General features: G+C 31.7%; 3 protein-coding genes and 1 long non-coding RNA gene across 7 annotated transcripts; all 4 read left to right on the plus strand.

Annotated features, from left to right (window-relative positions):
- Positions 1 to 1,150: 1,150 nt before the first annotated feature.
- LOC139525418 (uncharacterized) lies at positions 1,151 to 5,179 on the plus strand. The gene is made up of 2 exons (XR_011664893.1): positions 1,151 to 2,873; positions 3,438 to 5,179. It is a non-coding gene; the product is annotated as an uncharacterized lncRNA (long non-coding RNA).
- Positions 5,180 to 7,958: 2,779 nt separating this feature from the next.
- LOC139525424 (interleukin-6 receptor subunit beta-like) lies at positions 7,959 to 60,548 on the plus strand. Of its 4 annotated transcripts, none has more exons than XM_071320776.1 (17): positions 7,959 to 8,015; positions 31,937 to 32,023; positions 33,081 to 33,386; positions 39,727 to 39,850; positions 40,820 to 40,989; positions 41,981 to 42,117; positions 42,784 to 42,967; positions 45,937 to 46,031; positions 47,033 to 47,246; positions 48,219 to 48,361; positions 50,273 to 50,429; positions 51,579 to 51,731; positions 53,360 to 53,521; positions 54,727 to 54,814; positions 55,146 to 55,227; positions 57,073 to 57,409; positions 58,483 to 60,548. In XM_071320776.1, exons 2-17 carry the CDS (start codon positions 31,945 to 31,947, stop codon positions 59,556 to 59,558), a joined length of 3,507 nt encoding a protein of 1,168 aa, XP_071176877.1. In that variant the 5' UTR covers positions 7,959 to 8,015; positions 31,937 to 31,944; the 3' UTR covers positions 59,559 to 60,548. The 4 variants fall into 4 exon arrangements, with proteins under 4 accessions (XP_071176877.1, XP_071176860.1, XP_071176870.1 ...); XM_071320759.1 differs by lacking the exon at positions 7,959 to 8,015 and adding an exon at positions 13,220 to 13,367; XM_071320769.1 differs by lacking the exon at positions 7,959 to 8,015 and adding an exon at positions 13,250 to 13,385 and having other exon boundaries at positions 58,483 to 60,377.
- LOC139516184 (uncharacterized) lies at positions 20,988 to 21,833 on the plus strand. The gene has a single exon (XM_071306506.1). The coding sequence runs from the start codon at positions 20,988 to 20,990 to the stop codon at positions 21,831 to 21,833; it is 846 nt and encodes a 281-aa protein (XP_071162607.1).
- LOC139516903 (uncharacterized) lies at positions 22,386 to 24,713 on the plus strand. Its single transcript, XM_071307764.1, has one exon. It carries the CDS (start codon positions 22,386 to 22,388, stop codon positions 24,711 to 24,713), a length of 2,328 nt encoding a protein of 775 aa, XP_071163865.1.
- Positions 60,549 to 70,986: the final 10,438 nt, after the last annotated feature.

Genomic DNA, 70,986 nt, shown 5'->3' on the forward strand with positions numbered 1-70,986 from the left:
ATTCATTCCTCTGTCTGTCCTTTCGGTCCTTATGGTTAATTAGATTTTTCAAGTGTACAATTCTTGCCAAATTTCTATTAAACTGATATCGTATGGACACGTTCGAAAATCAGTGCATATCAACTATTCTTTAAAAGAGTATTGCCATTTGGAAATATTAATTTTTTTTATGTTTTCAAGACAAATACTACTAGTAGTCCAAATAATTATGACAGTAAAGAAGGGTATATTAAATTTTTGCTTTGACGGCCTTCCTGTGACGCGTGAAAGAAAAAAAATATAATAGCCTTTCAAGACGTTTGGACTAGTAAAATACCATACCTCCTCCAACCTTTTGAAGTGCAATGATCGTTCCATAAATATTTTCCATCTGAATTTATTATTTTATTTTAGACAAAAACTATATCATACATGTATGTAGGACATACGTCCTGAACATGCATGACATATTTGCCACTGGACGTTAAGCAAACAACATTCAATCAATTTATTGGACATAGTCTTGGTATAAAGCTGGAATCTAAGGTAGCGCCTTCTAATATAAAAATGATAATTGACATGCATTATATTAGTAACATCAAAAGGGTCAGTCATCTTGAGATTGCTAACTATACGATATCTAAATTTGTTGAAGATCTCACAGAAACAGTAATGTGTTTTATTTCTTATGATTTTATTAGACTGTTATCCTTTTAGAATCAAATGCACTAATATAATGGTGTAGAAGTTAGCATGCAGAAATTGGAGCATCGGAAAATCCACATTACGTTTCTTATTACGGAAAATTACACGCATTACGTCCCGCAAAAAGGGACGTTTTGCGGGAATTCAAACGCTTAACGTCGCGCCAAGAGTTAACTCCCTTGAAACTGTATCGGATGCCCTTAAGTTCTTAGACCACATTCATTCTGTGTCAGAAACCTATGTTGTGTCAACTATTTAATCACAATCCAAAATTCAGAGCTGTATCAAGCTTAAATGTTGTGTCTATACTTGCCCCAACTGTTCAGGGTTCGATCTCTGCGGTTGTATAAAAGATGCGCCCTGCGAAGCATCTGGTTAACATTGTAAATAATCACATCATGTAAATGAGCTGATCATCACTTTTTTTTTATAGAAGATCAATAATAATAGTGCTATTACATATTGTACCTCTTCTTGGCCTCCATGGTTTACTATTAAATAAACTAGTCTTTTTTTCAGAAATGATATATGTGTGCTGTAATACTCTTGCTTTCAGGTTTTATTTAGATAGGCATTACAAAGATATAATTTTTTCTTTTACAGTTAGTAATTTTAAGCTTTATATACATAGCCTTATAGTATTGCAGTGATTTTAAATAATGTTTAATGTATTTTACCATTACTGGATCTGTTGTTTGTAGTAAATGTCTTAATGTGTTCTTTGACCCATCCTTTTCAAAGATTGTTACTTTAATAATCCCAAAAAATATCCTATTTAATGTTTCCCAATGTCTGTTTGGGCACAATAGATATTGTAATTTATGAAATTTGAGGATTTTTTATTAGTTAGTTTAAAAATAAATTATGCTTGTTAGTTCTTTGACTTTCTTAATTTTGTCTACCAGCTGTAATTCTGCCACTTCAAACAGTAATTGAAAAATTGGTTTATATATTTATCTGTGCTGTTTTGTTAATACATGTATATACATTTTTTACAACTAATCAAATTCACTTTAGATTTTAGAATTGCAAATATTCAATCGGCTGAAAAAAAAAAAAAAAAAAAAAAAAAATATAAATATTCTAAATATCTATGGTTTTGCAATATGTCCAAAACTGAATTACAAAACAGAATGAACAATAAGTTAAATTGAAAGTCTATATATATTTTTTTCATTTATAAATAGATGCAAGATGTTTTATGGATATGGAGCATGACAATGCACTAGGGGAAGTATTGTATTAATACTGCATAGATAATGTCATTATTTGTTTCAATGTCATCTATGTTTACTAGTATTTAATCAGATTTAAGAATGATCGGTTTTACTTACATTTGATTTTTTTTTAGTTCAGATCCAATTTAAAAATAGAGAAAGATGCAAGTAACTTGTTCTGACAACTGTAAATATTCATTTTCAAAAGCTTTAAGTCTTTTAATAAAAAAAAAATGTCAAGAAAATTTATTGGTAATTGTAGCTAATTTAAGTAAATTATTTCAAATATATGTGTAAGGCCTATATATAAAATTTAAATTGTATTAAAATGCTTGCTGACCCTGCAAGACCCTCGTGGTTAGTCAAGGTTGTTAAAAACCACTTGCATATTCAATTGCTTTATAGTAAAGTGCAAGGAACACATCTAGATTAGCCAATGAATATATTTCATTTTACTGATTTTCTACCATAATTTACCATCTACATGATTTAGAATAAAAGTGCACTTAAATGATGCTTACTTAATACTTGCATGTCTTCCATGTCATTCAATTAAAACAAAAAAAAGTGCCTTCAAACCAAATCAAATGAAAATGATACAAAATAATGTATTTATTTATTATCCTTCCTTTTGCCTATCCAGCTCAGAAGATCAGTACTTTTGGTATCATTACGTTGAGACTTGAGCTAGTATTATCTGATGTGTTGCAATGTCTGAAAAGCTATAGATTTATATATCAGGATGTTGTTAAAATTGATCAACTGTGTTTACTTTTTTTTAACGACCTGTTTAGAAATAAATTAGATTCAAAGATAGATTTCTTTGAAAAGAAAAATTACAAAGATATACAGAAAAGTGTAGTTATGATAATGTGATATCTGAAGTTTCTATTATCCAAAGATTTAAGGAACAATACTAAATCAACAAAACTATAATATCAATATGAAGAAGCTTTCTGTTATTCAATTATAGTCGCCGTCAGCTGAAATTCGTAGCAGATATCGGTAAAAATAATCTAAACTATCAATCGCGTTCACTCGAGATATAGTTTTTCACATTCCATTCATAAATCGCAAAAAGAAAAACCACTACTGACCTACCTTTTAAGCGATCGCACTGTAATAATCCTGACTTTCACTTTTTCATAGACGATTTTGAATGGTGGAATCAGCCATTGTTTTTACCGGAAGTGTTTCTGTGGAGTTCAATTTCATAAAATTTGCATAAAGCGCGGGTAACCTTATCACATCAATCAAAGGAACATTTCAGGAAACTGCGTACAGTGACGAATGTCATATGTAAACAAATGATCCTCATAGAAACGAAGATGGCGGAATTACAATGGAAAATATTCTGGAAAATGTGAAGTTCAGGATTATTACAGTGTGATCACTTAAAAGGTAGGTCAGTAGTGGTTTTTCTTTTTGCGATTTATGAATGGAATGTGAAAAACTATATCTCGAGTGAACGCGATTGATAGTTTAGATTATTTTTACTGATAACCGCTACCAATTTCAGCTGACGGCGACTATAAGAAATAAATCATGGCAGCTGAGATATGTTTTCATTTAACCATGGGTTGGGCAATTATATTAGATTATTTTACCATAAGCATATAAAATACGGTTTTCATGTCGAAAATTCCGAATTCCTGGTGGTATTATTAAGTTGAATGTAAGGCGGAACAGCCATTTTTATGTATTTATGTGCTTGCACTAAAAGTAGATATACTGCGATTATAGTAGTTGACTATAATAGGTCGTCATATTAGAATCCTTAATTTAGGCCCATTTTAAAAAGAATATACAAGAGAGTAGTACCTATTTTTCACATATTAATTTCCAAGCATAGCTGATGCTTAGATTGTTTTGTAGATTGAGCTAATTGTTTTAGTAAGTTTTTCATATAATTGCTGTATTGTTGATGATTTTATAATACATTTTTTAATGTTACCACACCCATCAAATTCTGCCATAAGTACTATCTGTTTTACTGCATTCACTATAAAACAACACAAGTAATGTTAAATTTTTATTGCCAATAAGTGTTCCTTTTGCTTTTTTTGGTGTCTTTTTGTTATGTCAATGGGAAGAAAAAGTCCTGTGGTTTTACAGTAAAGACTGCATGAAATGCAATCAAAACCCCATGTAACTGACTAGATATCTAAATTCTTAAGGCTTATCAATACCTTTTTAATACATAAAATTTGGTGCCTTAAACATAACATTCTATACATCCTATCCATTAACATTTCCAGAAATTTATCTGTGTAATATATGCTCAGTCATTCAAGTCATAAAATGATGTTACACCTGTCAAGAAACTTACATAACTTTAACAAGGTTGAGGAAATTAATATCTGTTCTAAAAATATAAATGATATCATTGTTAAAGTCATCTTTAAAAATTGGAGTTATCTCCCATTGTCTAGGATTGTAGTTGGATTAACTGCAACCAACGCTTTACTGACAAAGCAATATTTAATTTTACTATTCACTGATAAATTACAACAATCTTTACTCTTCAGTGCTTTCAAGCACTTTGATTAAGATGTAAGTTCTCATACTCATTTAGTACATTCCCCCAAATGTATATACAGTCAAACCTGCTTAAGAAACCCCTGTATTAAGCTAAAACCTGTGTTAAAAGACCACCAATTTTAGATCGCTCTGTAGTACATTTCATATAAATTGAACCTGTATTTAAAGACCACCTGTCTTAAGAGACCACTTTTTTGCAAATTAAAAAATGATAATGGAATATTCAATGCAAGAATATAGCTGCAACATTAAATATATCTATTGATTTTCAATTGGTTTTTTTTAACAGGACATTGCTATGCTATAGTCTGATTGCCAATGTAAAACAAGACGTTCATTTATAAAACATAACTTTAAATGTATTTTATAATGTGATTAAGTTTTAAAATGAACTACCAAATATAACCTGTCATAGTTGTATGAAATTCCAAATCCCCTCTTTTCCTACTTGACTTTAAGGGTATATGCTATGCATTCATCATTTTGTTCATGAAAAAACAAAGATTAGCTGATCTTTGATAAATGTAAATGTTGTTTTTTTTCATTAAATTTATCAACTTCAGTGAATATGCATGATGTTTTTATGTGTTTCTCTATTTTTTTTAATGTTTTATTACATTGTTTTTAGTTGAACTTTGCCTGATCTAAAGATCATTGATAATTGTATGTACTTGTTTTATATATATGTCATTCAATGATTTAATTCCATGGTATAATTCAATAAAATTTTACTTTTTGGAATGTGTTGACTTTTTTATACCACCATATAAATTACTAGTCATATGTGGCTATGAATATTTCAAATCAATTAATACTGTTGCATGAAAGCTTGATATCTTTTATGAGTTTTTAAATCAGTTTTCTATTCAAATTCGAAGATACAGGTATTTCAAAAAGATTCTGTGTTAAAAAATAAAGTTTTTGAGGGATGTATATGATTATAGTCTCAGAATAGAGAAAACAGTTTAGGATGTAAAAAAAATTGTACAATAGGAATTGTGTCTAAAGGGAGATAATTGAAGTACAGGTATGTTACACAAGTTCAATGGATAAATTAGTTCTTAGTATGCATTATATAGACTGCAATATTTAACAAAAATATATTTAAGACTATTTTCTATCAGTATCCACAGGTTTTTCCCATGTGCTATCAATGACACAGGATGAAGTAGTTTGAGTAAGGGGTTTATGCTTTCCTTCTTTTATTAAGGCTTATATTTCTAGTGATGATAATTAAAAACAACACAATGATAATTTTACAAAGTTTCTATGTTAAAGGAGTAGGTCCGGTAAAGGCCGATTTTGGCCTTCAATTTCAGGTTCATCTGACGAAAGATTTTGGACACTTTTTAAACACTTCAGTGTCTATTTCAGTTGATTCAATTAGTTTATGTGAAAGATTTTAACCGATTTAGTAATTAAAAACGCTCCAATTCAAGCTCAAATATGAAAAATCTATCAAATATGCCAAAAAATGTCACTTTTCAGATGGTTTTTGTCAAAAATCGAAGTGGCCGCACCCGTGTTCATCCCCAACCTTTATATATGTTATGTATTATTATCAAATACAACTTACATTTCCATATCAAGAATGAACACAAATGCGGCCACTTTCATTTAAGACGAAAACCGTCTAAAATTTAACTAAAATGCTAAAATTGTGAAAATTTTAGTAATTTAGATTGACTTAATGATGCTACTACCCGATATATGTGCATTGTATTGTCAAAACAGACCATATTTATGTAGCAGAAGTATCCTACTTTCCAATAAAAACCTAAAAGTTTACATTTTAATAATTTTGTAAAACTGCTTTATTTTGGGGCCAAAAAGGAGTTTTACTGAACCTACTCCTTTAATTATACTGTTCCAAAACCAGTTGCAGAAGACGGAAATGCATCTGACTACGTATACTGTTTCCGGTAGTGTTGTCTGTAACGTCAACCAAGCTCATTTTGTGCTTTTAATGCCAAACAAAGTACATGTATTGCATAATAAACTATGTCAGATATGATCCATCTGCATGATAATAAGATGTTCTTCTCTTTCCAATGATGGATAAATAAAAAAATAATTTTTAGCATTTTGAAAAATAAAGAAAACAAACAATTAGTCAGTAAAAATAAAATACTCCCTTTATATGTATATGCAAACAAAGGACTAATTCTGAAGGTAATGTGTACATATAGCATTATAAAAGTCGTTGAAAGTCATACACCGTTGAAACCTCGGCCCGTTTGCATAACACATCATCTTAAGTGTTCCTTAAATTTAATTTCACCTAGAATTCCTTTAGTTTAATAAAATATAAAATCACAAAAATACCGAGGATAAATCAAAACGGGAAGTCCCTTATCAAATGACAAAACCGAAAGCTTAAGCATTTCTAAGAAATGAATAACATGTCATATTCCTGACTTGGTACAGGTATTTTCTTATGTTTCATTTGAACTGCGGTATTACTTCTGTTGCCTTTATTAATCACTATAAAACATAACTTCGGAAATCTGTAACAAAGAAACACAAAAAGGCATATAGACAAAGCAAATTAGCCAAAATGAAGTAAAGTTTTTAAGTCATATGCATAACATTTCTTATCGTATGATATATGTCAGCTCATCCGTGCCAAATATTATTTTGATTGATTTAAACAATTAACAAAATACATGAATACAGAACTAACTTTTATGTCCCAAACAAATACCAAATTAGGGCATCAGAAAAAAATGTTAAAATGGGCAAACATAATAAGAAGATTTCTCCCTACTGTTACTACGAGCGATAAAAAAGACATGGTAAGAAATCGATGCATTTTTGTTTGCTGAACCTCTAGTGGCAAATATTTCTTGCATGTTCGGGACGAAAACAACTTAAATATAAATACAAGAGTGCTATCCTGAAATAGAGGCTATCTAGGATGAAGGTAGATTTTTTTAAATCCCCTCGGAAAATTTGTGTGCCCTATACTAAGTCTGGAATTGACTTCCGTTCATATCGTACAGTTTTAAAATATTTATTTATTCTAAGATCTGATTTGAGTAGGCGAAAGTTTCACATTAGTAGACATATATTAAGCCAACACTTTTATTCGTGTTTATTTGAAATAGTCAACCCATGCAATACCGACACTCTAATCTTGCTTGAAATATTTCCATCCGGTTTCAATAACACAAGAATTATATAAAATTAAAGAAAGGTTTAAATGCAGGCTACTTAAAACCTTTGTTTTTGTCATTGAATTTCTAGACAAAAGTTATGTTTGAGTTTTGTTTTACCTTTTTATAAGACACCGTTGTTTATTCTTACGCTATGATAATATGATATATCAATTACAACAAGCTACAATATTTGCTTTATTTAGTTTTCAAAGGTGTATTTGTTCTCATCAGATACCAATTATATAAGTGTCATCACTAATAATACATTGAAAATGTTTACTAAAGAGGATAGACTGGTATTATACTAAAAGTATAACGCTTCCTTATAATACATTGAAAGACACAACATCGTCACTGTTGCTCAGTTAGTGAAGAGAGAGGATCGTTACTGTTTTGATTTAGATTGTGCAATAGGGTAAGCAAAGATAATCTGTATAGTAATTATATTTGTTTAACATAAAGATCCCCCTTCATAATAATGTTCAAATAACATCTATTGGCTTTGTATTATTTTTTAGATTGTACATTTTGTCATAAAGAAATATATAGGATAAGCCATCAGTAATCAACAGCATCAGATATATAAAATATGTGTAAATAAATGCAACATCTCGGTCTACTATGATTCCTTTTATTAAGGAATTTGATGTTCAGTAGTTGTCGTTTGTAGATGTGGTTCATAAGTGTGTGTCGTTTCTTGTTTTTTTTTATATAGAATTAGACCATTGTTTTTCCCGTATGAATCGGTTTCACTAGTAATTTTTGGGGGTACTTTATAGCTTGCTGTTCGGTGTTAACCAAGGCTCCGTGTTGAAGACCGTGCCTTGACTTATAATGGTTTACTTTTATAAATTGTGTCTTGGATGGAGAGTTGTCTCATTGGCACTCATACCATATCTTCCTATATCTCTATATTAGACTTTCTTTAAGCTTATATTATTCAGATTTTTCATAACAGTATAACAGCATTTATTTCCTTTTAAACTGTGCAATTAAAATTCCATCTAAAATGCAGTACAAATTGTCAAGAGGTTATCAAGTTTTGCATTTTCTGAACACATTATATATATAGTTTACATTGTGCAGAATGATTTTGAAGACGACGACACATTTTTCTAGGTTTCCAGTTGAAATGATTGTTTCTGTTATAAAATTTAATACTATCAATATATAATTTGCATCATGATGAATTTAGCTTTCATGATGATTTGACTATTCTTATTTTTATACGATCGCATAATTTGCGGAGGTATAATGTTTTTGCGTTGCTAGAGTCGTTGTCGTCTAAAGACATTTTATTTGTAGGCAATAACTTGAGAATATTTGTATGGATGTCTGTGAAATTATATGACAAGGGTCCACTTTACAAAAGGGAGGTTGGGATTGATTTTGATGAATTTTAATGAAGGGGTAAAGAAGGCCTCCCAAACATTTTTTTCTTCTTGATTCAGGACAATGACTTGTGTAAAAGTGTATGGATCTCTATAAAATTGTACCACAATGTTCCATACCTTAAAAGAGTGGTTGGAATTTATTTTTGGGGGTCATGCCTGAAATGGTTTATGAATTGAAGGCCAAAAAGGGGCCCAAAAATATATTTTCGTAACTTGAATAAAAGTCTATGGATCTTTAGGAAAATGTGCTAAAAAAGGAAAGTTGGGATGGATTTTTTTGGTTTATTAAATGTTCCGAAATGTTTACAGAATCGGTTCTAAATAAATAACAAATTTCTATGATATTGTCATTAGGACCGGGAGAACACATTCAATTTATTCAATCATTTCCATGATCGTACACATTTTGAATGAGATTTCTCAGGCTGATTATTTATTACTTGTAAAGGTTGAATGGTTAAATACTTCATAGGATGATTCTGTTTCTTTGAAGGTATTGATAAATGATACTTTTAAAATGATGGGTCTTCTAAAACGATAAATGTGTTCTTTTGTGCATTTGCTGTTCGTTGTGAGCCAAGGCTCCGTGTTAAAGACCGGACTTTGACGTATAATAGTTTACTTTTACAAATTGTGACTTGGATTGAGAGTTGTCTCATTGACACTCATACCACATCTTCTTATATCTTTTTGGATAATTACCCTCCGTTTTCACCTACGTACTTAATACTGCCTTCTGGTTTGTTTCATGTAAGGAAATATATAATACTGTTATTTTTTTAATTATATCACTATCAAAATTTAAGGAATTGCCCAAATTTAATACGAACCATGTCGTAATCTATCCTTTTCTGTATATGTTTTTCAAATTTTGTAAACCTTTTTTCATTTATGAATGGAATCCAAATAATTAGTTATCAGTTAAGTATGATTCCTACATTCCGCCGTCGTCGGCGGCGGCTGCGGTGGCTTCCACAAATATTCACTCTGTTTTTGCGCCTGTTCCAAGTCAGGAGCCTCTAGCCTTTGTAAGTTTTGTATTATTTTTAATATTAGTTTCTTGTGCACAATTTGGAGTTTAGTATGGCGTTCATTATTACTGAAGTAGTATGTATATATGTTTAGGGGCCAGCTGAAGGACGCTTCCGGGTGCGGAAATTTCTCGCTGCATTGAAGACCTCTTGGTGATCTTCTGCTGTTGTCTGTTCTATGGTCGGGTTGTTGTCTCTTTTATGTCTTTGACACATTCCCCATTTCCATTCTCAATTTTACTCTGTGTTGAAGGTTTTTGAAATTTTAATAACTTTCGTAAACTATCCTGGATTTGTACAAAACTTGAACAGAAGCTAGTTATGATCATAATATAGTGTTCAGAAGTAAAATTTGTAAACAAAAAAATCCTATTTATCCTTACTTTTTTTATAAATGATCTTAGTTTTTCTGCAAGATAAAATTACATTCATTCTATGATTTAAGATTTATAAATTATAATAACTTTCTCAAACTATCTTGGATTTGTACAAACTTCGACAAAAGCTTAAATGTTTATGATTATAAAATAGTATCCTGTCGTTAATTTTGTTGATGAAACCTGTTTGTACATACTTCCAAGGATCTGTATAGTAAGATACTATACAAATCCTTGATACTTCACTTACAAATGGACTTTTTCTGCCAGTTAACATTACATTCACTCAGTGGTTAAATGTAATGTTTTTAAAAATTTAGATAACTATCTTAAATTATCCTGGATTTGTACCAAACTTGGACAGTAGCTTTTTTATGATCATAAAATAGTATCCAGATGTGATTTTTTTTTCATATATCACTTGGTCTTAGTTTTTTTTTTATCCAGTTAACATTACATACAGTCTGCAATTAAAGTTTTAAAACATTTGTTAGATTCATAAACCATCCTGGTTTTTTTTTTAAACAAATTTGGAAGCAGCTTTTTAAAAATCAAAATATAGTATCTAGAGGAAGATTATTGTTGATCCTGCGAATTGTGCACTTCAGTTTTCTGTTGTTTTGTTTTTTCCTCTTACAGTTGATGCGTTTTCCCTGGATTCGTTTTTTCTCAATCGATTTATGTCTTTTGAACAGTATATTACTGTTGCCTTCATTTACAGGTAAAAAGTAACTTTTTTTTTTAAACCTATGTATCATTTATCTAGTGAATTCAAAAAGCCTTATGATTTAAGTTTTATAGGATGTGGATTAATTTTCAATACATGTTATTTAAAATGTAATACTCTCCGATTTGTTTGTCCTTATTGCTCTTCAACTTCGTACTTTATTTGGCCTCTAAACATTTTTTTATTCGAGCGTCACTGATGAGTCTTTTATAGACGAAAGGCTCGTCTTGCGTAAATATACAAGACTCAACCTTTGTTTTATTTTTTCTATCTCGATTTGATAAATCGGATATCTGTTATATATCTTTTACTGTATTGTGGCTGATATCGTGTCAGACAAAAAGAAAGTAATTTAAAAGGTTAAATATTAAAAAAAAAGTAGAGGTTATTTTGATCAAGTATGGTTTAGACAGGTCGGGGATATTGTTCAGAGATCTGTTCGAGTATGGTTCAGACTGGGGACAAAATGGTCGAGAACAGGTCAAGTATTTGTCAAGTGTAGGTCAAGAATGGTTTAATAGATATAGGAAGATGTGGTGTGAGTGCCAATGAGACAACTCTCCATACAAATAACAATTTAAAAAGTAAACCATTATGGGTTAAAGTACGGCCTTCAACACGGAGCCTTGGCTCACACCGAACAACAAGCTATAAAGGGCCCCAAAATTACTAGTGTTAAGACTGTTTCAGACTGGTCGAGTTATAGTTCAGACTTTTTTGGTCAACTATGATTCAGACTTGTCGGGTATTGTTCAGACTTTTGTTCGAGTAAAACTGAAAAAAACTGGTCGAGAACTGGTCAAATATTGGGTTAGGACTGTTTCAGACTGGTCGAGTAATAGTTCAGACGTTTCAATGCAAACATTAAAGTTAAGTTCAAACAGAACAGTCGAGTAGGTTAAGATTGGGGTCGAGTAATATCGAGTGAAATCAGATTAATTCAGACTGGTCGGATAAAAAAACCAAAAGTCGAGTACAGATATAGGCCATTTCACACGTTACTTAACTGGCTTGTATAGTGATTTATAGTTTACTGATCAACTGGCAAAAAATAACTTTTGTATAACTTTTGCAACGCACATAATCCACACCAAAAAGGCTTCATAATTGTTTGCGGTATGTAAATTGTTATATAATAACTAATCGAAGAATTCAAATATAGAAAAAAAATCAACGACCAAACAACACACCTATTCACGAATGCGCGTATTTTTTTTTTTTAAATTACATTATCAATGCGTTCTTTAATAAGTGAAAATTGTGAAAACTGTATCTTTTTTTTTGCGCATATCCCATTTGCTTTGAAACTACGTTCTTGAAAACGTCTTGAAAATATCTATTACTAATTAATCGAGTTTATTTCACATGGGAAATCACGTTAATTCATTGCAACCAACGTTATACTCTTGATTAAAACTGGTTTGTACGATTTTATTAAATTGTTTATATTTACTTTACCAAATTTAACAACCTCAGTGTTTACTGCTAGATATTTGATTTTAAATTGCAAAACCGGTGTACATATAAAACATAGAAAACCCCACAATAGTGCCAATAACTGAAACAAAACAAAACAGTGTATTTACATAGCTACAATGAGATGTGTTAGTCGATAAAGTACAATATTAGGTCAATGTCAGAAAAATATCAACTTTTTTGTATGAGGCTGAGAAACTTGGGAAGGGCGAAGTTCTACCGAGCTCTTCCCTAGTTTTGGGCTGAGTATACAAATTTGATATTTTTCTAACATTGACCCAATATTGTTTTTATACTGTAATTTTAAAAATAAAAACAAATCATAGCTATTTAAATTGTAACACAAATTTTAAACTTATTTTCATCCCTTAATTAACCCCTGACTATGGAAAAAGTGTTCCGAGATAAAATTGACATTGCACAAAATAATAGCTGTGTTACTATATTTAGGAAATAAACACAACAGTATAAATGGCTTTAACACCATGATCATTAAGACGAAAAGATAAACAGCAGTAAACAAAACGCTTCATAGAACAAATATTTGTTTTTAAATTTCCCGCGTTCGTTTTTCGGTTTTTTAGTAAATTGAATTCCGAGAAGTTAATTATAGTATACACCTTTACCAGGAAGGTAAACATGTTGATGTCATGATGAAATATAACACAGTGTAGATGTGAACTCATGTACTTTTATAATTTAATGATGTTATTTTTACAACTATCCTGCTTGTGGATGGTAGAAATCAAAGTAATGCATTAGGTAATTAAGAAACAAAAAGTAGGTAAGTCTAATAAGTTTTATAATATATCAGTACATGTTTAGGAAATAAGCCAACTTTGTTTTTATTCATTAAGAGTGATATTTAATAAAATCTGCAATAAATAATAACGAATGTTGACTGATTTATATAATGACAATAAACTGTTAATTATTACTTTCGGTTGATCTTTCAATCATTAGCTTCGATATTTCAATCATGAAAGTAGCTACTTTCTAAATTAAACTATAGTGAATAACAAGATATAATGAGGCAGACGAATCCGGCTTATATTATCACTTTGGCTTTTTATTATAAGAAAGGTAGATCGGCCTTATTTTATTTTCATTTACTCACTGCTATCATTTGGATTAAATTGGAAATATTACATCTTAATCTGAGATATTAATAATACTGAAAAAGGCTATTTTTTGGTAAAAACACACACACTGTTTACCTTGCATAACGTGTGTAAACTATAGGTTTCAACTTTTTGTTTCTTCAAAATAGTAACTTTTTCAAAGATTGTAAACGCGTGATCTGTACAATTTCTCAAATTTCAAAAGAATGCACGTTTTTACAATGTTTTTTTTCACAGTATTAAGAACTCTTTGGTTGAAAAGAAAAACCAGTGCGCAGTTTGAAGATCATTTGAATCGATCATGTTTGCAAAAAGAAAATGCAAATTTACCTGTTTTCAGATATATAGAATATTAGAAATTTAAACAATGTTAAATAATTGACTTATCAAATATGAGGGTCTGGAAGGGGTCATCAATTTTAAATTTTCAAACCTTTTTCTTTATCACTCACTTATGTTGACCATTATTCTAAGGCTAGGTATAACATATTCAGACTCTCGTGTTTAAGAACTTTGCTTTTAGTATATTTATTAAACAAAGAATAAATGATCGAAAATCGATTTGAACTTTTATTAAAGAATGAATGAGGTCATAATGATTAAAGAAAATTAATTATAATTGTAATTAACAAACAAGAGAATTTTTTATATCGGATTTAGAGTTGCCATTCGTGTCTTCGTTAACTGTATTGGCATATTATGAATTAATGGAATCGCAAAAAAACATAAAATACATGACCAGACCTAACAAATCAAATGTTATTGGCAAAAATGGGTAGGGAGAAAATGACAGATGTTCTAATGTTATAAGCTAGTGTCCCTTTAATATGATTGACTTTATACAGAAATTTCGCTCTACAGGGATACCTATCAAATTCATTTTAGAAAATACTGTAAAAAAATCCATCTGATTATTTAGTGGTTTTGTCAAAAAAATATGCATATAAGTGAACCATGGTAAAGCAAACATTGAATTCCCATAAGACGTTTTTTTCCCCTTTAGATTTAAATCGTATCTTTTTTAATTTGATCTCATTCATAAATGATTCATAATCTGTAACGTACATTGTTATATTATGTCATGACACGATCATACAGTGCACCATAGTTATCAAAATAACAACAGCCTAGGGCGAACTTGATTGTGGGCGAATGAACCCGGTTTCTATTGGTATCATACGTTATCATTATAATCGACACACATATATCAGATCTGTTCTACCTTGGTAAATGGTCGCTTCGACATGAGCCTTTCACTCTGGGTTGATTCACGAAAAACATAACATTTAGTTAGGCTTGTGAAATATATATTTTTTATAAATTGTTTTTACATTGGAAGCGTTCATTATGATTTTTATTTCTAGTATAAAACAGATGACTTCGCTCTTAGTTATGTTTTTAAATAAATAACTCTCATTTTTAAATTACGGCCATCATGAGCACATTAAAGGGTACTAGCTACGAAATATGAAAAAAATGATTTTATTTTGTTAAATTCATTTTTATAAATAAAAGTGAAATTTGTCTTTAGCAGCCAATTCGATACAATTTTGTCAAAATAAGCAAAGAAATATCGTTGATGAGTTATTCTTCACTTGCAAATTAATAATTCGACTTAATTAAATACTTATTCATGTGACCTTCATTTTTAGCTAGAGAGTGGTTACACGTGCATAAGCGTTCAGCTATTAAAGGGATAAGAATGTAAAATAGTTATCAAAGGTACCAGGATTACAATCTAATACGCCAGACGCGCGTTTCGACTACATAAGACTCATCGGTGACGCTCAGATCAAAATAGTCTTTTAAGCCAAAAAAGTACAAAGTTGAAGAGCATTGAAGACCCAAAATTCCAAAAAGTTGTGCAAAAAGTACGGCTAAGGTATACTATGCCTGTGATAAGAAAATCCTTAGTATTTTGAAAAATTCATACTTTTGTAAAAGGGTTACTTATAAATGACCACATGATTGATATTCATGTGAACACTGAAGTGCTGACTACTGGCCTGGTGAAACCCGATGGAAAGAAACGTTCACCGGCAGTGGCATCGACCCAGTGTTGTATATAGTTATCAAAGGTACCAGGATTATAATTCAATACGCCAGACGCGCGTTTCGTCTACATAATATTATCATGCTCATATCAAAATAGTTATTAAGCCAAACAAGTACATAGTTAAAGAGCATTGAGGACCCAAAATTCCAAAACGTCATTTTTTTAAACCTATAACATGAAATCAAACAGACCTTTAAAAATCCAATTCCATGAGGTCGCAATCTATGTATAATTTTGTTTATGTTTATATCGGGTTATGTGACCGTTGGTAGTATTCAAAGGTCATCTCAGTTAATCAAATGGCGTCTGTACTAAAATACACACGAAATTCTGATATATAAATCGAGTAATGCTTTCTTAACTGTTTATTTCAGACTTATTATAATTTGAATATACGTTTTAGTATGTTATAAATCAAATATGAACATTAGAGTCAAATCGGTGAACATGAATTTGACAGCTAGCGACCCTTTAATATGATGGTATGATAAAAATATATAAAGAAGTAGGATATAGAGGTCAATTTTATATTTAGATATAATATTCTAGGTGGGTATTTAATTCAATCAATTTCAATTGTAATCGAACAAAAAGGTGTCAAGATTGATAATGACAATAATTAACGATCTTTAGGTTTATGTTTTAGGAACTGACGTTGTTTATCATGTTAAGGGTACAAAAATTTCAGCAAAAATGAAACATTTGTTTTTTCATTACAAAATTTATTTATTACACTATTAGTTATTATTTCATGATATGGTACAAAAATCAACCAAAAAAATTGATTCGGTTTGGCCCCAGATGACTTTTTAAATGTTTATATCATTGAAAAAGCTCCAAATTATCTCCCTTTGGTGCAAAAATGCCATTTTTTTTTTGCATTAAAATTGAAATATCTTTTTTAAACTCATCGGTGACCTATATTGTTTATTTTTGTTTTCAAATAAGCTCTACATAAACAAAATAATTGTAAAATTTAACCGATTTCTGTAATTTATTTCTTTTTTTTTATTTCGATATTACCTCTATTTCTCCTTTTAGTTCAACAGAAAAATAGGACATTAACAAAAATATTTATACCCGCGAGCCCCTTTAATAACATGTTAAAGTGTTCTTTTATTTGTCTTTATAAAATATTTATCTCATGCTTGATAATATCCTTTTGACATGGCTCAATTTGTATTTGTTTTTATTTATTTTTTCAAATTTATGCGAATGTCTTACAAATGACAGGTTTATATAGCTATAAAACCAAGTTGAATCTACTTTCTTTTACATAAGGAAATGCCTGTACCAAGTCAGGAACATGATTTTTTTGTTAAGTGTATGAGCTTTTGATTTTTCCATTTGATTACTTTCTTTTTTGCGTTATCCTTGAAATTCAGGTTTTCTTTTTCTTTTCTCTTTTTACGAATGTTCATGTTACGTACTAGATGATTACCAAACCTGATAAAATGCATTGATTTCGGGTTTGAAAAGTACTTTATTTGAGGCTTTTCAATGGTTATTTTTTTAAATGTAATCGCACTAAAATATAAATCCCAGGCCGATGAAACTATGTTTAATTACTCTATCAAAATCTGGACCGCACTAAAAAAACGGACTTCTCTCGAAAAAGCACAAGTTAAGATTTATTTCATTTTAAAATGTATAATTTTCACTGCAGTAACAAGAAATTTTATAAAGAAAATGTACATTTAATGATATATGGATTTAAGATTAACACTTCCTTTGACATTTGCATTGGTATTGTATTTCTATAAATAAATTTATTTTTAAATTTTGGTATAAAAGCAATTTAAGCTGAATTGAACTTTTAGAACACAAAATAATGTAAGGATTATGACTTCTTTTTTTATCACCAATATATGGTGGCCGGTTAAGGCCATTTCGCGTTTTCGCGTTTTCGCCCATCATATTATATAGGGCGAAAACGCGAAAACGCGAAATCGCGAAGTCGAAAACGCGAAAACGCGAAGTCGAAAACGCGAAAACGCGAAAACGCGAAGTCGAAAACGCGAAAACGCGAAATATTTTTTCTTTCCAATTTCGCGTTTTCGACTTCGCGTTTTCGCGTTTTCGACTTCGCGTTTTCGCGTTTTCGCGTTTTCGACTTCGCGATGTCGCGTTTTCGCCTTTTCGCGTTTTCGGGTTTTCGCGTTTTCGCGTTTTCGCGTTTTCGCGTTTTCGCGTTTTCGCGTTTTCGCGATTTCGCCTTTTCGCCTTTTCGCGATTTCGCCTTTTCGCGTTTTCGCGATTTTGCGTTTTCGCGATTTCGCGATTTCGCCTTTTCGCGTTTTCGCCTTTTCGCCTTAAATTATAGGTATATTGATCCAATATCCACCCGTTTATAGTATGGATCACATTTCCGACCTTACATTGATTACGTGCTACGTGTACAATGTTTCGAGTTCTTTCGGAATTATATTCCAGGTAACTCTCTTCAGAGGTCGTCCGTTTTATTTTTATTTTATATAGCTATATACCAACATATAAATAAAATTCTAAACATCTTTCCACACAAAAACAAAATATTATTTCATAAACGTATGAAGGATGATGGATATATTTTATTTCAAGGTACTACGGAAGAAGTTAAACTTCTTTTCGAAATAGCAAACACAAACCACAACCTACTGCAATTTACTTATGAAATTGACAGACAAAGTTTGAAATTTCTAGACTTAGAAACGTATAAAGGACAGAGATTTCAAAAAGAAAATATCTTAGATATTAGATGTTTCACAAAACCAACTGAAAAATTCCAATATCTACACCAAAATTCTAACCACGCTAAAAGTTGTTTTAAATCCTTTATTAAAGGTGAAGGAATACGAATTCTTAGACATACCTCTGATCCTGACAATTTTAATGAAAGAATAAACTTATTTACAGAAAAATTAATACAAAGAGGTTACAAAATCGCTTTTGTAAATAAAATATTAAGAAATATTTCCCATACAGAAAGATTAAACAAATTAACAAACAAAGAAACAAGAATAAACAAAAACACAGATAACTATAATATATCTTTCATAACACAATACCACGCTAATGCGGAAAATTTACAAACCATTATAAGAAAACATTGGCATTTAATTCAAGACAACCCACAGTTCAAAAATCTCTTTGATAAAAAACCCACAATAGCATTCAAAAGAAACAGGAACATTGGGGAAATCGTTAAGAAACACTTGAAATAAATCAATGTCTCCCAATAGAAATTAATTAGACAGTTATACTAAAACCAAAGGAAGGTGCGTTGACAATGAAAAATGCATATTGAAACGTATCTTAAACAATAACCAAAACCAGTTATCCATACGTTGATAAAACGAACAATAATAAATAAAAGGTACAATAATAAATAAAATGTACAAAATAATAAACAAACAAACATTTAAAAATAAAAATAAAAATAAAAATAAAAAATAAAAAATAAAAATAATAATAATAATAAAAATAAAAAATAAAAATAAAACGGACGACCTCTGAAGAGAGTTACCTGGAATATAATTCCGAAAGAACTCGAAACATTGTACACGTAGCACGTAATCAATGTAAGGTCGGAAATGTGATCCATACTATAAACGGGTGGATATTGGATCAATATACCTATAATTTAAGGCGAAAAGGCGAAAACGCGAAATCGCGAAAACGCGAAAAGGCGAAATCGCGAAATCGCGAAAACGCGAAAAGGCGAAATCGCGAAAAGGCGAAAACGCGAAATCGCGAAAACGCGAAAACGCGAAATCGCGAAATCGCGAAAACGCGAAAACGCGAAAAGGCGAAAACGCGAAAACGCGAAAACGCGAAGTCGAAAACGCGAAAACGCGAAGTCGAAAACGCGAAATCGGAAAGAAAAAATATTTCGCGTTTTCGCGTTTTCGACTTCGCGTTTTCGCGTTTTCGCGTTTTCGACTTCGCGTTTTCGCGTTTTCGACTTCGCGATTTCGCGTTTTCGCGTTTTCGCCCTATATAATATGATGGGCGAAAACGCGAAAACGCGAAAACGCGAAATGGCCTTAACCGGCCACCATACCAATACTTACTTACCTGGTATAATTTTGTAAATTAAGTTGAAGCATCTACATGTTTCACATTTTATAAAATAAGTCTGCTTGTTTACATTGTTTATCATATTTGCTCCACAAACTTATCTGAACTCGAAAAAAATACATGATCCAAGCCGGACACTATGCCTACAATGATATTTTCCAATTTTCCTACTTCAAAACGAAATCTGTATATATATGGAAGAAATTCGTAAAGGTTTGAAGTTGTTTTTGGTAACAAAATTCCTGACTTAGTACTTTATCAGTTATAGATAGATAACGTTCATTGAAATCCAAAACGTCACAACAGACACAGCGGACTAGAAGTGATATAAACAAAAGCAACATTAGTATAGCGCTGTCCATAGTCATTATCGGATTAAGCAAAACAAATCCAGGTATCAAACTTAAGGCGAAGGAAACACATTAACTTTAAAGGAAAACAACGGAACAACAGAAACACTAAAAACAATAAAAGCAAATGCCAAAATATATAGAAACGGACTGTTAATAACTATTGCCATATTCCTGACTTGGTAAGATGGTAACAAGGGATCATCACTTTCTAAAAAAGGAAAATTAACAATAGGAAACTAATAATTGTACTTTTTGTCATAATTATATGTAGAGTTCCCCAGGTAAAACTGAAATATCTAAATTTAGGAAAGGACATCTATTACCGTTTATATTTGATTTGTTTGAAGTAAATTCCGTTGGGTAAATGACGGCAGTATATTTAGAAAATTCTTGATTTTTTATCAAAGAAATATTATCAAAATAATGATGAGTGTAATACATTATGAATGCTGGTTTTGTAATTGTACCTATCGTACAGAGACGTCATTATATTGACATTTGAATTATATGTTGAAAAAACAAAAAAACAAACCAGGATTTACAAGATCCACATTTAAAAATTCATAAGCTGATTGTCGTGAATATAGGCCAAGAGACTTTAGATCGTTTTCTTATGTAATTGTTTCCCGTACTTTCGCGCACACTATTGTTAATGTAACGTAACGTTATTGTTACGTATATCTTTTATCTTACGATCATAAAGCATCTAAACTAGTAAGACGTTATTTTTCTTCCACAACAAAAGTGAATAACCCTCAAGATATTGGTGCCGTGACGAAAACCTCAACTAGAGATGAGTTCGAAACTCAAAACCGTACGAGCCGCACATAGACGAGCAGTAATAAAACTACTGAAAAAATCAGACCCGACAGAAGAACCGCAACAAGATGTTGTCAACCTCAGATCCATGATGGAGCTTATCAAAACCAAGAAGAAGACATTGTCTGACCTCAATGAGAAGATTTTAGAATCTATTGAAGAAGAAGAAGACCTCGACGAAGAAATTGAAGAAGTTGACAGATACGAGTTAGAGATTCAAATTGGAATAACGAAAATTGAAAAGTTCATAAAAGAAGTAAGTGTTTGTCAGTCTAAAAATCAATCAGCTCTTAACCCTAATGCATCAGATTTTATATGCAATAACCCCAGCGTGCAAGAGCATTCTAACCAGATAATTTTCAACTCAGAGCAAACAAGCCTAAGCCAGTCAAGCATGCCCACCTCGACAGTGTCAAGTCATTATAACAAATTGCCTAAACTCAACTTGCCAACTTTCGGCGGAAATCTATTGGAATGGTCAGCCTTTTGGGATTCCTATAATAATTCCGTACATGAAAATCCTTTATTGAGTGACGTGCAACGATTTAATTATTTAAAATCGCAACTTTATGGAGAAGCTAGCCAGTGTATTTCGGGAATGCAAATGACTAATACAAACTATAATCAAGCAATACAAATTCTACACGAGAGATTTGGCCAACAACACAAAATAGTAAACGCATACATGCAAAATTTGCTAAATTTGCCTGCACCAACGCCCGGAATTAAGGGACTGAAATCGTTCAGTGACACAATAGAAAGTAATATACGTGAATTAGAAGGAATGGGTCGATATCAGGAATCGTACGGAAGCCTATAAATACCATTAATACTCAACAAGCTTCCATGTTTTGTCAGACAAAACATTACTCGAGACCACGGTAATGATGATTGGGATATTTCAAGTTTACGCAAAGCAATAAAGAAAGAAATTTGTATCCAAGAGGCCGCTAACGCCAATCTTATTGAAACCGATATTATCCCCACCGCATCGTTCGTGACAGAAACTACAAATAAAAGATGGAAGTCAACAGGGTATAAAGATAGTAACAACAATAGTTCCGTTAAGACTAAAAGACCGTGTTTGTTTTGTCAAAACCCGCATCACCCAAATGAATGTACAAAGATTACCGATATAAACGCCCGCACCCAAATCGTAAAGGAAAAACGAGTTTGCTTTAACTGTTTCGGTAATCACAAGGTTTCGGAATGCAAGTCAAAATACAGTTGCCGAAATTGCAGTAAGAAACATCACAGTAGCATCTGCCGTAATAATTTACTAAATGAAAACTCCACTTCAAATGAAAATAAAGCCACAACAAAACCTGTCAACGAAGAGCTACAAAGTACCACAGAAACAAAGAGTGCCGCTATGCATTCTGCAGTTACAGCACATACCGAAATTCTATTGAAAACCGCCGTAGTGCCCGTATGGTACCATGATGAAAGTGTTATGACTAACATTCTACTCGATGAAGGCGCCCAGAATTCATTTATTTCTCAAGAACTAGTAGAGAAACTCCATATCAAACCAACTGGTATAGTAAGCATGCAAATTTCTGCATTTGGCGGGAAAGAAGGTGATGTACGCAACCTGGAGAAAGCAACATTATCCATTGAGACCGAAGGAAAAGAAAGAATTCCAATGGAAGTAATTATTGTTCCAAAAATTGCCGCACCGATACATATGAAGAAACGAGTAAACATTAACAGCTTGCCCTATTTACGAGGATTACAACTTGCCCACCCAGTTACGCAGGATGAAAAGTTTTCCATTTCACTTCTCGTTGGAGCAGACTACTACTGGTCTTTAGTACAAGATGAAATTATTCGAGGTGACGGACCAACAGCTGTTAAATCTAAAATAGGCTATTTGCTATCAGGACCACTGAACACAGATATCAACACTCAACAATGGAACTCTACGATGATGAATGTCTTAGTTGAGCACAAACCCGAGGAGTGCGATTTACAGAAATTTTGGGAAATTGAGTCGAGCGGATTAGAGGCGGATTCTGATGAAAACACAAAAAATGTACAAAACCTAATACTTGAGTACCAAAACTCTAGCATAACATTTAAGGAAAATAAATATGTCGCAAAACTACCATGGAAACCAGATCTTCCCGAGTTACCCACTAATGAATATATAGCAAGAAGGAGGACCCAGAAGATTATAGATAGGTTGGTTAAAGATCCGGATATGTTAAATCTATACGACAAGATTATCAAAGAACAGGAGATGAAAGACTTCATAGAAAAGGTACCCATTACAGAAATAGATCGCGAGCATGGAAGAATCCACTACATACCACACCATCCCGTTAAGAAAGATTCAAACACGACCCCTATTAGGATTGTATATGACTGCAGTTGCCATGGAAATCCAGATTTACCCAGCCTTAATGACTGCCTATCTTCAGCACCACCCATTTTAAATAAGTTGACAAGCATTCTTACAAGATTTAGATTAGGAAAATATGGCATCACAACGGACATAAAAAAAGCATTTTTACAAGTAAGACTTGACAATGAAGACCGAGACGCCACACGTTTGTTTTGGTTGTCCGATTTAAATGACCCAACAAGTGAGTTGATTGTGTACAGATTCAAAGTTGTTCTTTTTGGAGCAACGTGTTCGCCGTTTATTTTAAACGCAACATTACTGAAACATTTATCCATGAATCCGAGCAAAGTAGCTTCAATTCTACAAGAAGATCTATATGTTGACAATATACTATCTAGCATGGACTCAGAAGAAGCCGCAATTAAATACTTCAATGAATCCAGAGAATTGCTAAAACAAGGAGGCTTCAATTTACGGTCATGGATGTCCAACAGCGACAAACTCAGAGATTTAGCCCTATCAGAAAAAGTATTGGATTCAGACAAGGAGACAAAAATATTGGGAATGCGCTGGGATGCAGAATCAGATCCAATCAGCTTTGCCGAAACAAAACAATTAAAGATGGACACACAGTTGACAAAACGTGAACTTTTGAGACAGTCTTCCGCTATATATGACCCGTTAGGACTACTCGGACCGATAACAATTAGAGCAAAAACACTTATTCAAGACCTTTGGAAAAAAGGATATGCATGGGACAAGACACTACCAAAAGAAATTGAAAACGAATGGACCGATGTGAAGAATGACATCTTACAGATAACTACGAAACTTCAAATACAGAGATACTATTTTGCAAACGAGGACGAAGAAACTAGCGAGTCTACTCTACACATTTTTGTTGATGCAAGTCAGAAAGCATACGGAGCTTCTGTTTACTTGAGTAAAGGCACAGGGTCGACACTTGTTATCGCGAAGAACCGTGTTGCACCGTTAAAATTAATAACTTTACCAAAATTAGAATTAATGGCTGCAGTGATTGGAGCACGACTCTCAAAAGATGTAATCAAAAACTTAGGAATCAAAAGAGCAGTATTTTGGATCGAGAGCCAAATAGTTCTACATTGGCTCACCTCATCGAAATCATTAAACAAGTTTGTAAAAAATCGTGTTAGTGAAATTAAAGAACTAACTGAAACTCATGAATGGAAATATGTACCCACAGAAATGAACCCAGCTGACTTACAAACACGTGGATTGACTGCATCGCAATTTGAAGATTCGAGATTATGGATGAATGGACCCCAGTGGTTAACGGACGAGTGTAAATCTGGACAGGACATGTGGAAATAAGCACTCAGCTATCTAATATCACCGGACCAAAGACACACAGAAGTGACGATAAAATACCAAGTGATCCGCAGCGAATATCACAAATCATAGACATGAACAGGTATTCTGATCTAAATAGACTTTTAACTGTAACTGGATACGTCTTGAAATTCGTTAAGAACTGCCAGAAAAAACGTCCATATCGACTACGGAGTTCACAAGGTGACAGGAACCTAAGAACAAGTCTAACAAAAGAGGAAATTTCATTAGCTATGAATTTATGGATCAAAGATACACAGCAAGACAGGTTCGTGAAAGAGTTAGAACATATTTCGTTAAACCCGAAAGTTAAATCACTATCGCTTGTACAACAGTTACGTTTATATTTGGATGAAAATGGAATCATACGATGTAAAGGCAGAATACAAAATTCATCTATAGAAGAAAACGCGAAGTTTCCTATTTTACTACCAAAGAACCACAAACTTACAGATTTTGTCATTATGGACGCACATCTAAGAAATCTACATACAGGAGTCGGTCAGACAATAACACATATAAGGCAATCGTACTGGATACCAGCAATTCGACAAAGTGTGAACAGTGTCTTACGTAAATGCATACAGTGCCAAAAAATAATTGGTAAACCGTATAACAGCCCGGAACCACCACCACTACCAAAGGATCGAGTAAAAGACACCATACCATTTTGCACAACTGGGATAGATTTTGCCGGACCTCTACACATCAAAGATACATCAACACAACCGCGAAAGGTATATATATGTTTATTCACATGTGCATGTATACGAGCTATACATTTGGAACGTGTACCTGATTTGTCATTGAACACTTTTATCCTAGCATTTAGACGTTTTATCAGTCGAAAAGGAACACAACAAACTATTTATTCTGATAACGCACCTACATTTGTAGCCGCATCAAATGCACTTCAAAGTCAGCTGAATTTACATATCAACTGGAAATTCATTCTGAAAGGAGCGCCGTGGTATGGCGGATGGTGGGAACGTCTAATTGGCTTAACGAAAATGACATTAAAGAAAGTATTTGTAAAGCACTCGTCAGCGAACAATCTTTGACAACAATACTCACTGAAATTGAAACTATTATAAACAATCGCCCACTTACATATATATCTTCAGATATAAGAGATCCCGAACCCTTGACGCCGTCTCATCTTTTACACGGGAGGATTATTACGACCACAGAGATGCACAACGACAAACACAACGCGAATATTCAAGAACTTGATACGATCACAGCCAACAAACTATTTGAGAGACAAGGACTCTTATTAGACCATTTCGCAAAACGCTGGTCTAATGAATATCTTACCGGATTACGTGAATATCATCGAGCCTCTGGAAAACATACTGGACAAGTAAACATCGGTGATGTAGTTCAACTAGGAAGTGAATCGCCACGACTTTTATGGAGATTAGGAACAATAGAAGACGTCATCAAAGGAGGAGATGGACTTATTCGAGCAGCAAAAGTACGGACTTCTAGAGGACTAGTTACCACACGACCAATTGTGAAGTTATATCCATTAGAACTATAGTAACTGTTATAGGATTTTTGTGAAGGACAGTTAACGTAAAGTGAAATTACAAAAAACTTTCAATGTGATCCATTTATAGAACTTTAAAGTTTTAATTATTTATCATTTAACATAATTTTATTTCTTATGCATTTTGAGGCCCCCAGAATGTCGTGAATATAGGCCAAGAGACTTTAGATCGTTTTCTTATGTAATTGTTTCCCGTACTTTCGCGCACACTATTGTTAATGTAACGTAACGTTATTGTTACGTATATCTTTTTTCTTACGATCATAAAGCATCTAAACTAGTAAGACGTTATTTTTCTTCCACAACAAAAGTGAATAACCCTCAAGATACTGATCATTTCTAAAATAAGTATAATTTCGCATATTACTTTTAACTCAGGATTTTCTTCCCTGCCACTTGCCTTGTACCTTTGGTAACTATTAGCATGTCGAAATGTACTATTGCATTATTTATTTGTGTATTTCTCTGTCCTAAAAGATTTTACATTTGTTTGTACTGTAGTCCGGTCATGTAATATTGTCATTTTAGTGTTATATTCAACATTGCCATAAAAGTGCGAGGTTTTCCTATCCACAAAACAAAGTTCACCCCACCATTTTTTTTTCTTAAAACATCATGTACCAAGTCAGGAAAATTGCCCTTGTTGTCTGATAGTTCGTTTCTGTGTGTGTTACATTGTCGTTTTTTTTTGTTGTTGCTCTTCAGTGTTGCTGTTGTTTTGTTGTTTTAACTTTTGGATAAGAGAGTTGGGAACAGCCATTCCCTATGGATGCAATGACAAAATTGATGGTGTAGGTATTTTGTCTAGTCCCAGGTGTAGTACTGTCAATACATTACAATTGTTTAATACTTCTGCTCGACGAAATAGAAGTCATGGTCACAGAAAATATATACCACCTGCTGTACACACCGTGACAATTGATAGTCTATTAACGTCTGTTCAAAAACCTTTAGGAATTCATCATATTAGAACTAAATTATACTCCATTCCATTGTCAAAACTTTCTTTACTATTTCAAGATGCCCAAAATACTTCCGTTACTGATTCTCGTTCTGTTTTGTATAGATTAGTTGCAATTATCATGGACATTGCTAACCATAGACTATTCAAACCCGTATCGACTACATCCAATAGTGAGGAAAAACGTAATTTTTTTAAGGTAGAATTCGCCAATAAAGGTTTAGATGCTATAAATATTAGCAATATTTTCCATCAAAAATCTGTACAAAAAACTATACCTGATTACTTCAAAAATAAAGCTACACCTGTTATTTCTTATACTTACACCACGTCTATTGCATCCAAGATTTTCAACCACAAGAGAGTTTTAGAGGCTTTTAACCTCAAAGATACAAAATCCAAGCCTCCGGATTGCTCATGTGCATCGTCACAATACAATTACAGTCCAGCTGGTCATATTATTACTGGAGACCTTGGCATCGTTACCAATGAACAACTAAGAGAGTTGTTAGCCAAGGGACCAAAATATAGAATCCCCCAGCCCATCAACTGGAAAAAGAATTTCAAGTTACTGATGGATGCAGTTGAGGACTATGCAAGAAAATGGGTAAAGCGCGAACCAGACGAACCAGAACTGGACACTTTGTCTGAATGGATCAAAGCTATTCGATCATGCATTCAGAGGCGCATACAAAAACTACGATGTAATATGAGTACTAAAGTTTCTAACCCTTTCAAGAATCCGGAGGTTGTGGATGCTTTATCCTCTTTGCATGACAAATATGTCGTTGTTCCAGCAGATAAAGCCTCCATTAATATTGTCTTCATATGTAAAAAACATTATTTGCAATGTCTCACTACAGAGCTTGGAATTGATAAAACTACTGGTAATCCTACATATTCTTTAACATCATTTACCAAGGACGAAATTTTACAAAATCATAAATCTGTCCTTCTTTCTTTTGGTATCAACATCAAAGAAAACGAAGAAAACTTGCCTTCATTATACTGGATACCCAAATTACACAAAACTCCATATAAAGAACGATACATAGCTGGGTCTTCAAAATGTTCAACCAAACATCTTTCTAAAGTACTGACTACTATTCTTTCGACAGTTAAAGATGGGCTTCAAAAATATTGTGAGGAGATATATTCTACCAGTGGTGTTAACCAGATGTGGATTCTCAAAAATTCGAAAGATCTACTGCTTAACCTTCAATCACAATCTTTGCAATTTTGCAGCAACATAAAAACTTTTGATTTTTCTACGCTATATACTACTATTCCCCATGCTCAGTTGAAAGATCGACTACACCATCTCATAAAACAGAGCTTTTTCTATAAAAATGGAAATCGTAGATACAAATTTCTTGTTTTGGGTTACAATAATTCATATTTTGTGAAAAATCACACTGAATCTCCCAGAAAATATACAGAAGATGATATTATCAAAATGCTGGACTTTTTGATCGACAATATATTTGTTGAGTTTGGAGGATTTATATTTCAACAGACAGTCGGTATTCCAATGGGTACTAATTGTGCACCCCTGCTGGCTGATTTGTTTTTGTACTCGTATGAAGCAGAATTCATTCAGAACCTTCTAAAAGACAAAAAGAAAAAGCACCTTGCGAAATTCTTTAATTTTACTTTCCGATATATTGATGATGTTCTATCATTGAATAACCCATATTTCAGCCAATACTTACATCTCATATATCCAAGTGAACTTGAAATTAAGGATACCACTGATACTAGAAGGACTGCTTCATACCTTGATCTTTTCCTCAATATTGACGTAGATGGACGACTTCACACGAAAATCTATGATAAACGGGACGATTTCAACTTCCCAATTATCAATTTCCCATTTCTCAGCAGTAACATACCCTCTGCCCCTTCGTATGGTGTTTACATATCACAATTGATACGTTATTCACGTGCTTGTTCACACTATACGGACTTCATATACAGGAGTGTGCTCCTTACGCAGAAACTGCTCCAACAAAGTTATGAGGAGGACAGATTAAAATTGACACTCCGTAAATTTTATGGACACCATCACGATTTGGTGGATCCATACGATGTTTCGTTGACCAAACTAGCTAAGGACATTTTTACCACATGGTAGATTGTGTTTTGTCATAATGTCGTCTAATCTTTTAATTACTAAACGTGACTTATTCCCGATTGTGACTGTTTTGCCGAGTGTGAACTCGCATTACTATAAGACGTGGTACGGTACTTATACATCCCAAATTCATGTATTTAGTTTAAATGTTTAATGTTATATTTGTAATTCTCATCGGATTTTGTCAAATGTGTTGACGTCTTTTCTATTATATTTATGTGTTATGGTAAAGAAAATTAATCACCGCCTTCATTTATCAGATTTGATTTCGTTCAAAGTAATCAGTACGATATTTTACGTTTGAAGTTAGATTCATAACAAACCTGACATAGTTTTATAATATAGTTAATTGCTACCTCAGTTTTATATTAATAAGAATTAAAATGTGCTTTGTTATTAAATGCAATATCAGTATTTAGTTCAAATACATAATCTTAAATTAATCCTAATTCTATCTTATTCATTCTTATGTGACGTCATTTTTCATTTTTTGATGCTCTGTTTTACTAATTCAAATGACGTCATTTTTTCGTCATTTTTCAGTTTCAAATAGGACGTCACTTGGCGTAGAGGTTTAAACGTATTCGGATGTGTCTACTTTTGTGTTTCAAATGTCTGGTTATGTAAATGTATTTCAGTTGTTTCCTGTAATTAGTTAATACTTCAGCTTTATCATGTACATCTTTTGAATATTCATTTTATTAAATTTACTGTTTGCAAAAGTATAAATTACTCTAAATTATAGGGATTTTCTGGTAACTTAACAGAAAACCCTTGCCGTTTTTGGCACAACCCTTTTTGATCTTTTGGTCCTCGTTGCTGTTCAACTTTGTACTCGTTTCGGCTTTCAAACTTTTGTATCTGTGCGTCACACATAGGTCTTGTGTGGACAAAATACACTTCTGGCGTATTAAAATTTTGAACTTGTTGCCTTTTGTTGGCTGTTGTTCGTGTGATTCTTTGTCAATTGTGTTCTCCAATTTATTTATATTGTAGTCCTGTGTTGTCATTTTGATGTTATATTTCACATGGCCATAAAAGTGCGAGGTTTGGCATGCCACAAAACCAGGTTCAACCCACCATTTTTTCCTTTAAAAATGCCCTGTACCAAGTCAGGAATATGGTCATTGTTATATTATAGTTCGTTTCTGTGTGTATTACATTATAACGTTGTGTCGTTTGTTTTCTCTTATTTTTGAGTGTAAATTCACATTGCGATAAGACGTGTCACGGTACTTGTCTATCCCAAATTCATGTATTTGGTTTTGATGTTATATATATATGTTATATTTGTTATTCTCGTGGGATTTTGTCTATATGTCTTACATTTTAGTGTTATGTCGTTGTTCTCCTCTTATATTTAATGCGTTTCCCTCGGTTTTAGTTTGTTATCCCGATTTTGTTTTTTGTCCATGGATTTATGAGTTTTGAACAGCGGTATACTACTGTTGCCTTTATTTACTCTTATGGTTGATGTGTTTCCCTCGGTTTTAGTTTGTAAACCAAATTTGTTTTCTCTCAATCAATTTGTGACTTTCGAATAGCAGAATACTACTGTTGCCTTTATTTACCTTATTTTTCTTTCATTTTGATATTGTGACAAAAATATAAACTAAAGTGCGTTTTCTTGTGTTGGTGTTTGTTCGGTGTCGTTGGTGTATAAGTATCCGGTCATTCCTTTCACTCGTACATGGACGACAAAATCCGATGATACACATTAAACAGCACATAAACACAAACTCGATTTAAAGTTCAATAGTATTTTATTAGAAATCCAATGCTTTAACAAAGAAATAATGTTTACAACTTCGAAACTGCATGCTCAGTACGTAGGCATAAACATGAATTCCGTTTGTACACTTTACACTTTTCTCGTACATAAAATCGTAAATCCCCTCTCCACAGCTATTTCTTTCTACTATACCACTTTATTTGCCCTATTAAAAACATGGTTGAATAAGAAAGCATAATTAACTAGGCACTAGATTGCATGTTTATCAAACTATGCTTTAATACATTACCAAACTTACTAGACCAGGAAGTAAAACTATTGTTCTATGCTAATTATGATAATAATTTAAAAGTTTTAGCATAATAAATCTTTATGTTTTTCACATTAACGTTAGTTTTGTATATAGATATAGGAAGATGTGGTGTGAGTGCCAATGAGACAACTCTCCATACAAATAACAATTTAAAAAGTAAACCATTATAGGTTAAAGTACGACCTTCAACACGGAGCCTTGGCTCACACCGAACAACAAGCTATAAAGGGCCCCAAAATTACAAGTGTAAAACCATTCAAACGGGAAAACCAACGGTCTAATCTATATAAACAAAACGAGAAACGAGAAACACGTATATATTACATAAACAAACGACAACTACTGTACATCAGATATGATCATTTCGAATTCAAGTACCTGGACAGCTAAAAAAAGAATGCCAACAGCGAGGCAGCTATCGCTTAGAACTTATTTGAAAAGTTTTTGTCACTGACTATCAGTTTACCTCTACTAACTTTTAAATATTTTTTTTCGATATATATTTTATTTTAGGACTCACCATGAAGCTTGTTATCTTTCTGTGTATGGTTAGTTGGGGTTTTGCAAATGGATTTTATTTCCCGACAGAAGTAATAGGAGGTTAGTAGAAATCTGAATATTGGTTTAAATGAAATATTTTACTGAAAGTATTGCTTTTGTGAGTCACAATTAGAAAGTTTAATTCACAGGAGTCATTAATTCTTATGTTCAGCGTTTATTGTACACACATTTTTTAAATGGTAAAAGCAATTTTCTTACTTTCAGATAAGCTATGTTGTATCACATAGATTAACATATAGGATAAAATGAAATACAAAAATACTGAACTACGATGATAATTCAACGAAAAGTACCTTATCAAATGGCCAAATCTAAAGCGCAAACACACCAAACGAATGGATAGCAACTGTAATATTCCTGAACTGATATTGGCATATAGAAAATGGTGCATAAATCCTAGTTTTATAAAAATGTAAGCGATCTTCAAAATTGCTGTATAGCAAAGATCGAAATAAGCCCCTCTTTCTTAAAATTGTAAATATCGTTCGTCCTTACGCCCATATCACCCTGCTCTATTGCTCCGTAATTCTCGTATCAAGACTTCAAAACGAGACCAGACATTATCAGCGACGTCACAATATGAGAGGATAAGTTATCACAGACGTTTCAATGCGAGAGAAGACGTTATCACGCTTGCTTTCGTCAAGCGTAAAACTATCTTTAGGAGAAAGAAAAGACCAGTAATAGAACGATAAACAGATAAACAGATAATCGGGTTTTCTTCGTATAGATATCGTAAAATATCAGCCGCTCGACACAATGAGAATTTTTTCAGCTCGTTCGCTGCGCTCACTCGACAAAAAGGTTTACATTCTGGCTCATGGCTGATATTTTACGATATCAATATGTAGAAACCCTGATAATCTATACATATAGTTACGGCAAAATTTAATATGTAAAGAGCATCTTATTTATCAAATTTTTATTGAGCAAATGCGTGTGCTTGTTGTTAACAGTGCTGCATTAAATACAAGCCAGAAAGTAAATAGGGAAAACAAAATTAAGAAATACAAATCAAAGTTTAAGTACGTTCTTAATTGAAATCTTTTACATCTTATTAGAATAAATCCTTATGCATATTTCTAATTATTTGTAGAACTGGACCAAAGTGAACCATATTTGTTTGTTGGTGAATATTTAAATGTTACTTGTACATTAACATCACAAACTGTTGAAAATGGAGACAACTCATCTAAATTGTTCTTTTCGTATGGCTGGACTGATATAGAAGTATTAGAGACAGAAACAACTATCATAACCAATGCTTCATTGAAATATAGTACATTGATGACAACAGTATTTATGAGAAAGTATTCATGTAACCTTCGGAATCCTGTTTCTGTCGATCCATTTCCCGGTTCCAACTTTGCCACAGTGGATACCGTCTATGTTGACACTGAATGTGAGTACTACAGATGCTTCAATAGGAAATATTTATCTACTTTAAATGACTATGAACGCTTCATCGTTCATCAGATATTTTTGAGGAGTAGTTTAATAGCAGTTTCTTGCATTAATTTTTGATAATAAATGTTATGCCTCCAACATATAACAGTAAATAACAGTTAAGAGGTAAAGGATCTAGTGGCGTCTACTGTATGAGTAATATGGTGACATCAAATTTATAAATCAACTATATATATAATGAATCATCTCCATTCGTATTCTCTCATTTAACTTGAATGATTTTCAAATTGATTCTCCTCAAAATATATTCTAATTCTATCCAAAACTATGTCACACGCTTAGGACGTACGAAATTTATAAAGTATTTATTTCTGATACTAGCAAGGGATCGATTCTGCTGCTTGTGGACTATAAGTCCCGAGGGTATCGCCATTTTAACAGTAAACGCTTCGATAACTACAGAATTTAAAACAAAAACATATTTCCCCGTTAATAAATTACGAAATTATAAAGAAACGACGGTTTCAACTTCCTAAGACAAAGTTGAATGTGGCTATTCTGTTTGCCTTATTATGACAAATAGTGTAGTACTAGCGTACAAAATTGCAAATTCTTAGAAAAATTTAAATAAAAAACAACAATTGAAAATATAGTGGTGAAACATTAGGGTAACGAATGAATTTCGATTCGTACATGGATATCTCTCTGTGGTGTTTAGATTAATATTGATTAGACCAAAACCGACATGTTTAGACTTAGCTGCATGATTTTTTTATTAGTTGTTAGTGGCTTTGAACTAGCTGTCAGATAAATGAGAGTACTCTCAGATCTGTTCATTGTGTCTTTTTGTGTCGGGATGTATAAGTACCACGTCCACTTGTATTTTTGTCCACCTGATGAGCCTTTTTCAACTGATTTTTATAGTTCGGTCTTATGTTGTACTGTTATACAGATTAGGGGAAGGGTTGGGATCCCGCTAACATGTTTAACCCCGCCACATTATTTATGTACGTGCCTGTCCTAAGTCAGGAGCCTGTAAGTCAGTGGTTGTCGTTTGTTTATGTGTTACATATTTGTTTTTCGTTCATTTTTTTAATATAAATAAGGCCGTTAGTTTTCTCGTTTGAATTGTTTTACATTGTCTTATCGACGCCTTTTATAGCTGACTATGAGGTATGAGTTTTGCTCATTGTTGAAGGCCGTACGGTGACCTATTGTTGTTAATGTATGTGTCATTTTGGTCTCTTGTGGACAGTTGTCTCATTGGCAATCATACCACATCTTCTTTTTTATATTGATCAAAGAGTCTGTAAAGTCCCTTGATTTCAAATGATTTATTTTGAGCGCTCCTAATACAGGTAAATCCTGAAAAGTATCAAAAGTAAATTTTTCATATACCTTCACCAGGAACTCAAACTTTAACATTGGAAAGTCAGGTAAGCGGTAAGATCTTGCAACGTAAGTACCAACAAACGTAATGTTATTCGGGAAAAAACGATCGCCATGATGAAATAGTTCACCATTACTGTGTCTGTGTCTCACCTCACTACACTACAGTCCTTGGATGGTGTAAACTTCCAAATAACACCATACACCATTACACCATACACCATATTCCATTATACCATACACCTTGTACCATTACACAATACACGTTACACCTTTGCACCATACACATTACACATTACACCATACACCATTCCCCATTCTATTTACACGATCCGAAATTACCCATAATGCAATTAAATTTTAAATATTAAGATTTTTATTATGTTTATGCTTACAATCCGAAAAATTGAAAAAAATTGAAAATGAAAGGTCGTACACTATCATTCACACCATTCCCGATCGCACGTTACACAATCACACCATTCCTAATACACCATTACACCATTCCCCTTAAACCATACACCATAGCACCATACACCTTACACCATTGCCATATGCCATACACCATTACACCATACACGTTGTTTTTGGGAAGTTTACACCATACAAGGGCTGTATTTGTCGCGTTCCTTGGTCCTCAGATAATATAAGAGTCATCTGATCTATAAATAAAACGAGTGTGTCTTATTCACGATTGTGACATTTTGACTGAGAGTGAGTTTGCATGGCGGTGATGCATTCCTGACATGGACAGTACAAAACAATCATGTTTTTTTTTTAAAGTTTAACCTTATATTTGTTGGCTGTAATATGATTCTAGTGCACCTTCATAAATTTTGTGTTTTATAATTGATCAAATAGACTGCTTACATACTATTTCGTCATTTTCAGAAGACAAATATTGTATTTGTCAAGTCTTATGTAATTCAATGTTTTACTTACAGCTACCTTTCTGGATTGAAGCAGCTGTTACCAACGGTTAAAAATCTGTAATATTACTATAATTTTACAGTACATTTGCTTATTATGTCAGCACAAACATTTTCACACCATTCCTAATACACCATTACACCATTCCCCTTAAACCATACACCATAGCACCATACACCTTACACCATTGCCATATGCCATACACCATTACACCATACACGTTGTTTTTGGGAAGTTTACACCATACAAGGGCTGTATTTGTCGCGTTCCTTGGTCCTCAGATAATATAAGAGTCATCTGATCTATAAATAAAACGAGTGTGTCTTATTCACGATTGTGACATTTTGACTGAGAGTGAGTTTGCATGGCGGTGATGCATTCCTGACATGGACAGTACAAAACAATCATGTTTTTTTTTAAAGTTTAACCTTATATTTGTTGGCTGTAATATGATTCTTGTGCACCTTCATAAATTTTGTGTTTTATAATTGATCAAATAGACTGCTTACATACTATTTCGTCATTTTCAGAAGACAAATATTGTATTTGTCAAGTCTTATGTAATTCAATGTTTTACTTACAGCTACCTTTCTGGATTGAAGCAGCTGTTACCAATGGTTAAAAATCTGTAATATTACTATAATTTTACAGTACATTTGCTTATTATGTCAGCACAAACATTTTCTTCATTTTACAAGATATAGTTTTTTTTTTTAAATAAGCTTATACTAGGCATAACTGCATGCAGTAAAAAAATACTTAGAATTAGAATTTAAAGAATTGATATTTATTATAATACAACCACTAATTGCTTTTAAGTTTTCAAGTTGCAACACTACAATTAGTGATAATTTCATAAAAGGATTTAACCTATTTAATTTATATGGTGGACGAAGTCCCCTATAACAGTAGAAAATTCAATAAAAAAAAAAAAAAAAAAAAAAAATCGGGAAAATTTTCCGAATTTTTCATTGTTCTAATGAACTCAAAATCGTTCAATTTTTTTTTGTCGCGTTTTTTAATTTCCGGGTCTGCGCAGAACACATAACTCTACTTCCTTCTTCCGGTCTTGTTGTCGTGAGACTTTGATTAGTCTAGTAAAATATAGGAACTCAAGGAACACAATACCAATATTTCATTTTTAATCATTTTCCCAATTATCAATTTCCCATTTCTCAGCAGTAACATACCCTCTGCCCCTTCGTATGGTGTTTACATATCACAATTGATACGTTATTCACGTGCTTGTTCACACTATACGGACTTCATATACAGGAGTGTGCTCCTTACGCAGAAACTGCTCCAACAAAGTTATGAGGAGGACAGATTAAAATTGACACTCCGTAAATTTTATGGACACCATCACGATTTGGTGGATCCATACGATGTTTCGTTGACCAAACTAGCTAAGGACATTTTTACCACATGGTAGATTGTGTTTTGTCATAATGTCGTCTAATCTTTTAATTACCAAACGTGACTTATTCCCGATTGTGACTGTTTTGCCGAGTGTGAACTCGCATTACTATAAGACGTGGTACGGAACTTATCCATTCCAAATTCATGTATTTAGTTTAATTGTTTAATGTTATATTTGTAATTCTCATCGGATTTTGTCAAATGTGTTGACGTCTTTTCTATTATATTTATGTGTTATGGTAAAGAAAATTAATCACCGCCTTCATTTATCAGATTTGATTTCGTTCAAAGTAATCAGTACGATATTTTACGTTTGAAGTTAGATTCATAACAAACCTGACATAGTTTTATAATATAGTTAATTGCTACCTCAGTTTTATATTAATAAGAATTAAAATGTGCTTTGTTATTAAATGCAATATCAGTATTTAGTTCAAATATATAATCTTAAATTAATCCTAATTCTATCTTATTCATTCTTATGTGACGTCATTTTTCATTTTTTGATGCTCTGTTTTACTAATTCAAATGACGTCATTTTTTCGTCATTTTTCAGTTTCAAATAGGACGTCACTTGGCGTAGAGGTTTAAACGTATTCGGATGTGTCTACTTTTGTGTTTCAAATGTCTGGTTATGTAAATGTATTTCAGTTGTTTCCTGTAATTAGTTAATACTTCAGCTTTATCATGTACATCTTTTGAATATTCATTTTATTAAATTTACTGTTTCAAAAGTATAAATTACTCTAAATTATAGGGATTTTCTGGTAACTTAACAGAAAACCCTTGCCGTTTTTGGCACAACCTTTTTGATCTTTTGGTCCTCGATGCTGTTCAACTTTGTACTCGTTCCGGCTTTCAAACTTTTGTATCTGTGCGTCACACATAGGTCTTGTGTGGACAAAATACACTTCTGGCGTATTAAAATTTTGAACTTGTTGCCTTTTGTTGGCTGTTGTTCGTGTGATTCTTTGTCAATTGTGTTCTCCAATTTATTTATATTGTAGTCCTGTGTTGTCATTTTGATGTTATATTTCACATGGCCATAAAAGTGCGAGGTTTGGCATGCCACAAAACCAGGTTCAACCCACCATTTTTTCCTTTAAAAATGCCCTGTACCAAGTCAGGAATATGGTCATTGTTATATTATAGTTCGTTTCTGTGTGTATTACATTATAACGTTGTGTCGTTTGTTTTCTCTTATTTTTGAGTGTAAATTCACATTGCGATAAGACGTGTCACGGTACTTGTCTATCCCAAATTCATGTATTTGGTTTTGATGTTATATATATATGTTATATTTGTTATTCTCGTGGGATTTTGTCTATATGTGTTACATTTTAGTGTTATGTCGTTGTTCTCCTCTTATATTTAATGCGTTTCCCTCGGTTTTAGTTTGTTATCCCGATTTTGTTTTTTGTCCATGGATTTATGAGTTTTGAACAGCGGTATACTACTGTTGCCTTTATTTGTCTTTGGTATGAATAAACGTTACCTGATGCATTGCGTTTCTTTGTTTACATTGAACATGACGTCATTACTTAAATAACGTCACAAGTAAAATCCCCAACAACAGAACCAAAATCGGAAACGTTACGGTATTTCCGTTTCTTTTTTTTTAACAAATATTTAAGTAATACAAAAAAAATAATTTAAGCAAACTTCGTCCCCATTCACAGGTAATGCCTGCCTCATATTATAATAAGCTTATAATTTACTGTATTTGAGATAACTTAATAATATCGAGAGAGAAGATTTGTTTGTAATAACAATAAGCACAAAGTGATACTATTTATTTTTGCAATGGCCATTTTTAAGGAATTCCATATAAATTAAAGTTTTTTTCGTACTTTTATTTAAGATGAAGCGGACCAACCTGAATAGATTTAGATAAAAAGAATTACAGATGGGTGTTAATACAATATAAAAAAATATTTTTATAAATTTTGTTGCTTTTTGTGACAAATTGGGCATGCTATCAGATTAGATAATTGTTCTTCTTATTGGACAGAGAAAACAAAATTCTTAGCCAAGCGTACCAACGAAAAGTCAACGATTAGCAGTCTTTAGTCCTTGATAATTAAAAGATAATATTGGTTTATATGTATTCAAATAAGCAATGGTCTTTTTTGCTTCGATCCCAAACTCGAGTATCAATACAAAAATGGGTGTATATTAAAAGTTACACATAGTTTTCTATTACCTTCTTTACAATGATCTGTTTTTCAAAATAATGTCAGTAAATTAACAAATGTCAGTAAACATACGACTATTTCTTTTTTCCATTCAGAGTGTCTAGATTTTGTAAACCAGTTATCTGTTGATTCGTCACAACTTTGTTCAATGAAACCATCTCTTATTGAAATTTCAGTTATTAGTTGTTTTAGTTAACGTTTGAAAGCTTTAGTTGTTGTTTTTACTGAAGGTTAAATCTAAAAAACAACCATCAGCCAGTTCTTATACAAAGTGCATGAAAAAAAACCCGATTAAATATAATTTAGTTTAATCTTCATGGTCTTTAAAGTTTTACACCTAGTTTCTATGCATAAGTATTAGGATTTTTAAAATGTTTTTTTATATGAATATTTTATTTGTAGATCATCCTGAACCTGTCACAAACTTCAGTTGTATTATTTATGACTGGGATGAGAAAATGGAATGTAGCTGGGACCTTGGTGTGAATTATCGTGAATTACGATATATCGATACAAGTTTGTATCTGTATGTACAATAGTAACAAAGTTAAATGGTTTTTTTGTTTGTTTTTTAATTTCATTTGACTATAACCTTTGAAGATGAACAAATATTGACCTCCTCGTATCATCAGTCTCAGTCTAGGAATGCTTCTATAGTTACAACTAACCTGTCTCAAATTATCCGTTTGAACTCCATATGATCAAGTTATATGACCTTATATGAATTTGACTATTCTTTTTATATATGGTTTCGTTACACTTTCACCAGCTAAAAATCCTGCATTTGCCTTCAATATATATTCATTGGTCAATGTGAAATGAATTGCAAAATGATTAGTAATGTAAGTGAGTATTTTAGAATGTACTATCTTAGTGTACTATACTCTTATTTGACTGAGTTTAGATATAAGATTCTAAGTGACCTACAAACGGTTGTTAACTTGTGTAATAAATCATCTTAATGAGTGGAAGTCCCCTACATACACAAATCACTCAAATGAACGTTAAATGCATTGGCGTCAAAAATATTCTACGCCCAAGTTTCGAATACAGCTATATATTTTACATACATTTATATGTTAACTGGAACGATATATTTAGAGGATGATAAATTCAACGTCGCCTTTTTTAAACACATTTTCTCTGGAACATATTATAAACATCACACAACTAAGGAATGAGACATATCGAAGACAACCTCTGAAACTGAGAAACTTCAAGTAGAAAGTGAGAAATACTAACTTTGAACTAAGAAATGACATTTTTTTTATAGAGAAATGTAAACTTGGAATTCAAAAAATAAAAAGTTTGACATTAAAAGTTAATAAAATCATGCTCCTTCTATTTTTTTATACATTTTTAAAACAAGCGCGTTCGGGGTAAACTATTTTTACCAAGTAACTGATGTAAATTATTGTGGTTTTCATTTTAATGAATTAGATAATCAACTATACATACAATAAAAAGATTTCAATATACATATTTTATCTTTCAGTCAGTTAACTGGATCCTGTCCAAATAAGAATTTACTGAAATGTAAATGGATAAGAGGCGAATCCTATTCATTTGATCGATCTAGTTTGACCTTAATAGTTAGTGTAAAGAACACAAAGCGAAATGTGTCGGTGGACACAGATTGGATTACTATTATACAAGCTGAATATGGTAAAATAAAATCTTTTGTAAAATTTTTAACAAAATTGGAGTGTAATTTAAAGATATGCTAGCATATTTTTTTATCTCTGTAAAAAAGTATACTGTTATCATCACACACACTGATGTTTTTTCCTTGCAAATCAATATTTTAGTGAAGGTAACTTTCTTATCAAAACTAGTATGTACTTAACTCAGTTCCCGTTTTTTTCATCATAAAATGTGATGATTTGATTTTAAGCCTTTTTTTACGTGCCACTTTTCATCTTTTAGCACTCCTTTTACATGTACCATCTATCTATCTTATAAAGTTGATAAGATATCTTATACATTAATTTAAATATATCATTAATGGAATAGGATTTTCTAAATGAAGATACCTTGTTTAACAGTTTATAAATATTTTCTATCATATTAAGGTAATAAGGTATATAATTGAGGCTATAAGATATATGTTTAACTATATCATATAAACTATAAAAGATATCTTATATTTTTTTTTATTTCAAATATATCTTATAAACTATAAAATATATCTTATATTTTTTTTTTATTTCAAATATATCTTATAAACTTAATAGAATATCTTATAAACTAAATAAGATGTCTTACAAACTCATTAGAAATATGTATTATTGAAATACATGCATGTGAATACTTTTTTTAAGTTATCCAAAATATTTAAACAAAATGTGTCCATAGAACGCGGATGCACCAAGCGTACTATTATCATTATCTATGGTGCATCCGCGTTCTATGGACACATTCTTGTTTAAAATATTTTGGATAACTTAAAAAAAGTATTCACATGCATTTCAAAGGGGTCAAAACATGTATATAACAATACGATACATCAGATAACGTTAAAAACAATTAACTTATTAATTTATAAGTACATCTTACTATGTTTCTTTTTAATGAATCATCGATCTTTAGTGGATATATCAATGGACAATTGACAACAACAGCAAATAGTAGTATACATTTTAAATGTATTTTGCAGTGAAACCAAATCCAATTGAAGAGATTGAGATTGTTTACATTTCAAGTAGATGTGTCTCATTAAAGTGGAATCATAAGAAATCGGATAGGGAGAAGAAATTTATCATCCATATTACTTCAAAATGGACCGATGATAAGGTAGATATGTTTGGATGATCGAATCGTCGTCAAATTCATATTCTATATTAATATAAGACCATATTAAATGATATTGGGTTAGTTTCTCATATTCTTTTTTTTTTTATTAATAACAGTCCCATTAATTTTAGGAGAAGAAATTTATCATCAATATTACTTCAAAATGGACCGATGATAGGGTAGATATGTTTGGATGATTGAATCCTCGTCAAATTTATATTTTATATTAATATAAGACCATATTAAATGATATTGGGTTAGTTTCTCATACTCTTTTTTTTAATTATTAATAACAGTCCCATTAATTTTGAAAGACAAAAGGTAAATTTGGTCTTACTTGTTCGAATTTAATTTTTGAGCTAGTTCTAGTGTTTACATATAATTTCCTGTAGTTACATTGTACTCAGAATTGTTTCACTTTAAGGAAGCTTCAATTCCTTACCCGACTTTGGCTTATATTTTATTGGTGCAGATACCTATATAGCAATATTTTGATAACATGTAACTTTCGGATAAGAGAAAAGATTGTGTTTAAATTAAAAAGAATGTCACTAAGAATTTTAAGGTTTTTGGTTTTCTTTGAAATAATTTCTTGCCTGAAAGTAAAAATTTAAAGAAATAATGTGTTAGTAAATTTTTGTCAAAATTGTTATGCTTTCAATACAGGTCATAAAGTCAAGAGAATTGAACACTACAGTGTGTGAGCTGAAGCCGAACACAGAATATAAGATATCAACTGTGGTGAGACCTGAATATACAGATTATGGAAACAATATTGATATTGGAAACTCTAGTGATATTGGATTTCCTAGTAATGCAGTGGTTATCATCGCCACAACACAAACAGACCGTAAGAATGTGTATATAGATATTTTTATTTAATTAGGTTCTTTCTGTATTTAACTTTCCTTGGTGTTCGGTATTTTTTGTTATTTGACTTTTTTTTCATTCTCTTAACATTTTATCAAATATGAACTAGAACTCGCCAGCGGAATCGCGGGCATTTGCATCTTGTACACTGTTGTAGGATGAATTTTTGTAAAAGATTCTATGTCTGGAGAATTTCAGAAAAGATTTCTAAGGCCCTTTCCCTTTTTGTTAAGCTCCATTATTTTCGAGTTTCTGGCCTCAGACCACAATTACTCTTCCACAATGCATTTGTTGGTAAACGTTAAATTAAATTAAAACATTTGCACCACTTCAAACATGAAATAAATGTAACTGATTATAGACCATTATTATTCTAATAAAATATGCTTCTAGAATAATCCATCAATGCTTTTTATCTTGCTTTTATTTTGGCCAAATAAGTACTTTCACATTCAACAATAAATGTTTTCCACATGTTTTATTGACTCTTTACTTATTTCAATATTATGTGCAACTGATATGACCCCTTTAATAGTAAACATTTCAGAGAAAACAGTGGGCAGAATACTTAGGAAGCATGACCCCGTATAATAGTAAAAGTGAATTAATTGTGGTCTGAAACCTTCTGTATACTATGAACATACTATGAACATACGTATATTATTGTTAATAAAGTGTATTTGCTATTAAACCCGAGGGTTTCACCAGCCCAATAGTCAACATTTCGGTGTTGACATGTATATCAATAATGTGGTCATTTTTATAAATTTCCTGTTTACAAAACTTTGAATTTTTACGAAAAACTAAGGATTTTCTTATCCCAGGCATAGATTACCTTAGCCGTATTTGGCACAACTTTTTTGAATTTTGGATCCTCATTGCTCTTCAACTGTGTACTTGTTTGGCTTTATAAATATTTTGATATGAGCGTCACTGGTGAGTCTTATGTAGACGAAACGCGCGTCTGGCGTACTAAATTATAACCCTGGTACCTTTGATAACTATTAACTCATGAACTACCAATTCCAAGTTTCTTCTCCACGGCGATCACTGCTATAATTAAATAGAGAGTCTCTATATATTATAGTAGTATAATCATAGTAAATATCCAGTCGTCTTTTTTCATTTTTCTCCTAAAATAAGTCAATCTGAATAATCATAGGAATGGATGACAAATGCGACTATGCATGGTACATTTAGGACACAGATGCATGATGATTTTTTTTTGTTGAAGGAAGAGAAGCGAAGCACAAAATGAGGTCTTCTCGTTTAATAGTATAGATACCTTATATTATAATTATAATAACTTTTGGGCTGTCGTTCTTTCAACCTAATTAGTAGTATTCCCACTCGGTTAACTTACTCATGATTGCGTCATCAAAACCTTCTATGAGTTGGCTCAACTTTACACTAGGGAACTTTGCATCAAAACCTCTATTATAGAAGTAATATCATATGTACATGTACCGGTATGAAAATATGGATATTTGATTTTTTTACGTGTTGATATAATATTTTGAAAAATCGTTGTAATGTTAAGAAATGTAGTTTCTGCGTTCATAACTCTGATTCCTTCTTTTAGTTTTAACTTAGTTCTGACCATTTTGATTAAATAAACTCTTCGTTATTTGTAATAGGTTTTTGAAAGTCAAATGTTTTGACGTCTTTGGCAATTTTGGCATAGTATCTAAGTCTTCTCTTTTCACTTTAAACCAATTAGCTTGCATAATTATCGACATCATTTATAAGTATATTTAAGTCGTGATTTAAAGTAAACGGACTAAAGTTAACGGTATTGCTTCAATAGATGACATCAAGATGTTCGTTGACAACGGATACTTTTAGAAGATATGGTTCCAGACTTTCTCCGTTACTTTTTTTCATATGCTAACCGACTTGAAAAAGTCTGTGACTAACAATAACGGATATGATAGATTTACTTTTGTATTACTTTAATAAAGGTTTGTAACATAGTTTTTAAAACAGAGGTGGTACAGATGAGGAAAGATGTAGATACTATTGTTTTTGTCTGATGTTATTAATACCCTATGGCTTCTGTATGAATGTATGAGTCGAGTTGAATATATCATCATGGACTATTTTTAAGATGTTAACATGACCACCCAGGCAAGAACTACAGAGGTCAAATATAAGCAATATAAGTTTACTCTTGTTGTTTATTACCATTTTTTTTTATAATATGCTCTTATCTCAAAACTTAAATAAATATGTGGATCCAAATGTTTCTATATATTAATCTTTCCTATTCAAAAAACACGATTGAAACCTACTCGAAGCTATTATTTTCTACAAGACTTCAAGTTTTTGAGTTTGATTCAGGCAAGTATATTGTTTATCCTTTCTCCCCCAGATTGTGATACCTGCTGGATGAATTGATGAAGGAATCCATCCATTCGTTAGTCTGTGCTTTCATTTCCTTGTTCATTTGTCTTTCCCACCATTTTAAACGCAACTGCTGAAGTACTGATGAACAGTTATGTTTGAAACTCTTACTATATTTTACCTATTTTATTTACTTTCGTACTTTGATTTCCTTTATTCGTCTTGTTTCCTTTTTTAATCATATAGACTTTATTATCTTCACACTACAGTTCACGTTGACATTCGCTTCTCTATACTCCTGTACCTGGATTCAGAACTTTTCACTATTTAATTCAAATGTATACATTTATATATGTGATTTAAAAAATATTAACGGTGTATATTAGCAATCATATACTTTGCCAGTAGTTACTGTATGCTTATTCTCATCCGATGTACTTTGCAGTTAGTGATATTTTATAGTATATAAAGTACAATCATAAGGTTTTATTTCATTATTTTTTTCTGTAATGACAGTATCAATTACAAAAATAATATCTACACAATGCTTTTTTAATGTCATTGCACAAAATTGATAGTTGTCACAATATTTTATTCTTTATTTAGTCCCTGACAGACCACCAGATGTTTCCCCTGGAAGTTATGTTGTATCGGTTGAAGGCTGTAGGAATAACAATCGTAATGTGACTTTGTATTGGAAGGTGAGTGCCCTATTTTAATTACTTTAGCATTGTAAGAAAAAAATATTGTTATATGTTATTAATTTTCATACTGATAAAATTTTTGAATTAATGCTAACCCAATAATCAAATTTAATTTTGATGTGTTTTCTGAGGAACAAGTATTTCATTATTTTTTCAAAACGAATGCAACTAAGACAGCAATACACTGCATACAGCTATGTTGCAAATATTAAGGAATGGTCGCATGTTCTTATTACCTCCTCATATATGCCAAAAGCAAATGTAGGAAATACAAGACAACTGCTAGACTCTTTTTAGTTATTTGGTTTAGACTTGTCCAGCCCGGACATAAGTCATTTTCAATTTTTCTTCTGTTGTAACTTGCCAAGGCTAGGTTCATGACAAAATGGTTCTGGCTCTGCATCATTTTACCAACCCTTTGTGTGTTTTTTTATTATGTTTCTGAAGTTAGAGCTGTCATAATAGCCTGTATCTACATCATAAAGTTTCCTGAGTTATAAAATACTTTAAAAAGACATTTGCATAGGAACATTCCATGGAGAATTTTCCTTGAAAATCGGTATTTTTGTTAATTTACTTTTCTTAGGTTGTTGAGAACATCAATGTATATGTTAATTAAATGTCTTGGTAATGAAATTATTGCCAGGTGAACATATATGTCTGGAATGTTTCATTTGACCTTGCTGTCATCCTTATTATTTAACAGTGATTGAAAATAAGTAGGCTAGACATTTCAGCGTCTGCACTTTTGTTTCTATAAATAGATTGTTATCTTTATAATTGTAAGAAAAAAAGAAGTTTGTATATATGTCATTAATTTACATAATGATAATATTTTGAATAATTGGATATTGATAATGAGAATATTGTACTTATATATGCCATTGCTTTACATAATAATATTATTCATGAAATATTGGATAATTTACATTATGATATTATTTTGGAATTATTGCTGATCCAATAGTCAAATTTAAATTTCGATTTGCTTGTTTTAGGACTTGCCAGAAACATACCAAAATGGTCAAATGTTAGGATACATTATAACCGTATCATCAGAGGATGGAAAACTGTCTACTAACCCTATCATCAGCAGAACATTTACATCCCTGCTTCTACCTTGTCGACAAGAAGTACTTGTATCATTCTTCTCGAGGAATGAAGTTGGAGACTCGCTTGAACCATCGAATATATATATACCGATAGCTAACAGTAAGCATTATTATTCCTACTGAAAGAAGTCTTTTAAAGAACCAGTTTTTGTTTTATTAACTCACTTCTTATTTCAGAGCCTTTCTATAACTAATTTACGCAGTGCCGTTGGTGCTTCCCTAGGTTGTTTTACGTGTTCGTTTTTATTACCTGGTTAGTCAGCACTTCGGTGTTTTATACCTTAGCCTTATTTGGCAGAACTTTTTTGAATTTTGGGTCATCAATGCTCTATAACTTTATACTTGTTTGTCTTTCTGACTTTTTTTTATCTGAACTTCACTGATGAGTCCTAATGTAGATGTAAAGCGCGTCTCACGTATTGAATTTTAAGCCTAGTACCTTTGATAACTATAAGCATGTCGAAATGTTTTATTGCATTTCTCTGTCCGGAATTTTCTTGCACTTATTTGTACTGTAGTCCTGTGATGTAATGTTGTCATTTTAGCGTTATGTCTAGCATTGCCATAAAGGCGCGAGGTTTGGCTATCCATAAAACCAGGTTAAATCCACCATTTTTTCTTAAAATGTCCTGAACCGATTCAGGAAAATGGCAGTTGTTATCTTATAGTTCGTTTCTGTGTGTTACATTGTCGTTTGGTTTTTTGTTGCACTTTAGTGTTTCTGTTGTTTCGTTGTTTTCCTCTTATAGTTGATGTTTCCCTCGGTTTTACTTTGTAACCCGGATTTGTTTTCTCTCAATCAATTTATGACTTTCGAACAGCGGTATACTAATGGTGCCTTTATTTATGTTAATCAATAGATTGAGAAACGAAATCAACAAAAAATCAGGGTCTAATCTAAAACAGAAAGCTCAAATGAAAAGTAAAACCGTTGAAATTGAATGACAAGTTAAGAAGTTTTATTCATATTATTGAAATTGATGGTTACAAAAACATTCAAATAAGTTAATAGCAATTTCTAAATAGTGTCTATCATAGAGAGTTCAAATGTACAATACGTTTTATGTTCCAGCTATTTTACCTCTAAGTAGAATTATAGTTGAGGCCCAGAATACTTCTAAAGATACCACTGTAAGTGTAAGTTGGACACCAACAGAGGATGAAAGAATTACATTCCACACTGTATACTACTGTCAGTTTGACACACAATGTACAGTAAGTTATTTATATTTATTAATTTGCTTTTGAATTGAAATTTTGTATTTGCGCCAAACCCGCATTCGTCTACAAAAGACTCATCAGTGACGCTCGAATAACAAACAGTTGAAAAGGGCCAAATAAAGTACAAAGTTGAAGAGCATTGAAGACCAAAAATTCCAAAAAAATTTGCAAAATATAGTTAAGGTAATCTATTCCCGAGGTTAAACATACATGTGTTATTTTGTAATGGATTTTAAAATAATGGATATTTCAAAACGGAGAAGAACTACACAAGATTCATTTTATATATAACTTCCCAACTGCGTATATATATAGGAAGATATGGTAGGAGTGCCAATGAGACAACTCTTCATGTGTAATTGTTTAGATTTGCTATTTAGTGTAAAAGAATAGCTAGTTCTTGAGCTATTTATGCATTGCTAAAAGCCTATATACAATCAATAATTTGAAATATTTTTTTCATGGACTATGATAAATTTACAAGCTTTAGAATACACGTTGTTCTTGCCCATTTGACATGATTAATATACCAGTGATCTTTTTATGTAGTTCAATGATCCATGGCATGATTTCATTTCTTATTATATGTTAGTAATTCATCGTTTTAGAATTTAATGTATTATGTGAAACGTTTACAAAAGAATACAGCAAAATATTACAATTGATTGAAAACGTCCGGAATATGTTGAATCAACCAGAGTCACTTTTTATTTAGGTATCCACAATATCGATGAAGTTGTGAGGTGAAAATGTTTATTATTTTTGGACGAAAGTCAATTTGATGATTTTAAGGCAGTATTGGTCTATCAATATTTTGACACAACAGGCTGATATTTGATTCTCTGAGTTTTGACACATTTTGGTTTAGGAAACAAGGTATTAGTTGTAGTTTACAGTCAGTATACGACCGCAAACAAATTTTGCGTTCGTAATTATTGGTATTACGTCATCGTCGTCATCAGCGTCGTCCGAAGACAGTTAATTTCCGGACAATAACTTTCGTCTAAATGAATGGATCTCTATTCAATTCAAACACAAGGTTTGAAATCACAAAAGGAGGTTGGGATTGATTTCAGGGTTTATGGTTCCAACAGTTTAGGAACAAGGGGCCCAAAAGGTCAAAATAAGTATTTTTCTAGTTTCCAGACAATAACGTATGTGTAAGTGTATGGATCTTTCTGAAACTGTACCACAAGATTCCATTCCAAAAAAGGAAGGTTGGGATTGATTTTTGAGGTTATGGCCCAAACTGTTCAGGAATTAGGGGCCAAAAGCAATACTTTTCTAATACTTTGTATACATTGCTTATTTCTTGACCAATTTCAATGGGGTTTTATTCTTGAATTCTGAGGGTTCGTGAATATGCTGTATCTAACCGTGTATTAAGTTATTGGAATTTTATCCCCTTTTTTAAATTGGTCAATATGAGGTTCAAAGGGTCCAAAATTAAACTTTGTTTGATTTCATCAACAATTGAATTACTGAGGTTTTTTGATATGCCGAATCTAACCTTGTATTTAGATTTTTAATTTTGGGTCCCATTTTCAAATTGGTCTAAATTGGGGTCCAAAAATAAATAAATGAATATATGGGGTTCTTTGGTATGCTAAATCTAACCATGTTTTTGGAATTTTGATTTTTGGGTCCTGTTCTCAAATAGGTCTACATCGAAATCAAAAGGGTCCAAAATAAAACTTTGTTTGATTTGATCAAAAATCGAATTATTGGGGTTCTTTGATATGCCGAAAATTTAATTTTGTTTGATTCTTTGATATGCTGAATCTGATCATGTATTTAGATTCATTCTCCTCATTCATGTGGATTCCAGGAACTTTTATAATAACACAATTTTACAGGGATTCATGGCATACGAATGTATATTCAGATTGTTTGTCTATATTTCAGACTGATATTGAATGGATTAGGGTACCAATGAATTCTACCTTACTTACAATTGAACATTTAGAGTTTGATAAGAAGTATAGATTTGGTGTATCGTCTGACACCGACCAAGTTAGTTCTGGTTTTGAATGGGAAGACTGTTATTATCTAACAGGTTTGGGTATGTAAAACTACTTAAAGTACTCTAAAACCTATAAATTTAACAATTCGAAAAAGTATCAACTTTTTTCTAATTTCTGTAACTGAATGATGCTGAAATTTATAAAATATCTATTTGACAGTTTAATTAAACTGAATTTAATCCGGGTATCTATAATGAAAAAGAGGGACAACAGATACCAGAGCGACATTCAAACTCATAGATCGAAAATAGACGGCTAAAAAAGACAAAGATAAAAAACAAACAATAGTACATTAGAAAACTGAAGACAAAGAAACAAGAACCCCATCTAAAACGGGGGGTGATCTCAGGTGCTGCGGAATGGGAGAAAGATCCTACTCAACATTTGCATCGGTCGTGTTACTCATGTTATTACAAACGGTTAATGTGGTCTAATTCGGTAGGTTATATTCGTGAAAAGGAAACGGGATTGTAAACATTCGGAACATATCCGATATTATCTGTGAAACGGATATTTCATAACGATCAACCAACTTGGTATGGCGTCTGTAAAATTAAGGGCAGATGAGTTTATTTACTGATTTGAAAAAGCTCTGTTAGGCTAGTATTATTTCTAATTTAGTTTCTTGTTTATAATTTGGAATTTAGTATGGCGTTCATTATCAAAGAACTAGTATAGATATTTGTTTGAGGACCAGCTGAAGGACGCCTCCGGGTGTGGGAATTTCTCGCTGCATTGAAGACCTGTTGGTGATCTTCTGCTGTTGTTTGTTCTATTGTCGGGCTGTTGTATCTTTGACACATTCTCCATTTCCATTCTCAATTTTATTGCTATATGTTAAGGGTCTGACATTTTTTTCAGTTCAACAATAGCTGTTTAAGTATCAACATCACAATTAAAACCAAGGAGTTAACAAAGACTCACAAAATCAAAGGACACTTACATCAACAGTTATAAATAATAAATAAGAAACAACACGAAATCCACGAAGAACCGGGAGTAAAATCAGGTGCTCCGGAAGGGTAAGCATTTCCTGCAACAGTTTTATGTAAAACTAAGATAGAATTGACAAATTCCAAGAGGACAACAATATACATTTTGATTTAATCTTATACAATTCAATGACTGTTTAATATTGAAATAGTCTACATATTGTAGATTAACAGCAAATCGGATTTTAATTTTAGCTCCGTCTCCTCCAACCCAAGTTGATGTGGTGGCATTTCCTGAAGACGGAATAACAGTTGATTGGTCAGACCCAAAGTGTGGGGATTCCCCTTACATTGAGTTTTTCAAAGTAACCTGGTGTACTGCAAGCAAAGGTACCACCGACTGTTCAGGTTGGTACTTCAATGCTCGAATTTTGAAAATGTAATAAATGTAATTTTATTTGTATTCTTGTCTATCATTTTTGCTGATGTAATTTGTCTATTGAGTGTCTATATGCCAGTATTTTTGTTTTTGTGTTTTTATAGTTTTTGTATTTACAGGGATAAAGATTACAACTCTATGTTGACTGCTGTATCCCATTTTTTTTAACTTTTTTTTTATCTATATGTGTCTTTGTTTTGCTCACTTTATATTGTCAATATAATGAAATTTTATGTGACTTGCTGTGTCATAAAAGTTAAAGGTTTAGCTAGCTATGAGACTAGGTTTAATCCATCATGTTCTGCGCAAGGTATTGCCTGTACTAAGTCTGGATTATAACAGTTGTTTTCCATTCGTTTAATGTGTTTCAGCTTTGATTTGGCCATTTGAAAAAGGTCTTTCCGTTTTGATTTTCCTTAGAGTTCGGTATTTTTGTTATAGAAGAATAATTCATCATATTTTTAATTGTATAGTCTTTTCAGTTAACAATATAAATAATCCACTACTGTTATTTTCATATGTTCGCTATATTTTCTCTTCACGCAGCATACTTAACATGTTTGCTTTTTAGTTATCACATGAATGAGAAAACGTAAATTCTATTCCATGTTGCAACATTTTCAAATCGTACCAGTACTTATTTGTGAAAAACAGCTTCATAATTGTCTTTATTAAAGATTTTGTTTTAAGATGTGGGTGTGATTTTAACATGGTTTACTCAAAACTGATCTGATCAAACATGTTTTATTGTCTATATTTAGATTACGCCTCTATTGTTCTCTTTTCAATATTTTTTATTGATTTGAAATTTCCACTTGTCAATGGCTTTAAAGTAGCGATCGTATAATACGAAAATCGAAATGACCAGCGTTTCTTATCATTTGCAATTTATAACAAGAAGTGACTATCAATTTCGTGAAATGACTTTTTTCAAAGTAGATATCTCTGTCAATAAGTACCACAACATTGAGTGTCTAGAGTTTTATGACAAATAATGACCTGAAAAAAACTCACTCTAATTAAAAATGCTTGATTTTTATATATAATCCCTATTACCTTTTTTGTTTTTGCGACATCACAGAATGAGACTTATTGTTTGTTTTAAATGAGAAGCAAGGCGGATGCCACATGTAAAGCAGGATCTGCTTACCCTTTCAGAGCACCTGAGATCACCCCCTTTTTTTGGTCGGGTCTTAGTTATTTAATCTTTAGTTTTTTATGTTGTGATTTGTGTACCATTGTTTGTCTGTATTTTTCTTTTTTTTAGCCATGACGTTGTCAATATAAAAAAAGGAGATGTAGTATAATTACCAGTTGCCAGTTTATTTCCGATTATGAGTTTGAATATCCCTATGGTGTCTTTCGCCCCTCTTGTTGAATGATCATCATGACGATTGCGAACAATGAGTCTGTAAACATGAGAAAATTCATTACACAAGATTTAATTTACAGACAGTAGGTGTTTATTGACATGTTACTTCTCATAGTTCTACCCTGAGAGGAAACACAACACCAAGAGACATAGAGAACAAACATATTGATACTGAGAAAGTAATATCTAATTCTATTTATTTTGGTATAATTTAATTTTCTATAGGTGTTGAAGAAGGTATGGAAATTCCATCGACTGAACCAACTAAGCTGGTAATTCCAAATCTAAAGGCGGGAACTTCATATGGTGTCCAAATCCAGCAGATAACAGGCGATGGAAGAATTAGTGATTACAGTGATATGGTGTATATACAGCCTACAAATAATGGTACCTATCCTAGTGATTAAAATACAAAACTATTCTCTGTCTGTAATTTCTATTTCGTCAATAGAATAAAATATTTAAACATCTTTTTAAATCTTCTTTCGGATATGGGTACAATTGAAATTATGATTGATTAATTGGTTGATTATTTTATACGCCACTTTCACCACATTTGTGATTTTTCGTTGCGGTCAGTTATTATTGGCATGGGACGGCGGAGTGCTCGGAGAGAATCACCAAACCTCCGGTAGTAAAACTAACAATCCTAGTCAATAAGATTTTGATTTGATTACGTTTTGTATGCATACATATTTACAGTATGAATGTCTTTCAAGTCAGGAATATCTCAAAATCCTATATATGACATTGAAGAGATAGTTTGGTTACTTTCCATCAATATCGGTGCAAGTTATAAAAATATTTATCACCCTATGATTTAAAGATAACAAGTCAAGACAATTTTCAAAAATATCTATTCTATAATGAAATACTTTCCATACAATGAACTACTCAGTGTCAATGGATCAATACCTTAACAATATAAATCAAATATCTTCTATATGTACTTTTGTAAAAGGGCGATAACCAGTGGTTATGGAATTGTTCTTTTAAATGAGTGAAATAAACAACTATTTGTATTAAGGGTTATCCGTTTTAGCTTTTTCTAGGTCACATATCTCAAATCATAATTTCAAAAAATAAATGTCTTTTTAATGAACCAGTTAGTTATGATTATTCATTCAAACATTTGAAAGGCAAACACAGCTTTACGAGGACGTAATTTTACATCTCAATCTCAATATTCTTCACAGTTTACACCAATCTTTTTATATTCACTTTTTTGTTATAAGTATATAAGATGTGATTAAAAAGTTTACGACATGACAATTGACAATTAGCTCAGTTTTAAAGTTCCTTTTATCTGATATATTCTGACTTGAATATGTTTATATACTGATTTTTAGGCGTACATTTCGTCCTAATAACCCTATTTTGATGGATAATTGATCAGAGTATCGTTTTCTTGATTAGGTGTGTGTCTCGAATGTTTATATTTGTAACAATATTTGGCATATAGAATGCTTACAAAATGGTTATGTAAGTCGATGCATTAGAAGGTAAAAATCAAGACAACACATTAAGAGTGGTTATGACGTACCGGGTTGTGGTTTTCCATATTACATTTTTACTAACTTTCTATGCTTCAGACTTGGCAACGTCGGAAATAACAAGTATAGCAGTTGGGGGAACTTTCTTATTCATGTTGGCAATTGCAGGAGCTGTTTTTATCTATAAGTATGTGTTTTATTATTTTTCAAATATATAATATTAGTAATGAAAAATAAAATTTTTAAATCCTAGTTTAGATCAAAATGATTATTTTCAGTCGTCTTGTTTTTTTGGGTTTTATTTTGTTTTTTTTTGGCTAAATGAAATAATTGTGTTAAATAGAATGAAAGCCTTTTTAAATCTTATTTAAAGATTTTAAAAGAGTTGCACTATATCAATAGAATTTATGCTTTATGATTTTGAAATTTTCAGAGAAAAATTTAAAAGTATATCAAATAAGTATGTAAAAATTAACAGTGCATATTGTTGTAGATAATTCATGATTTCTTTTATAAAGGCGAACAGCCCATGGTATCAGGGAAATTAAACGACCTTTGGATATAGACACTCCAAAGATAAACATATCGATAGGAAATACGGTAGGTATCAAATAGTCTCTGATATTAACCGTTTTCCAGGTACAATTAGATAAGTTAAATTGGTGATCGCAAAGGAGTAGGTACAGTAAGACCCCTTTTTGGCCCCAAAATATAGCAGTTTTACAAAATTGTTAAAATGTAAACTTTTAGTTATTTATTGGATAGTAGAATGGTTCAAGTACATAAATATGGGCTGTTTTTGACAATATAATGCACATATATTGGGTACTAGCACCATTAAGTCATGCTAAATTACTGAAATCTTCACAATTCCAGCATTTTAGTTAAATTTTAGACGGTTTCCGTGTAAAACGAAAGTGGCCGCATTCGTGTTCATCCAAAATATTGAAATGTAAGTTGTATTTGATGATAATACATAACATATATAAAGATTGAGGATGAACACGGATGCGGCCACTTTCATTTTTAACAAAAACCATCTGAAAAGTGACTTTTTTTGCCATATTCGGTAGATTTTTCATATTTGAGCTTGAATCGGATCGTTTTTAATGACTAAATTAGTTAAAATCTTTCATATAAATTAATTGAATTAAATGAAATAGACACTTAAGTGTTTAAAAAGTGGTCAAAATCTTTCGTCAGATGAAACTGAAATTTGAGGCCAAAATCGGTCCTTACCGGACCTACTCCTTTCCCACCTGTAGGAACTGAGGAAAATAAAAAGAAGTTACAGACGGACAGATATATTTCCCCAACTGTGCCGAGGGATATAACACAAGCTGTTACTTGTTAATTGTTATACAGATTATCAACATAAGATTTGTAAAATTAATCATTCGGTAATATGTAAATTCAGAAAAGTACTTAACTCCGAGTTAATTTCAAAACAGAAAGTCCCTAATCAAAATAAAACGTCCGAACTCTTAAAATTCAAATGTTGCAAAAATAGTAAAACTTATTAAATGTTTTCAGAATATTGTTTATAACATTGTTAAATGAAAAAGAAAAGCGAAGTATACCAAAGGAACATTCAAACTATTAAGACGAAAATAAACTGAGAACGCCATAGCTTAAAAAAGACCAACAGACCAAAAAATTACAAAACAAATATAGAAAACAAAAACCATACCAAAAAAAGGGGTGATCTCAGGTGCTCTGGAAAGGTAGGCAAATCATGCTCTTCATGTGGCACCTGTCATGTTGCTCATGTTAGTATAAACCCAGTGATAAGTCATCTAATTAAGTTAGTGACATCCAGGAAAAAGGGTATGGGATTGTAGGTATGACAACAATATCCGTTGTAATGGTGGCTAGTACCTATTTGAGAGGATTGTTTTTCTAAATGTCTACCACGCTATATCTGTAATTATATAATAATAATTATAGGAATACAATCCAATATGAACAAACAGTTAAAAACGTCCGGTATAGAAATCTAACAAATGCTCCCATGCAAATAACAACAACCTGATATTTTAATACAAAACAAACGCAAACATTTAGAAAGAACATGGGCATGTAAAAATATATGGTACGGAGCTTGGACGTTTTTATGTTTGAATAGTAAAACAGGTTAATGTGGATTGCATCATAATATCAATAAAAAAAACTATTCGAAAGCAAGCACACATAAGTAGCTTACAAAAAACGAAAATTACCTGAAGAAAATATATATATATATAACTATAAAAATAAACAAACTTTTTTATAACATTTTGCTTTTCCCGATACACAAACACTCAGTAGAGGTTAAGAAAAAAATATAATGTATTAAGTTTTGACACAAAATCGCAAAGCGCAAGCAAAAAGACAGAATAAGAGATATTTAAATGATTTTTTTTTATTATCTCAAACCACAGTGAGAATACTTTTCTTTAATTGTAGGTTTTACCATATTCATCGCAATTAAGCAAAGACAGTGGTAGAAGTAGTTTGGCATCAGATGGTTTACAATCTCCTGCAGTAGATAACAAGTTAGATATATTTCCTCTACCAGAAGAAACTACAGGCGTAAACAGCAATCAAAAATCTAGCGACGATCATAAAACAAGTTCTAAACAAGACTGTAGCCCAGGTTATTCTAAAATGGCATTAGAGACTGATACAGCATCATCAAAACAAGAAAACGCTTTTAAGAACATCACTGGTCCACCAATTTTTAGTGTGTCTCGTGAGGATGAGAGGAGAAAATCTGAGAGGACGTTAATTCCCAAACATAATGGTAATTATCAATTTATACTCACTCCTATTTTTGAATTGATATGTCTTATTATTTTCATGTTTCCATTTGTTTATATAACTCTACTCCGTAAAAATAGTAAAGAAAAACTTATTATACGTTACTGAAGTGGAATCTAAAAAATCGAATTCGAATAAAATCACCAGGGCCACAAAAATAAGACAATTATATTATTCATGCTCGTTTTTGTATTTTACCTTCAATTTTTTTTTGTAATAAAGTATACATGTATATCATGTGATTGTTTCCACATTAGTTCATAAAAAATAGTCACCTGTGCATATAGTTTAATACATTCATGATGTGTTTCAAGTTAACATGGATTCTGTGGATGATGTTTGGTTGCTGCTTGAACATTAATGAATAAGCTAACTTTCCTATGTTTATTTATGCATTCTAAAAAAAATAATGGTATATTGGGGTTTTTTTTTTGTGTATCTCTTCAAAAAATTATTCCTTGCAATTCTGTTTCATAATATATATTACAGGAATTTCTCTATCATTATTATTATTCCTTAATATTTAATATCAATATTTTTCACAGAACTTTTATCATATTACAAAAGTTTCATAATATAATAATTCATCCAGAGTGTATGAAATGGAAATTGATAAAATTTTATATGGTTAAAGTTCTGAATCGAACTTTTGCCATGTAATGAAAGTTTAAGGAACAAATATCATGGCTAAATTTTATTCTGCTACATGCTTGGCCATTCAAATCTACATTATAATTATAATATAAGTCCCGAGTACATTATAGTTTGTTTATAGTTTTTTTTAACTCTGATGATTCAAGTTGGGTCGAAATAAATTTTGCGTTAACGTGATCTTATTTCAGTTGTTTAAGGATAATTCCAATGTTTCAAAGTACGAGGATATTTGGAAAGACAACATTCAAGTTTGAAATATATGTAAATAAATAAGATTGAATAACAATCAAAATGACACGGTTTTATAAATATTGACACGTTTAATGATATGATTAAGCTTAGTTTATTACAACCATTGTATATTCAGCATCACATTTGATTTTTTTTCTTCTTCTTTTTCAGAAAATGAAAATACAGATAGTTATATAAAGCATGTTGAAAAAGAGTCCAATGTTACAGCAAATATTATGCTCGAATCTGGGTCTGTTAGTGATCCATATGTTTATCAGCCAGAAGTTCAAATGTCAAAAACTTGTGGACAGCCAATTAAGGACCAACCATATATCAAAACAGAGACCCTGGAAGCCACTGATAATAGTAGAAACTATGGTATAGATTCTACAAAGAATTGTAAAGTACATGATGGTTTGTTACCTTTGACTGAGGTCAATGATGAGGACTCAGACATAAGTATGATAAGTAATGGTTATCTTCCTAAAGATGCCGTGAATAATCTAGGCATTTCATTACCCAGACATCAACCCTCTGCTCATAATTCAGATAGTTCAACAGTAGAATACCATCATCTGGATTCCATGGAAAATCTTAAGTTACTAGAAATTTTCAATCCACTGATGACAGCTGCTAGTGCAAAGAAGTACCAAAGTGATGATTTGAAAGAAAAGTTAGGAGAGCAGGATTTTATTACACATAATACGGAACCAGATCAAGAGGATTCAATAAGTAATGGTTACCTCAAGGAAGAAGATATCATGAATCCAGGTGTTATGAATTCACTCAGGGAACGAGACCAAGCAGAATTAAACAGTGCTGGTTACCTAAGAGACATAGATGTTGGGATACTGAACAGGGAACCAGCCAAGGAAGATCTTAAAGGAACGAATTACATATCGGAAAATATGAATGACTGGACAGGTAAAAGTGAAAGTTCTGGAGGATACTTCACAGAGAGAAACTTGCTAAATGGTAACCTAATTGATGATGAAAATGTATCATCCTATGTTTCAGATTCAAATGACACAAGAAAAGTTGAGAATTCATTTGGGTCTGGATATATCACTGAAAACTATTTGCTTGATAGTGAATTTAGTGGAAATGATCAAGGAAGTACCTGTTCTCACTCAGGGGACAGCCGTGTTGGGCAGATAAATTCATCAGCAGAAGATTCATTTCAGGTTACAAATAAAGAAAGTAAACCTAACGATGGATATATACAACATAATGACATTAAAACATAAGAGTAGGAAGACATCTACTACTGTAAAATGTCAGGTGTCAGCTGTTCAAAGCCTTTGTCAACATGTTATCTTTTATCATTTTCTCGATATTTCTATCTCTGAAGAGTTTTCATATGTTTTTACTTGTATTTGCAGTTTATTTGTTGTTACTACAGTGATATACACAGTATACACTTGGTTCCTAAGATCTTATTAAGCTTTTGTATCTGACACTTATTTATCCATAATATTTAAGATTGGTTTACAGTTTACAATTTGAATCCATCCATATGTGATTACCGGTATTATTAGTTGTTTCTACAGCTGAATATTTACAAATTAATGATTTATTAATTGAAACAACTTAAGATATTTTAAAATGATTTAACAAAAGTAGGGTAAAAGTTGTTCCGTTAAATTCTTAATTTGAATGCAAAAAGGACTAGGAATCATGTCTTCAAAGAAAGACGCCTTAACTTTAATTGTTTGCTAATGAAAGTTATTTCATAATCATTTTTTTTAAATATGAAATAAAAGTGCACACAAATTGACTTTGACAAAACTTCGGAGAAACAGTATACAGTATGACAGCAATTCCTAGAGATGATTATTATTTATTTATAACCTGTTTCAGTAATATTGCGGCATTTGTAATAAAAACAAAAAATGCTGAAAATTTTCTTTTATTCTTAATAACCGTAAGATTAAAAAGATCCGTTTGTTTTTATTGTGAAAGTTGAAGCCTGTAATGATATTTGATAGTTTTGTATGCATTGCCAAATGATATTTTTTTTTTAAATTAATAAACAAATTTAATTGGTATATAAACTATAATACAAGTATGCGACTTTGATTTTTTTCTCACATTGATGATTGTAAAAAGTAAATTGTATACAATTTTACAGTGTTTATGAACAGATGCAAAGCATTTTAAGAACATTGTTATTCCTTCACTTATAGAGTCTTCAGCTTTCCTTCATATTTATATTAAAAATATATATATGACTTTCATTTCATGTTCCATAGTTGTAACACTACTTAATCGCTGTGATTGCTTAACTACTTCGATGATATCAAGAAAACTTCAACATGAACAGTAATTTTCTCAACAATGAAATATGACAAAACTGTCAGTGCTGTTTGTGCTTCAAATGTACCAAACATGTAAAAGTAGTAAGATTAGTTTCTAGGACCTTTATTAATATGATAAAATGTTCAGCCCTTTATCTGCCTCCTATTATGATTTTGTTAAGATCAATTGGGTTTTGTTTTTTAATTAATAGGAACTGATTCCTGTTTTGCCGCAGTATACAATTCGATAAGTGTTGTCTAATGCAAACTATATAAATATTGAATGAATGAACAGTGAAGTTATTAGTCGTAGTGTTATTAGCTCTTTTCACTTTACCGTGGAAAGACCTATTGGTTTTTTTCTTATTATTATTTTATTTTTCTTCCGCCTAATTTTTTTTCCTTCGCTGTTTTTTTGTTTCGCAAGATGTCGTTTAGATATTTGAAATATGATATCGAACAGTTTATACGCTTTTGCAACTGACCCTGCTTAACCGAACACTTTCTCATATAAGGGTTATCTCCCCGAACACTGTTTTTCTTGTTATCACTTAATATTCGCAACCGTATAAGAAACCGACAAATTTATTTTACCAAATTGCTCGTTATATCCTCAAGATGATTTGATCAATTTTGACCGAAGCTATCCGTATGAAAGTTATTTCCCCTTTTTAGCTCACCTGGCCTAAAAGGCCATGTGAGCTTTTCTCATCACTTGGCGTCCGTCGTCGTCGTCGTCGACGTCGTCGTCGTTAACAATTTTTCAAACATCTTCTCCTCTGAAACTACTGAATGGATTTGAATGAAACTTAAAATGATTGTTCCTTAGATTATCCTGCACAAAGTGTGTGCTTCGATTTTTAATCCGTCAAAAAACATGGCCGCCGTTACTTAAAATAGAACATAGGGGTCAAATGCAGTTTTTGGCTTATATCTCAAAAACGGAAGCATTTAGAGCAAATCTGACATGGGGTAAAAATGTTCGTTAGGTCAAGATCTATCAGCCCAGAAATTTTCAGATGAATCAAACGAACCATTGTTGGGTTGCTGCCACTTAATTGGTAATTTTAAGGAAATTATGCAGTTTTTGGTCATTATCTTGAATATTATTATAGATGAAGATAAACTGTAAACAGCAAAAATGTTCAGCAAAGTAAGATCTACAAATAGGTTAATATGACCAAAATTGTCAATTGACCCCTTAAGGGGTAAATGTCCTTTAATGACAATTTTTCACAATTTGTTCATCATATTTGCTAACTTTAAAAAATCTTCTCCTCTGAAACTACTAAATGGATTTGGATGAAACTTAGCATGATAGTTCCTTAGATTATCCTGCACAAAGTGTGCTTCGATTTTTGATCCGTCAAAAAACATGGCCGCCCTTACTTTAAATAGAACATAAGGGTCAAATGCAGTTTTTGGCCTATATCTCAAAAACGAAAGCATGTAGAGCAAATCTGACAGGGGTAATAATGTTCATTAGGTCAAGATCTATCAGCCCTGAAATTTTCAGATGAATCAAACAAACCATTGTTGGGTTGCTGCCACTTAATTGGTAATTTTAAGGAAATTTTGCAGTTTTTGGTCATTATCTTGAATATCATTATAGATAAAGATAAACTGTAAACAGCAAAAATGATCAGCAAAGTAAGATCTACAAATAGGTTAATATGACCAAAATTGTCAATTGACCCCTTAAGGGGTAAATGTCCTTTAATGACAATTTTTCACAATTTGTTCATCATATTTGCTAACTTTAAAAAATCTTCTCCTCTAAAACTACTCAACCAAATTCAACCAAACTTCATTTGAATGATCAGTAGGGTGTATAAAATAAAGTTTGTGTTTTATTTTCTATTTCGTCAAAAAACATGGCCGAAGGCATTGTTTACTAGGTGAGCGATTCAGGCTCTTGAGAGCCTCTTGTTTATTTGATATCAGTGAAATGTATTTCTTACTGGAAAACCATAAGTGATAAAGGCCGATGTCCTTGGTTAAAAAAAATGAAAATGAGGTCAAGGTCATGTTCAAAATTTTGATTTTTGCTTGTTATCTCTCATTTTCAGAAATCTTATAAGATATCAACAAAAAATTTTCACACAATTGTTAGTTGCGACATGTCATAACAGGTAAATTTTAGTCATAAGGGTACGTAAACATTTGATGCAAGTTTTTCCCCCTTTTATATTTAATATCAGTCGTATGGTAATATAACTCATTAACAATATAAAGTAGAGACCTAGAGTCTTTTGATTTGAGGTCCTTGGTTTATGACCTTGAAATTGAGCTCAAGGTCATATGTCAATTTAACGTTCTAGATTTTGACCTTTGCTTTTACCTCATATTAACACATAAAGCAATGGGACTTTTTGCATTAGGTTGTAAGCAATGTGACCTTAAAAAATACAACCGGCAGTGACCTTTTGTAAACCGGAAGTAGCTATTTTTTGTACTAAATCAATGTAAAAATATATAAAACCATATATTTTTGGAATCAGTGTCAAGTAAACTATCAAATACCGGAAGTAACAACTTTTAAACCGGAAGTAAAAGATAAACTCCCTTATTTATATCTTTTTATATAGAAACCATATATTTTTGAAATAAGCATACAATAAGCTGTCATTTGACGCTGAAACTTACATTTAAAATCAAATTTTAATATTTTCATTTTTAAATAGATTCTTACTGGTGGAAAGACCTTCAATTGGTTTTTAATTTATATATAGAATTATCTGATTTTTAATTGTGTATATGAAAATAATCAACAGACATTCATAATGTCTTTTTGTATCCACACGAACACTGTCTGTGTCGTTCTGTAACAATTCCATCTTCATGCCCTATATATCATGTACTGTATTACGACGTTAGATTAAAAATGACGAGGAAAGGTAACACCCGACCACCGAAAGCTTTATTGTTGCGAAGCCTACGTGGCCTAGTGGTCTAGCGATTCGGATACAGTGCAACGCGATTTGGTTTTAAGATATCTCAGTTGCAAGGTTCGAATCCCGGCGAGGGAAGAACACACAATTTTCGAATGTAAATAAACAGATCAAACATTGATGGGCTGATGTTTAGAAGAATTATATAAACATGTATATTGCAGATGTTGTGATTTCATGGCTCTGATATCTGATATTATTCATCGTTTTTCTTATTTTGTATTATTGTTTAAAGTTTTCTTTGAACAACGTCTGTCTTGAATCGTGAATGAAATCTGGCACAACGATGAGTTGTCACTTGATGACAAATAGAAAATGTTTTTGAGAGTTTTGTTTTTGTTTGAGCTTTGGGCATAGTTTTAATTTCAAAATAAAGTTTTTTTTTCTTTTTCTTTATAAATGATATTTAGTCAGGAGATTTGCAAACAATCTTTGTTTATTACCTCAACCCGTCCATTGCTTACAATGTACTTTTTATAACTTAGCAACATAGTGTGTTTTAAAAGTATTATACAATATTTGTGTTCGCTGTAATACTCTTGCTTTCGGTTTTTTTCAGAAGGCATTAATATGTATATGGTATATCCCTTTATTGTTAGTAGATGTACATGTCATATATACTCTATGAGGTCTTAAGTCTCAAATATGTCTAATTATGTATTGGTGCAGATATGTTGCTTATAAACGATTTATAAAAAAACGGTTAACATGTATTTTCACTTTTTAAAAATTGAGTGAATCGTGGTGCAGAACTGAGATTTGAAAGAACTGTAAATCAGGAGTTATTGCATGCATTTACTATTGTAATTTTTTAAAACTGTTAAAAACTCGCAACAGTTTCTGAAATTAACAGTTGTAATATTATAGCAAAATTAACACAAAAAAAAATCCCTTGACAATTTTGTATTTGAATGGGAAAGGCTACTCGTAATAGTGAAATATAAATTATTAACTAGTACTTTTTTAAAAAGTTAACATGATAAATAAACTGATTTTACTTTTTTTTAAATGATTGTTATATGCCAAAAGTATCTTTATTGTACCTCAAATGTTATTTTTTAAGATGTGTTGTTCACGATAGATATTATACATATGTTTGCTGTAATACTCTTCCATTCGGTTTTATAACTGTTTTTAGAAAGGCATTTTGTCCTGTTATTGATTGTAAATTTATATGTCATATATATACAGTGTTAGGTAGAAACAATGTCTCAATTATATAGAATATTTATTTCTGTCAGTTATCATTTACTGGTACAGTTTTGTATGCTGCCGACACGTGTCGTTAAATCGAATTCAAAAAGAGTGCCTTCAATACTTAATCAAAATGTTACAAAACAATCGATTTATAAAATTCAGGAATTTTCCATCAATGTAAAAATACAGGGTTAGTTGTTGTTATCGTTGTTGTAGAAAATGATGCATATTGTATAACAACATTGAAATTCTGATATTAAAGGTTCGGTTGTTTACATGAACTTTCTCATTTATAGATGTATTTAACACAAATAAAGGCAACAGTAGTATACCGCTGTTCAAAACTCATAAATCCAAGGACAAAAAAACAAAATCGGGGTAACAAACTAAAACCGAGGGAAACGCATTAAATATAAGAGGAGAACAACGATACAACACTAAAATGTAACACACACAGAAACGGACCAAGCATCAGACAAAATCCCACGAGAATAACAAATATAACATCAAAACCAAATACATGAATTGGGGATAGACAAGTACCGTGACACGTCTTATCGCAATGTGAAATTACACTAAAAAATAAGAGAAAACAAACGACGCAACGTTAAAATGTAACACACACAGAAACGAACAATAATATAACAATGGCCATATTCCAGACTTGGTACAGGACATTTTTAAAGGAAAAAATGGTGAGTTGAACCTGGTTTTGTGGCATGCCAAACCTCGCACTTTAATTGCAATGTTAAATATAACATTGAAATGACAACATAATATTAGAGGACTACAATACAAATAAATAGAACGTATTAGACAAAGAAACACATGATTAATGAATAACAAAAAGCATAAGGTTTAAAAATCAATACGTCAAAAACGCGCCTCGTCCACACAAGACTCACCCGTTACGCCCAGATATAAAAGATCGAAAGCGAAAAAAAGTACAAAGTTGTACAGCACTGAAGATCAAAAGTTGAAAAAAGGCTGTGTCAAATACGGCTATGTTTTTATGCTTGGGATAAGAACATCCTTATTATTTAGAACAATTAATGCTATTGCAAACAGTAAATTTTATCAAATGAATATAACAGATATGCATAATGAAACTGAAGTATTAACTCATTACAGAAAAATAAAGGCAACAGTAGTATACCGCTGTTCAAAACACAAACACGAATACATAATGCAAAGACCAACACAGAATAGACACACCCGACTCAGTCCAGGTCTCAACGCAGTAAATTGTGAAAATGAAGTCACATACGATGGTGAAAAGGCATTAAAAATTACGTCACATTTGAATTGATGAAATTTCTGAAACAGCAGAAGAATGACGTCACATATGAAAAACTATATCTCAAAAGTAAGATAGAATTAGGATCGATTAAAGATTATAATAGAACTAAATACTGATATTGCATTTAAACACAATGCATATTGCAATACTTATTAATAGCAATTAACTATAATATATATATGTCCAGTTTGTTATGAATCCAACTTCAAACGTAAATTATCGTACAGATTACGTTGAGCAAAATTAAATCTAATAAATGACGGCGGTGATTAATTTTTCTTTCCATAACACATGAATATAATACTAAAGACGTCAACACATTTGACAAAATCCGATGAGAATTACAAATATAACATTAAACATTTAAACTAAATACATGAATTTGGTATAGACAAGTACCGTAACACGTCTTATAGTAATGCGAATTCACACTCAGCAAAACAGTCATAATCGGGAATAAGTCACGTTTGGTAATTAAAAGATTAGATGACATAATGACAAACCACTATCTACCAAAATCTTAATCAAATCTATCTCTCCAAGTAAATAATGCTATATGATATCATTTTTCTCAATATATAGATGCAATTCAAAGAATTCCAAATGCTTGAAAAAAAAATCATCATTCTGCGGGACCACTTTGTACTCACGTGTTTAATAAAGGCAACAGTAGTATACTGCTGTTCAAAACTCGTAAATCGATGGACAAAAAACAAAATCGGGGTAACAACCTAAAACCTAGGGAAACGCATAAAAACGCATTTAAACCTGATATTCCATGAAACAATCTAAATTACTTTATCACTTTGGTAAAAGAAACCTCGTATCATCATTGTGTTCACAAAAGGCCAAACGTATTTTAATCTTTGATGACCAGTCATGTTAATCATTACATTAGTTACTTCCAGTTTTGAGTATATTCTTTATTGTCCTATTTTGGGGTAAAATATAATCGTGTTTCATAAGATACTTCGATCAGTTATAGTTCTATATAAATAAATACCAGTATTATATTTTGTATTTACGCCAGACTCGTTTCGTCTACTAAAGACTCATCAGTGACGCTCGAATCAAAAAAAGTTAAAGAGGCCAGATAAAGTACGAAGTTGAAGAGCAAAAATTCCTGAAAGATTTTCCAAATACAACTGAAGTAATCTTTTCCTGAGAAAGAAAAGCCTAAGAATTTTAAAAAAATCAAAAGTTTTGTAAACAGCTTCTTTATAAATATGACCATATCAATGATAATCCATGTCAGCACTGACTATTGTGTTATTTTTTTTAGCAAAATATAGTTGTATTTGGAAAATACTTCAGTTAGTGATTATCGAAATATGTTTCTACATTCTTTAAATGAAATTGTGAGTATCAAATCATAATTATACCATTCAACATTTAACTTTGTTAACTTTATCATAAAACGAAATAACCCCATGTTTAGTATGGATGATGCATTATTAAAGATGCTGTCTTGCATGACTTTTTGGTTCCTAAATTCCAAAAACATTTTTCTAATGGCATTTTAATAAGCAGTTTAATATAACTTTAATGTGACAATGAGATTTGTAAAAATAATAATTTTACTATGAATTGTTTTAACACTGTAACGTCTAAATAAAGTTATGTACAATTTGGGTTTTGTTTCAAGATTTTAGGCAAAAAGAAGCAACAAAAAATGATAAAAATCTTTGTAATTCCTTTGCGAAGTTAACTTACTATTGAGGACATATGGACTTCTTGTAATTTTTGGCGTGCTGATATTTTTATTCACTTAATTTCAATTTATCAGTCAGGATTCTACCTCGTCCACATTATCTCCCCATTACGCCAGTTCATTTTCACAATCGTAGAATTGGAAGCCATTTAAGGGATGACGCTCTGCCAATGTTGCTCTTGAAAACCGATAAATTTATCCACATAGCACCATTACGATCCTCATATGTCATTTGTATGTTAAAATATAAATGTATCTTCTAGCTAATGAGCATCAGTTAATGATCTTGTCTGCATTGATTCAATTTGAAAATATTGTCTTATCGGTTGTCAGGTGGAATTTTTGAAAATTCATAAAGATTTAAAAAATTTCTAATTAAATATTTCGTGGAAGGGCAGACTAGATTTTTTTGTTGGTTGCAAACTATAAACCTCAGTTATCACACACGATTTTTTTTCTTTCGAAGATATGTATTTTTATCATCCAACTTGAAGGACTATCATCAAGTACTTTTAGTAAAAAAATAGCTATTTGAACACACCTACTCTGTTTTTATGATTCATTAGATATGTATTTCACTTGACCCATATATTTCATCTTTAAGTACTGTGATTTTGTTATGTTATAAAGTCAACCTGTAGCTTTGATATATACAAATGATAGAATTTGAAGCGAGTTGATGTATCAAATATTCTTGCTTTGTACGTTTTTAAGACAAAATATTCAACTCAAACACGTCCTAACATAAAAAGGTGTACTCGATTTTCTCTTTTCGATAAAATTGTTACCCATTTTTTAGCATTTTTTCTTGAGTGACACACTGAACTAATAGATTGATATGTTCTCCGTCCGTGGTAATTTTTTCAAAAAAGTCAGAGGTTATGCATTTTGTTTGGCTTTTTAACTATTTTGATATAAGCGTCACTGATGAGTCTTATGTAGACGAAACGCGCGTCTGGCGTATAAAATTATAATCCTGGTACTTTTGATAACTATTTCTACATCAACCTAGATAGATACCCATGTTGTCGACTTGATATCTAATAGTTCTGCTTAACTATGTAATAGATAAATTGAAACCTTATGCAAATGGTGTTTTTAAAATATAACACTTAGTATTTGAGAAGAAAATTATCATTTTATTTGTTTCTATTAACTTTTGATTTTTTTGTTACTATAGTAAACATATCAGTAAGCATTTATCGCCTTCTCCAACAAAGATCTTCGATTCTTTTGTTCTATTTCAACCGGGTTTCCGCCTGTTATCATCTATCGATCATACTTTTCAAGATGATAGGCAAGAACGCTAAAGTTAATGTTAAAATAGTCAGTAATACGCAATAACTTCAATATGGAGTCGACTGGCAATTCTAGTCATTTTAATTACCTTTACATATTGTCTTGTTAATAGTTTGACTTGATAAATGTTCTTTTAGTTTTTACAAATCGATGGTAAAAAAATGGAAAAATGAAGAAAAAAATTTCCCAGTGTAAGCCAACAAATCTTACAAGTTGTCTGGAAGTTTTCATGCAAATGGACATTAGATAGATCTCATCTATGATTATTTTTGCCCTGTCAGAATTTCTGTATACCGATTTTTACCTATATCGCACATGCTAGTTGATCAATCATATCGGAATAATTAACCAAAGAAACCAGGCTTAATTTCAAATGCCAGATTCGCGTATTTTCCATATCGTACTCCTTTCGGTGCTCGATTCAAGACAGTTTGAAAAATAAAGTTAAATACCAAGCTGCGATGCACTACAAACTGAAAAGGACCGTCTGAAAAGGCAAGATACATAAAGCATAATAGGGATATTTCAGATTTTTAATACGCATTGATTTTCAAATGTCATACTACGATCAACAATACAGGTCAAAATATAATTGTGACCTATAATTAACATCTACGTGTTATCTTGTCTCTGGTATATATGCAGTTTGCAATCTCACAATATCTTCTTTAATCACATGATGTACCTAATTCGTTATTCAATATTCATTCAATAGTCCATAAATATCACGACTATGCGCTTTTTCTAAGCGATTTCGGGATAACAATGTCAGAAACATTTTATGCTTAGATTATGACATGAGAATAAAATCTTGCCTTTAGCTACAGGAATCTAAATCAAACAATACGCTAATAATAAAATACATGGAGTGTATATAACTCAAAGTTGATACAGTATCCAAGACCTTGAGTTCATCATGATTTTATTGATAGACGATTACTGCTTACAAGAAACATTTTGAATAAAGGGATAGTAGTTAACCGATGTTTAAATTTTGTAAATCAATTAAAAAAAATACTAATCAAAAAGTAACAAACAAAAACCGAGTGTATAGCATGGAAAGGAGTGAGAATGGGTACATCGACAGAGTAAGTGTCTCCTGCTAATTGCATGCAACAATCGCCATGCTAATTCCCACTTAGTCATGAGTTATAATCGAGAATGTATAATCAGAGTGCTAAGTAGTGAATTTAAATGCAACTTATATTCAATTGTGTACCTACATTGGCAACACGATCAGGATCTGCCTACTTGTTATGAGCATCTGAGATCGCACCAAGTCTTTGGCAGAGTTCGAGTTGCTCAGTCTTTTCAGTTTTCTGTGTTGTGTTTTGTAAATTGGTAAGTATTTACGTGAATATCTCTAGGGTGGTTTGTGAAATTAAATTTTCTACTTCTAATCCGATTTATCTTTGTCCTGACCTGTTGATTATTTTTTTCATCAACGAGTGGTTTCTTGGTCAAAATTTGATTATGACGTGAAATGTCTTGCTGTCCTCTTCAATTCCAATTGTGACGTCATGAAAAAAGGTGACCACGTCTCAAATCGTCACATAGAAAGAAAATGTCTTTTTGGTGATCATTTTAAATGAAAGATTAATTTTGTCTGCACATCGTCTCAAATTCATTACAGAAACAGATTCCACCACCAAAGCTCGCGCAATTCGACATTTATCCACTCTCGACGTTAAAATTTTAAATAAAAGGCTCGGCGATAGTAGTTTGTGTTTCAAAGAGTACTAAATATGCGACCAACCTGTTTTATACTTATGTGAAGCAGAATTCATTAAATCCTTAAATAAAAAAAAATCTTGCCAAGGTGTTTAATTTCTCTTTGATATATATTTTTAGCCACTAACACATAATTTCAGTGAGAGCATATGTCAATTGATACGCGCGTGCATATTCACAGTATGCGAA

This window comes from Mytilus edulis, chromosome 1 (assembly GCF_963676685.1).
Source record: "Mytilus edulis chromosome 1, xbMytEdul2.2, whole genome shotgun sequence".
In the NCBI taxonomy this organism is placed as follows: Eukaryota; Metazoa; Mollusca; class Bivalvia; order Mytilida; family Mytilidae; genus Mytilus; species Mytilus edulis.

Excerpts from the sequence above, each read along its gene's own strand:
- LOC139516184 (XM_071306506.1), top strand. The coding sequence starts at position 20,988 with ATGAGTTCGAAACTCAAAACCGTACGAGCCGCACATAGACGAGCAGTA.
- LOC139516903 (XM_071307764.1), top strand. The coding sequence starts at position 22,386 with ATGCATTCTGCAGTTACAGCACATACCGAAATTCTATTGAAAACCGCC.
- LOC139525424 (XM_071320776.1), top strand. The coding sequence starts at position 31,945 with ATGAAGCTTGTTATCTTTCTGTGTATGGTTAGTTGGGGTTTTGCAAAT. Across the intron at positions 32,024-33,080 it reads CCCGACAGAAGTAATAGGAG|AACTGGACCAAAGTGAACCA; the intron begins GTTAGTAGAAAT and ends AATTATTTGTAG. Across the intron at positions 46,032-47,032 it reads ATGTGACTTTGTATTGGAAG|GACTTGCCAGAAACATACCA; the intron begins GTGAGTGCCCTA and ends TGCTTGTTTTAG.